Source organism: Oncorhynchus kisutch, linkage group LG13 (assembly GCF_002021735.2).
Source record: "Oncorhynchus kisutch isolate 150728-3 linkage group LG13, Okis_V2, whole genome shotgun sequence".
In the NCBI taxonomy this organism is placed as follows: domain Eukaryota; kingdom Metazoa; phylum Chordata; class Actinopteri; order Salmoniformes; family Salmonidae; genus Oncorhynchus; species Oncorhynchus kisutch.
The window spans coordinates 38,759,127-38,831,215 of NC_034186.2; the positions used below are offsets into that span (position 1 = coordinate 38,759,127).

The following is a 72,089-nucleotide window of genomic DNA, read 5'->3' on the forward strand; positions in this document are numbered from 1 at the left end:
CTCTGCAGCGCTAACAGCTATTTTTAGTCACTACATGATTAGGGAACACTGGAGACATTTTGAACTAACCACACATGTGATGTTACCATAACAGGTTTGATAGCCTAATACGTGTTTCGTTAAACAGTCATTTTGAAAACAAAATAGAAATCATTCTCTTAGATTAATTGTGGCCAAATATACTTAGAATAAATAACCTTATCGTAAAACACCTTGAACAGGTTCAAGAGCAAGACAAAAAAACTAAAATGACATGAGTTCAGAAACAATCTTTCATACTCGGAAACTGTAAACAAATCATTTTAGACTGAGAGCTGCATCGAAATGGTAACTTCATCCCAATTAGATATTTCACCTGAGCATCTATAGTATAGTGAGAGGTAGAGTAAGGTTTAAGTCTGAAACCAGTGGAGATACCTCTTAAGTTAAAACCAATCATATAGTTAGAGCAGAAAGTTAATTAAAGGCCCATGCTGGCGTTAAGCTAAGAAAACAGGCCTCTCCAGCCCAGGACCATAATACTCTCAAGTCTAAATGTGCTTAAAAACCAAAGTATTCCTCCCTTTCTGAATCAGTACACAGACACTTGCTGTCCAGATTAGCTGTAGACTGCCCCTTGCATGTAGAGAAATTAGTATATCTCTGGCATGTTACAATGGTCCACATTGTTGAGGACGTCTCAATCAAATAATTAAAGGGATAGGTCACCCAAATTACAAAAGGACACGCTGGTTTCCTTAACCTGTAACCAGTGTGTGGACAAGGTACATATGACAGCACGGCAATCCATGCTTTGTTTCCTAATGTTTCCTAATGCAAATGGCACAAATCCCATTCAAGTCATGGGACAAATATTAGCATTTTCCGGGTATCATGTTCAAATCATCTAAGTGGCTTTGTTGAGCTTCACAGTCAATTTCAGATACTTTCGAATTATTTGGACATAATGCGCAAAAACGGCTTACATCGGTCCCATGACTTGAATGGGATTTGTGCCACAAATGCTAAAACATTTGGAAACAGGGCCAGGGAAACTAAACCAAAGCTTGGATTGCTGTCATACCTTGTCCATAGACTGCTTACAGGTTAAGGAAACCAATGTTTAATTTTGTAATTTGGGTGAACTATCCCTTTAAGTATTTTTTGAAGGACAAAAATGATATGTAATTTATTTTTGCCTTTTCAAATGGATGACAATTTAAGAGAAAAGAGCAGCTAGAAAAACAAATTGCTGTCTTAATGTTGATGATATATACTATATGTATTTGTCGTTATATATTTTCATAACCCTTATATTTGCCATCACGAATTACTAAGTCTATTCAGCACTATTAATACATTATATCTATGGGTTGAAATTCCCTCAGGTTTCCTTAGTTTCCTCTCGTTACCTCCCTTGAACTCCCTCTCAAAATGGGAGGGAAACGTTTGGGAAATGACAAACAACACCCTTCAGCTCTGGCATTGTTGGACTACGTTGACCAACTGCAGTAAAGTTGATGCAATGCATCTGTATTATAGATCATGTATATTTATTGGAGAGTAAGTTATGGTTTATTTATTTAGATAGCATCATCGAAAAAGAGGAATATGTTTATTTATTGAACTATTGGTGCCAAAGTGGACTTTACATGTATGATATTCTACATATTATGACCGTTGAATAAACTTAATCGGGTTCAAAATATAACATTGTATGTTGTTCTTTTACAAAGTCTCACTGAACGATCTGAGTGTATCTATTATTGGGTCAGTTACAACAACTCATGGTTCTAAATCCCGCATAATGGTACACATATGCCAGAAGAAGCTGCTTTTCAGATTCTCCATTGGCAATGTGGTGTAGGATATTGCATAACTGTTGCTAATGAATGAGCATCGTGACTCATTGAATCTACTTGTCTGCATTTCAAGTAAAAATATACTAAATTATATTTGTAGTAAATGAAAGCTACAGCCCATGCATCAGACTATGCGGTAGGCAGGGTGGTGGTTTGGAGGCCTCTCCCCTCTCATATGTATTTTTTTAATGGGTTTTACAGTAAAGACATGCAATTTAACTTGTAAAAGTGTATTACCTTTTAATGTGCCATGAACCCAACCAGTCATGATGTTTTCATCTGATTGTCAAACAAATCACTTACAGCATAGGTGACCATTTTCATACTAAATAATTCCAGCATCCGAACAGTGAACTGTGCACCCGCCAACTTTCCTTCAATTCACAAGTAGCTGAAACTACCTCACTGGAGAAAGCATCTGAGTGAGCGAAACAGCAACCTTCTGTCTTACTATATGTGGCCCATGTATCTGGTGGTGTCTGGCCAAAAAAAGAGTATGATATGGCATACTCTTTTTGGCCAGTCAGCATCACATACAGTACATGGGCTACACTTCCAGGGCCTTCCATAAGTAGTCACACCCCTTTACTTTTTTCCACATTTTATTGTGTCACAGTCTGAATTTAAAATTCATTAGATGTCGCTTTTTTTGGCCACTGGCCTATAATATCAAAGTGGAATTATGTTTTTTAAAATATTTTTTATAAATAAATCCTGGGACAAAGGATACACATGACTCCTGGGTAGTGCAGCGTTTACCTGGAGGTTGATCACGCAATCCCCCTGTCGATGGGGTGGTAATAGGGTCGCCTTCTTCTTACTGAAGGCGATAGCCAAATCGGCATACTCAGCAGGAATGCGCACGGTGGAAACCTGATCTGGACTCTCCATCGTTGTCCACCGATGGAAACTCCTAAACACCTGCCTGAACACTCATCAGACCACCCCTGGAGAGCTCCCTGTCTCCACGAAATTTTAGGATTGTGAATAGCCAGGCAGGGAACCCCCAACACCACCGGAAACACAGGTGAATCGATAAGGAACAGACTAATCCGCTCCTTATGATTCCCCTGCGTAATCATCTCCAGAGGAATCGTGGCCTCCCTGACCAGCCCTGACCCTAACGGTCGACTATCTAAAGAGTGCACGGGAAAAGGGGGTCTACCTTAACTAACGGAATCCTCAACCTCTGGGCGAGTCCGCGATCTATAAAATTCCCCGCTGCGCCTGAATCGACTAGCGCCTTATGCTGGAGAGAGGGGAAAGACTTCAGGAAACAATTTAACAAAAACATGTGACCAACAGGAAGTTCTGGGAGAGTGTGGTGCTGACTCACCTGGGGTGACCGAGGATTGTTCTGCCTGCTCTCTCTACTCCCAGATGGACTCCCCCAGCACCGACCGGAAGTGTGCCCTCTCCGGTCACAATGGATACAGGAGGAGCCTCCTCCTCCGGTCTCCCTAGACGCAGCCCCTCCTAGCTCCTCCCTAGACGCAGTCCCATCCTATCGAGATGGGAGCGTGGGGGGGCAGGAGGTGGAACTGACAGGACACTTTCAGAACGCCCGCGAGCAGCCAGCAGATGGTCTAGCCGGATAGACATGTCGATCAGCTCATCCAAGCTGAGCGTAGTGTCCCGACAAGCCAGCTCCCTGCGGACGTCCTCTCTTAGGCTACACCTGTAATGATCTATCAGGGCCCTGTCATTCCACCCCGCTCCAACGGCCAAGGTCCGGAATTCCAGCGAAAAGTCCTGCGCACCTTGCCGCCGCTACATCGTACTCCCTCTGAGGCGTGATGAGCAGAGCGCTGGCACCGGATCCCGCTGGAGGAGATGGTAGAGTTGCTGGTGGGAGGGTAGGTGGGGTAGTAGGGAGACCACTCCTCTCCCAACGGTCCATCCTCTCCATCATTTGATCCATTGCTATTTGATCCATTGCTGAACCGATGAGATGGAGGATGGACGTATGATGAAGGACTCTCTCCTCCATCGTGGGGAGAGGGGTGGTCGCTGCCCCTGCTGACTCCATCTGGTGGTGCGGGCTTCTGTAACGGTGGGTGAGAATGGGTGTGGAGTCAGACGCAGAGAACAAAAGTAAACGTGGAAAAAACACTTTAATGTCCTCTACAAATTAACAGGTCCAAACATGGGTGAAGCCCTAAACACAGGTGCAAACAAACCCAAAACCTTAGTTACAAAACCCGGACAGCGAAAACCCAAAAGACAACGATACACCACAAACGTAACAATAACAACAAGCCCGCACAAACACCAGCGGGCAAAACAAACTTAAATAACACCCATCCCAAAACCCCAACAAGGAACAGGTGAAAACAATTAGACAAAAACAAACGAAAAGGAAAAAGGGATCGGTGGCAGCTAGTAGACCGGCGACGACGACCGCCGAGCAACACCCGAACAGGAATACCTTCGGTGGTATTCGTGACAGCGTGATCATACAGTCGTCTGATACAGCTGGCGCTCTCACACGTTCCACTAGATGTTGGTACATTGCTGCAGGGACTTGTTTCCAATTCAGCCACAAGAGCATTAATGAAGTCTGGCACTGAGGTTGGGCGATTAGGTCTGGCTTGCAGTCGGCGTTCCAATTAATCCCAATTCTGTTAGATGGGGTTGATGGGTCAGGGCTCTGTGCAGGCCAGTCAAGTTCTTCCACACCGATCTAGACAAATACTTTCTGTATGGATGGACCTCGCTATGTGCACAGGGGCATTGTCATGCTGAAACAGGAAAATGCCTTCCACAAACTGTTGCCACAAAGTTGGAAGAACAGAATCATCTAGAATGTCATTGTATGCTGTAGTGTTAAGATTTCCCTTCAATGGAGCTAAGGGACCTAGCCTGAAGCATGAAAAACAGCCCTAGACCATTATTCCTCCTCCACCAAACTTTACAGTTGGCACTATGCATTGGGTCAGGTAGCGTTCATCTGACATCTGCCAAACTCAGATTTGTTTGTCGGACTGCCAGATGGTGAAGCGTGATTCATCACTCCAGAGAAGTAAAATCTGAAATAAATCATTCTCTCTGCTATTATTCTGACATTTCACATTCTCAAAATAAAGTGGTGATCTTAACTGACCTAAAACAGGGAATTTTTACTTGGATTAAATGTCAGGAGTTGTGAAAAACTGAGTTTAAATGTATTTGGCTAAGGTGTATGTAAACTTCCGACTTCAACTGTATGTTTAATGCTGAAGTTGAATCACAGATGCTTTGTTGTTTCCAGTGCTCCAGAGTCCAATGGCAGCGAGATTTACACCACTCCAGCCGACGCTTGGCATTGCGCATGGTGATCTTAGGCTTGTGTGCAACTGCTCGGCCATGGAAACCCATTTCATGAAACTCCCGGCAAACAGTTATTATGTTGACATTGCTTCTAGAGGCAGTTTGAAACTTGGTAGTAAGTGTTGGAACTGAGAACAGACGATTTTTCTGCGCTACGCACTTCAGCGGCCCCCTTCTGTGAGCTTGTGTGGCCTACCACTTCACGGCTGAGCCGTTGTTGCTCCTAGACGTTTCCACTTTACAATAACAGCACTTACAGTTGACCGGGGAAGCTCTAGCAAGGCAGAAATTTAACGAACTGACTTGTTGGAAAAGTGGCATCCTATTGTGATACTATGTTGAAAGTCACTGTAAGGCCATTCTACTGCCAGTGTTTGTCTTTGGAGATTGCATGGCTGTGTGCTCGATTTTATACACCTGTCAGCAACGGGTGTGGCTAAAATAGCCGAATCCACAAATTTTAAGGGGTGTTCACATACTTTTGTATATACAGTATAGTGTATTTGTTTTGAAATTATTTGTTTATCTATCATGAATTATTATTTGGCTGTATGGATTTGTTATACTATCTGTGCGCCTTCTTTTGTAAACAATGTGGTCTCATTCACCTGGGCACAGTGAACAGGCAAAACCCCCCTCCCTCCTCATTTCCTTTAGAACTTAGAAGCTTCCCACAAAGTTGCTATTGCTGAACCAACCTGCTGTAGCGAGACAGAAAGAGAGTGATGAGCTGAGCAGCCCACAACAGCAGGAAGTTTAAAAAAGATAACTAGTATTATTGTTCGTATTATGCACAGCTCATGAGGCCCTTGATGATGTGAGGCCTGAGGCAATTTCCTCTTCTGCATAATGATAACTATGCCACTGGGGGTAGTCCACATCAAACTAAGAGGTCATGATGAGAGCATTAATCTCAGTTCAGAATCATGCAATGAAAACATGACTTGCTTCCTGAGTGGCGCAGCGGTCTAAGGCACTGCATCGTTGTCAGGGTTAGGAGAGGGTTTGACTGGGGCGGATTTCCATGGCTCATCGTGCTCTAGCGACTCCTTGTGACGTTGCGGGACCCAGCAAGCTGACTTCGGTTATCTGTTGGATGGTGTTTCCTCTGACTTCTGGATTAGGCGAGCAGTGTGTTAAGAAGCAGCAGGTCATGTTTCGGTGCACGCCTGACTCTTGACCTTCGCCTCTCCCGAGTCCGTTGGGGAGTTGCAGTGATGAGAGAAGATTGTAACTACCAACTGGATATCACGAAAAATGGGGTAAAACAGATGTGTATACATTATGTGTCTTGTACTTGTTAGAAGTTTAATTGGAAAGGGGTGAAGTGTCATTTGGAAGGGAGAAGTTACTCATTCATTGTACTAGCTGGTAAACCTGTTTGTAGACCTACACTACATAGGAACGAAAAAGAAAGCAACTTTGGCGTGTCAACCTTTAAAACTATGTTCTTAAGAATTTCTTCAGAAAACGCTATGGTCATGAAAGTCTTCATAGGCTTTGCACTTGAAATTAGTGTTTTTATGCACCAATCTTGAACTTGAACGATGCATAGTCCATGCCAAGTCTCTTCTGTAAGGCTACTATCTGTCTATCTTCACACCAGTATCCAGACTTCAAAAGACATCAGGGCGTATTTAATACTATTTGTGTTTTATTGTTAAAAGCCCTAATGACAGTGAGTAAGTGGTTTAACTGGAAGAGGGTGATAGCATCTCTCTATCTCTATAACCATCTTCAGTTCTAGCTGGAAGTCAAGTATCTGGTAGCTCCATAATGATCAGGGTGACAAAATAATTGATTTTGCCTGCATATGCAGGCAGGTGCTTCTACACCTGCATTGCTTGCTGTTTGGGGTTTTAGGCTGGGTTTCTGTACAGCACTTTGAGATATCAGCTGATGTACGAAGGGCTATATAAATAAATTTGATTTGATTTGATATTAATCTCTGACAATAATTTCAGGGAAGGCTGTTTTGACAATTCACTCCTTTACTGTTAACACCTGTATGACATTTCTCTGCTTCTCCTGTTTCGATAAGAGATCTGAACGTCATGACAGACTAGCGTTAACAAGCTAACATGCTGTTCTTTCAGGTATGTTCTACAGTTACTGAATAGGTCTATCTGTTTTCACAAAGTACTGTGAGGAGTGATGGGTTCGTTTATTTGCCCAGAGACATACAGTTGAAGTCAGAGGTTTACATACACTTAGGTTGGAGTCATTAAAACTTGTTTTTCAACCACTCCACAAATTTCTTGTTAACAAACCATAGTTTTGGCAAGTCGGTTAGGACATCTACTTTGTGCATGACACAAGTAATTTTTCCAACAATTGTTTACAGACAGATTATTTCAGATTTAATTCACTCTATCACAATTCCAGTGGGTCACATACACTAAGTTGACTGTGCCCTTAAGCAGCTTGGAAAATTCCAGAAAATGATTTCATGGCTTTAGAAGCTTCTGATAGGCTAATTGACATAATTTGAGTCAATTGGATGTATTTTAAGGCCTACCTTAAAACTCAGTGACTCTTTGCTTGACATCATGGGAAAATCAAAAGAAATAAGCCAAGCCCTCAGAATTTTTTTTGTAGACCTTCACAAGTCTGGTTCATCCTTGGGAGCAATTTCCAAACGCCTGAAGGTACCACGTTCATCTGTACAAACAATATTCCGCAAGTATAAACACCATGGGACCACGCAGCCGTCATACCTCTCAGGAAGGAGACATGTTCTGTCTCCTAGAGATGAACATGGGACAAAGATCGTACTTTTTGGAGAAATGTCCCCTGGTCTGATGAAACAAAATAGATCTGTTTGGCCATAATGACTATCGTTATGTTAGGAGGAAAAGGGGGAGGCTTGCAAGCCGAAGAACACCATCCCAACCTTGAAGCATGGGGGTGGCAGCATCATGTTGTGGGGGTGCTTTGCTGCAGGAGGGACTGATGCACTTCACAAAATAGATGGCATCATGACAAATGAAAAGTCTGTGGATATATTGAAGCAACATCTCAAGACATCAGTCAGGTTAAAGCTTGGTCGCAAATGGGTCTTCCAAATGGACTATGACCGCAAGCATACTTCCAAAGTTGTGGCGCAAAATGGCTTAAGGACAACAAAGTCAAGGTATTGGAGTGGCCATCACAAAGCCCTGACCTCAATCCTATAGAACATTTGTGGGCAGAACTGAAATTGATAGTGGTGTGAGGATAGTGGTGTGCGAACAAGGAGGCCTACAAACTTGACTTAGTTACACCAGCTCTGTCAGGAGGAATGGGCCACAATTCACCAAACATATTGTGGGAAGCTTGTGGAAGGCTACCCGAAACGTTTGACCCAAGTTAAACCATTTAAAGGCAATTCTGCCAAATACTAATTGAGTGTATGTAAACTTCTGACCAGCTGGGAATGTGATGAAAGAAATAAAATCTGAAATAAATCATTCTCTCTGCTATTATTCTGACATTTCACATTCTCAAAATAAAGTGGTGATCTTAACTGACCTAAAACAGGGAATTTTTACTTGGATTAAATGTCAGGAGTTGTGAAAAACTGAGTTTAAATGTATTTGGCTAAGGTGTATGTAAACTTCCGACTTCAACTGTATGTTTAATGCTGAAGTTGAATCACAGATGCTTTGTTGTACACTTGTTGGAACATTAGTATTTTATTAGGATCCCCATTAGCTAATTCCAAGGCAGCCACTACTCTTGCTGGGGTCCAAACAGGAACGAAACAACACATCACAACTACGGCCGTGGCGGTCACAAAATTTTGTCAGCCGGTGATTGTCAAGCAAATAACTGTCGGTTTTACGGGTAATTGACCCATAATTAACATAAACACATTTAGTATCTCCTGGCTTTGGTTGAGTTCTCAACTAATGTGAATTCAACGTGAAATCAACAACAACAAAAAACACCATGTCATTGGATTTGGGTTAGAAATTGGGGTTAGAAATGCCCTTACGTTGATGACTTTTTGCAAATCCAATAAGTTTTCTACATTTATTCAACCTCATCACATAGATTTTTGGGGTTGAAATGACGTGGAAACAACGTTGATTCAATCAGTTTTGCCCAGTGGGTAATGACTGGTTTGTTCTTTCATAGCCATCATAACAACACTGCTAGAATCTCTATCTTTTGCATATTTTACTCAGAAAGCTGAAGACTTTTTGAAGGGAGGCCCTCCTATAGAATCATTAGCTTTATACTGTAGGCCTAAAACCAGAAAAGTCATGCTGTCCACAACCTATTTTGAGCTAGCATGCAGCTCAGCATACAGTATAGTCTTGGAAAAGAGGGCAGGCCTCTGAGATGATAACTGAACTGTGTCTTCCCTCTGGCTGTGGTGTTTTGAAAAGTGAGCAGGATAAGACTGCTCCACTCTTGTTCAGTATGTGTGGCCCTTTACTGTAGTATTTTAGGCTACCAAAGGCCATCACCTTTGCCTCTGTCATTGGAGAAGCACATGAACACTGAGGGGCAACACTCTGTTTCCCCTGTTTTTCCATAGCCACCTAACACACTGTTGGCCAAGTGTGAACTGAACACACAGTAGCACCGAGAGACTCATTTGTATGCAGATCGTTTCACACTCCATTCGAGTGCATTGTGCGATGTGTGTCCCTCACTTCGATGTGATAGTAGGCTTATTTTCCCCCATTCAGACTGCTTGGTGTTGAGAAGGATTTATTGATTAACATGATCCCCTATGTACTGTACTACCGTAATACCTCAATTCAGATTGTATGTTCAATAAATCAAATCAAAGTGTATCGGTCCCATACACATACAGTGGGGCAAAAAAAGTATTTAGTCAGCCACCAATTGTGCAAGTTCTCCCACTTAAAAAGATGAGAGAGGCCTGTAATTTTCATCATAGGTACACTTCAACTATGACAGACAAAATGAGATATATATATATTTTTAATCACATTGTAGGATTTTTTATGAATTTATTTGCAAATTACGAACAAGCAAGATTTCTGGCTCTCACAGACCTGTAACTTCTTCTTTAAGAGGCTCCTCTGTCCTCCACTCGTTACCCATATTAATGGCACCTGTTTGAACTTGCTATCAGTATAAAAGACACCTGTCCACAACCTTAAACAGTCAAACTCCAAACTCCACTATGGCCAAGACCAAAGAGCTGTCAAAGGACACCAGAAACAAAATTGTAGACCTGCACCAGGCTGGGAAGACTGAATCTGCAATAGGTAAGCAGCTTGGTTTGAAGAAATCAACTGTGGGAACAATTATTAGGAAATGGAAGACATACAAGGCCACTGATAATCTCCCTCGATCTGGGTCTCGACGCAAGATCTCACCCCGTGGGGTCAAAATGATCACAAGAACGGTGAGCAAAAATCCCAGAACCACACAGGGGTACCTACCATCAGTAACACACTATGCCGCCAGGGACTCAAATCCTGCAGTGCCAGACGTGTCCCCCTGCTTAAGCCAGTACATGTCCAGGCCCGTCTGAAGTTTGCTAGAGAGCATTTGAATGATCCAAAAGAAGATTGGGAGAATGTCATATGGTCAGATGAAAACAAAATATAACTTTTTGGTAAAAACTCAACTCGTCGTGTTTGGAGGACAAAGAATGCTGAGTTGCATCCAAAGAACACCATACCTACTGTGAAGCATGGGGGTGGAAACATCATGCTTTGGGGCTGTTTTTCTGCAAAGGGAACAGGACGACTGATCCGTGTAAAGGAAAGAATGAATGGGGCCATGTATCGTGAGATTTTGAGTGAAAACCTCCTTCCATCAGCAAGGGCATTGAAGATGAAACGTGGCTGGGTCTTTCCGCATGACAATGATCCCAAACACACCGCCCGGGCAACAAAGGAGTGGCTTCGTAAGAAGCATTTCAAGGTCCTGGAGTGGCCTAGCCAGTCTCCAGATCTCAACCCCATAGAAAATCTTTGGAGGGAGTTGAAAGTCTGTGTTGCCCAGCAACAGCCCCAAAACATCACTGCTCTAGAGGAGATCTGCATGGAGGAATGGGCCAAAATACCAGAAACAGTGTGTGAAAATCTTGTGAAGACTTACAGAAAAAGTTTGACCTCTGTCATTGCCAACAAACGGTATATAACAAAGTATTGAGATAAACTTTTGTTATTGACCAAATACTTATTTTCCACCATAATTTGCAAATAAATTCATAAAAAATCCTACAATGTGATTTAAAAAAAAAATCTGTCATAGTTGAAGTGTACCTATGATGAAAATTACAGGCCTCTCTCATCTTTTTAAGTGGGAGAACTTGCACAATTGGTGTCTGACTAAATACTTTTTTGCCCCACTATATTTAGCAGATGTTATTGCAGATGTAGTGAAATGCTTGTAATCCAAAATGTGTGCATCATATGTGTGCATCATATTACAATATAATATACAAGTTAAATGGACACATTAGGTAATAGCCTAACAGAGTACCATGCCTAAATTATTGACCATGCATGTCTTAGGCACTTCTGGTAAACCCTAGCAACAGTGAAGATGTTTTAAACAAGGGGCATGTGAAAACCTGCTTTGGACTGCTGACATATTTTCAGTACACTAGTATAAATAAATTCATGTAGCACTGAACAAACAAAACAAGACTGCTAAGCAGTGGCATTCCAAACACATTTAACAAACTTCCCAATAGTTTCAGAGAAGTAACCGAGCATGAAACTATTGATGACTATACAAAGATTAAGGACTGCATGATCTGGTCCCCCTATTACTGGTGTTGCGCCCGTGTCTGTGTCTTAAAAGTAAAGGTTGCGTAAAACAACTATACCATTATTCATCTGCAACATCTAGCTATTGTACTACAGCCAACACAACAAAGAAAGGAACACCTCCATTTCCCGAAATTAGGAGGAAATCCTAAAAACGCAGACTTCTCTAGTACCCAGACCTGTAGTCCTTACAATGAACCTCCTGGTTGGCTAAACAGACCTTTTGTCACGACACAGTCAGACAACTCTATATGGAGCAGGGATCAAAGGAATTGATTGCGAATCACTTTGACGTGCGTCTGTATCATGTTTTCTTTAGCCAGATGCATCATCAATCATGGTCCCTCAACCATGTTTGTTTTCCCTTTGTACTCAGCCTGTGGATGAGGTATGAATATCATTGGGCATAGTGTGTGTGTGTGTGTGGGTGTGTGTGTGTGTGAGTGTGTGTGTGTGTGTGTGTGTGTGTGTGTGTGTGTGTGTGTGTGTGTGTGTGTGTGTGTGTGTGTGTGTGTGTGTGTGTGTGTGTGTGTGTGTGTGTGTGTGTGTGTGTGTGTGTGTGTGTGTGTGTGTGTGTGTGTGTGTGTGTGTGTGTGTGTCACAGTGTCAGAAACCATCATTGACACACACACAGACAAAATGCACCTGTGGAAATGATGATGCCTCTTTGCATAGATATCCAATACTTATCTCATCTCATGACAGTCTGCCCTTTATGAATCCTGTACAAGATATGGCAGTTGCTTAACCCTGATCAAACTACAGTGAAGAGTTCCACAGAAGGTCAACCGGAATATCATAGTAAGCAAATGTTGAATAACGTTGTTTACTCTTCTCAGTGTAACAAATGCCGCCTCTATTCCAGAGAAATACAGGTAGTCTATCAGGTGCAGAGCAGGGCAGAGAAGAAAATAGCATTTCTCAGAAAACTGTTTACGGTCACCAAATGGGAAGTGTCTTTCCACATAGCTTCAAGCACAGTAATAATCCCACACATTTTACTGTACTTATCAGGACTCAGGATAAGACCCACATGCAGACAGTTAGAATCACAGATGTTTATTTACAAAACAGGGGGCAAGCATATGACAGGTAAAGGACAGGCAGAGGTCAGTAATCCAGGGCAGTGTCAGTAAGGTACAGAACGGCAGGCAGGCTCAGGGTCAGGGCAGCCAGAGGTCAGTAATCCAGGGCAGTGTCAGAAAGGTACAGCACGGCAGGCAGGCTCCGGGTCAGGGCAGGCAGAGGTCAGTAATCCAGGGCAGTGTCAGAAAGGTACAGCACGGCAGGCAGGCTCCGGGTCAGGGCAGGCAGAATGGTCAGTAATCCAGGGCAGTGTCAGTAAGGTACAGCACGGCAGGCAGGCTCCGGGTCAGGGCAGGCAGAATGGTCAGTAATCCAGGGCAGTGTCAGTAAGGTACAGCACGGCAGGCAGGCTCCGGGTCAGGGCAGGCAGAATGGTCAGTAATCCAGGGCAGTGTCAGTAAGGTACAGCACGGCAGGCAGGCTCAGGGTCAGGGCAGGCTCAGGGTCAGGGCAGGCAGAATGGTCAGTAATCCAGGGCAGTGTCAGTAAGGTACAGCACGGCAGGCAGGCTCCGGGTCAGGGCAGGCAGAATGGTCAGTAATCCAGGGCAGTGTCAGAAAGGTACAGCACGGCAGGCAGGCTCAGGGTCAGGGCAGGCAGAATGGTCAGTAATCCAGGGCAGTGTCAGAAAGGTACAGCACGGCAGGCAGGCTCAGGGTCAGGGCAGGCAGAATGGTCAGTAATCCAGGGCAGTGTCAGAAAGGTACAGCACGGCAGGCAGGCTCAGGGTCAGGGCAGGCAGAATGGTCAGTAATCCAGGGCAGTGTCAGAAAGGTACAGCACGGCAGGCAGGCTCAGGGTCAGGGCAGGCAGAATGGTCAGTAATCCAGGGCAGTGTCAGAAAGGTACAGCACGGCAGGCAGGCTCAGGGTCAGGGCAGGCAGAATGGTCAGTAATCCAGGGCAGTGTCAGAAAGGTACAGCACGGCAGGCAGGCTCAGGGTCAGGGCAGGCTCAGGGTCAGGGCAGGCTCAGGGTCAGGGCAGGCTCAGGGTCAGGGCAGGCAGAATGGTCAAAACTGGGAAGACTAGGAAAAACAAAAACTAGAGCACAGAAAACACGGGAACATGCTGGTAGGACTTGACGGGACGAACTGGCAACAGACAAACAGAAAACGCAGGTATAAATACACAAGAGATAATGGGGACAAATGGGAAACACCTGAAGATAGGTGAAACAGATCAGGGTGTGACAGTACTGTCTGGAACATTAAGCACAGCATCCAAGGGGCTTCAATTCCAAGAGGAACAACATGATTTTCATATTCTCTCAAATATGAAATACACAGGTCGTTGGGGAGAAACCAAGTGAAGCCATAAGCTGTAACTTTCCCTATGTTATTTCTTGATTCAAACTGTGGTGATTTGACGTGTAATTACAAACTGAGGGAAGTAAACGAGGAGATTTGGCTGTGTCCCATGTTTACTGAAGCTTCTGAGCCCAGGCCAACCAATCAGCACACCGTGTACAAGTACAGTATACAATACATGTTTAGACAGAGAGATATAAGAAGCTCATAACCCTTCAGACTGTGGAATTTATCCATAGCAGTGTGGTGTCAACACACTACATTTATAGAATAGAAAGATGAACGAGACGTACAGTGCCTTCAGAAAGTATTCACACCCCTTGACTTTGTTGTGTTACAGCCTGAATTACATTTAGATTATGGGTCACTGATCCACACACAACATCCCATAATGTCAAAGTGGAATTTTGCTTTTCATTATTTTTTACAAATGAATTCAAAATGAAAAGCTGAAATGTCTTAAGTCAATAAGTATTCAACCCCTTTGTTAAGGCGTCAATAAGTTCAGGAGAGAAAAAAATGCTTGACAAGTCACATAATAAGTGCCATCGACTCACTCAGTGTGCAACGATAATGGTTAACATTCTTTTTTGAATGACTACTCCATCTCTGTAACCCACACATAGTACAATTATCGGGTGTGAATACCTTCTGAAGGCACCGCATACCTGTTGATGGAGAACTGATGATTGAAAGGTTTTCGATTTAATATCAGAATGTTCTACAAATATTAGTTAGAATATTTTGGGGATAAGTAGGATGGTAGACAGTTTCACCCACGAATCCCCAAATGAACCCTTAATTGCATATCACAATAGATTATACCCATCTGTTCTGGTCCATAATGTAATACTATAGGAATATTCCCACAATTCAAGCAAGCATTGACAATTGAAATGATCATGACAACAAACACGTAAGACAATACAGATGCATAACCTAAAACAAGTGGACAGCATCTCCACTTGTTGTCAAACTGTAAGACTGGGCAGTCACTCCAGTTAATTGTAGTAACTATAGCAAAAACTGGGAAAGGTCTTGAAATAGGAAGCAATTAGGAATGAGTTGCCTTAAATCATTTAACTCATGACTGCTTCAACAGTTTTTTATAATAGGAGAACCAAGTAACTATGTACTAGTTTTAATCTCTAGAATCCCACTTTGTGTAATGTTGAAAATGAGCTGTTCTTATTACGGTCTAGAAGAGGTGTCATCTTGGATTGTGGCTGTAAAGACTCATCATCTGAATTTGTACATACCCTTATAATTCATTTCAGCTTTTTGGTGTTTTTTACAACCTTTATTTAACTAGGCAAGTCAGTTAAGAACAAATTCTTATTTTACAATGCCGGCCTACCCTCTCCTAACCCGGACGAAGCTGGGCCGATAGTGCGCCGCCCTATGGGACTCCAGATCACGGCCGGTGGTGATACAGCCCGGGATCGAACCAGGGTCTGTAGTGATGCCTCTAGCACTGAGATCCAGTGACTTAGACTGCTGCGCCACTCAGGAGCCCCTATCATGTGTGCTATTAAGACATTTATAGACAGCCACACAGCTGAACCTCTTTGTGAGTCAAATAAAAAACTATGCATTGAAGCAGCATTAGTGCATTGGTAATTGACTCATCCTCATCATTTATTTTCATTGTGTGTTGGAAAGGGTAAGTCCTGAAGAACGTCCTTATAAACAACCTCTTACTATGTCATTTGTTATTTGTGTATAATAGAATGAAAGATCAAGGGAGGGAGAGAGAGAGAGAGAGAGAGAGTGAGAGCAAGAGAGAGGTTATTGTGTAAGTCCCAAAGGGATAATGAGTGGGTTGGCCTGGGATAGATAAATAAAAACCTGATCATGGGGCCTGTAGAAGGTGATGTGACTCATATCTCTTCCAGTCCTGACACTTCTCTGATATGTTTGTATTGTGGTAACTACAGCCAGACAATGTATTTGTTTTCCTTTTTAGTCATAATTACTTTGGAGTATATACCCTTCGGTGAGAAGCCATCAAAATGCATAAACCTTAGTGAAAAATGAAAACAAATACAAATGTTTCCAACCTCCCTAATCAGTCCAGATCAGTCCAGCCTGATTCAATTTCAAACATTTTTCAGTGAACATAGTGCATTGAGAAACAAAAAATTGCAATTCCTAATTGGAAATTATATAGCATTTGGAAACAAAAACAAAAATCCCTAAAAACACTACCTTAAACGTAAACCACAATGACTGGCTATCAGGACCTGTGGGCTACTGTTCAGTGGCTTCGAGAGTCACAACACACTCCTGTTATTTTGAGAAACAGCCTTTTCAAAACCACGTCTAGTTGGAGAGCTGCTCTACTGTACCATCTTAGAAAAAAAGGTGCTATCTAGTGCCTAAAACTTTTTTGGGGGGCTCTCCCTTTGAAGAACCCTTTTTGGTTCCAGGTAGAACCCTTTTAGGTTCCAGGTAGAACCGTTGGGGATGGTCAAAGAATACTGTATTTTTCTAAGAGTGCAGCATAACATGTCTATCAAACTCTGGCTGCCACCGTTTCCTTCACTGCTCCACAGTCAGACGGGCAGCAGCCAACCATGTTGCATCTGTCTGACCCAAAGCTATGTGGTTTGAATAAAGACTTTCAGATGTTCATTGTGTGGGGCCATACCACATGACAAGTGGGGCCACACCAATAATCCACACTCATTTCAAATGCTCAACCTCATTAGCTGACATCGACGCCCCCTTAGAGTTTGGGTTCAATAGTTTTCGTTCAGAATCAGTTCCACTAATTTAGGGGCCTAGTATTACCACTGTCCTGGTGGAAGGTCGAAATGAACCACTGGTATTCAGACATGGGTTCAATGAGAGAGCCAAGCTCGAGGGTGAGACGCCCTGTACTAGGATTTCACACTCGTTACTCGTAAAGCTACACAATGCTGTGTTTACTAAAAGGGGAAAAGTGGGACCTACGTGATGAACAACGTTCCCGAAATATGCAGTATATTTACGTCTGTGACGGAAAAAAAGATGGAGAGTATTTATACTGAGCTCAACTCTGCACTGTGTCAGTTTCCCAGAGGCAGATGTGTTCTCTAAACAAAGCCATGGCCACTTGAACGTTTAAACCGTTTGAGCTACGGCTATGATGGCACACTTCTCATAACAGAGGCCTAGACTCACATTATTTACAATGGACTGGCAATGATATTAACAGACACTAGATATACTGTACTGTCTGGGCAACCTGTCAGATTTACAGGTTGCCCAAGTAGGTAGCTACTTCACACGTAGTATAGAAGGGCATTGATACCAATGATAAGCATTCCAATCAAATCATGCCTCGTCACACATTTAGCATATTATCGAAAAATGTTGCCCTTTACTGAAAAGGATCATTTGGACTTTGCTTCTTGCCATTCACACAACCCTTGAATGTGGACTTCTGCTTCTGTGGGGTGATGATCACCAACTCAATGGAACTTTCCAGATCCCTGCATTTTCGGGGAAGTCTGCCGTAAGAGTTCAGATGCTTTCCACACACACTCCTATAACACCCCTGTGTTTACGGCTTAGGCCAATCAGAGAGCTAGAGGAACGGAGACACATATGGAAGACATCTTTACAGGATTTGTGGTTTCGTGCCTCTCACTCAGCCAAAGGCTTCATTTTTAGACATGCTATGAGTGCCGTTCTGAGAAATTACATCAATTGATTGGACAAGTTGGGTTTCAACACGATGGACTTTCAATGAGTTGCTTTTCCAGTCCGTTTTATGAAAGCACTGCTTTGGTGTCCTGGAACATTTCCCCCCACTATTATGACTCGTAGTAAAAATAAAAGTCTGTATATAGTTCTTGTGAATCAACTAGTGATGGGGGGAAATTATGTATACAGTTACGTATCGGGTTATTATTATTAACAATATATCATATCGTTTGGACACTATCCCTATATCACTTAGCACTTGTTTCCTGTGCTTTTGTTCAGTGTCTATTGCTGTCTAATAACAGTGTAATTGCAGCGGTGAGTAACACATGACAGTTATGGCCGTGCTTAGAGGTCATTAAGTGTTTGTCCTTCAAAGGAAAATCTCCTTCAGCTCTGTAACTATTTAAGATAGCTACCTAGCAGAATGACTGGCATTGACCTAGCAGAGAAATAATCACCATGTCTAGGCTACGTAGTTATTCCTCTCACAGACCCATTGGGTCAGGTATAATTGAAGTTAAATGGATCATATTGGGTCTTTCTGATGGCCCTTCCATCCTGTTCCAACCCAAGCCAGGCTCTTCTGCACCTGGTCTCCGTGGACCGTAGGGCATCAAAGACATGTCGGAAACTTTTAAGAGAAAACTGTTCAATATGACAAGGATCATTTGTACTCTGTTATGCAGTTCAAAGCACATTCTCTGAATTACCCCCAAATGACTCTCCCACAAACTCATATGTCGATTTTCGAAAAGAAAATTCACAAAAAAAAATCACATTTTGGACTTGACTATGGGAGCAACCTACAAATGGGGTAATAACATACAATGGTCTTACCAGAATGTAGCAGAATCTATTATTGTGCCAATGTCGCCAAAACAAAACAACAAATAAAGAGTGCCACAAACACAAACAACCAAGTATTCAAATGACACGTGTCACAAATGCCACTCCCCTTCAGAAAAGCCTTCAATCCAAAAGTAGGCAGTAAAACTGCATATGACATGTATATTTGGTTGTGAGGCCTGCCTATCTTCTGTATCATTTGGTAGTTGTCACCCCCACCCCCCCTCCCTCTCCCCTTCTGTAAACAGAGGCTGGGAGAGGAGATCTGTGGTGTTCCTGCCGTGGAGTTCCTGTAGGTACACCACCTCCTCCTTTCCGGCTGGGAATCTGGGACTTCTCAAAGGCTATGTAGCCTCCAAGTTCAGGGGAGGTTGAACCTTTCACTCGCTTAAAATTCCTCCCTGATCGCTTACTTCCTGAAAATAACACCTCTGGCCCTGCCACACACACAAACGCACACTCCTGTGCTAATACCAGTCAAAACGCCAGACTGAGCAAATCATGAATTGTCTCTAAGCCTGGCAACTGAAAGGCACATTACATGAATTTCTTGTTAAAACAAACAAGGTTGTACCATGTCAAATGTCTATATTGTCACAAAAATGGGTAGGTCAAAAATAATGGACAGAAGGAACGAATTAAAGCAGGTGAAGAGGGAACAGTGAAACATTAGATGAGCTGAAACAGTGTTCATCAACATGTTCTGATTTGTAGTCAACTTTCATTGCTCTCTTTTCCTTAAACATCATGATTAATACTTTTGATGAGTGACTTGACCTTATGTGAGGGGCAAATTCACAGTGGAATGTGAAAAGAATTCTTCAACAACGCATTGACTGGCAAACCAAACCTGGGTAAAAAAAATAGTCTAATATTAGCTCTCTTGCTGGGAGACAGACAACGCTACTGATAATAAGTGAAGTATTTAAAAATGTGCCCAATAAAAAAAAATGTCTTGATGAAAAATATGGAGACTTTATACTTGCTTTTAAGATGCAGAGATAGACACGCTAAGCTGTGATCATTTATATCAAGACATGACTTTTCAGAGGTTTTATGATGAATATTTTGTGAATCTAAACACATTTTCTCCAACAAAATATGGTCTTAATAATTGTGAGTTGCATTGACACAGTTGGAGTTTGAATTTAACCATTGCATACAGTACCAGTCAAAAGTTTGGACACACCTACTCATTCCAGAGTTTTCCTTTATTTTTTTCTATTTTTTTCCTACATTGTAGAATAATAGTGAAGACATCAGAACTATGAAATAACACATATGGAATCATGTGGTAACCAAAAAAGTCTTAAAACAAATCAAAATATATTTTATATTTGAGATTCTTCAAAGTAGCCACCCCATTGCCTTGATGACAGCTTTGCACACTCTTGGCATTCTCTCAACCAGCTTCACGACATGAGGTAGTGCCCTGGAATGCATTTCAATTAGCACGTGTGCCTTGTTAAAAGTGAATTTGTGGAATTTCTTTCCTTCTTAATGCAATTGAGCCAATCACTTGTGTTGTGACAAGGTAGGGGGGTATATAGAAGATAGCCCTATTTGGTAAAAGACCAAGTCCATATTATGGCAAGAACAGCTCAAATAAGCAAAGAGAAACGACAGGCCATCATTACTTTAAGACATGAAGGTCAGTCAATGCAGAACATTTCTATTACTTTCTTCAAGGGTAAAAACCATCAAGCGCTATGATGAAACTGGCTCTCAGTGCAAAAAATTGTAAAATAAATAAAAACCCTTGAGTGAGTAGGTGTGTCCAAACTTTTGACTAGTACTGTAATTCTGTCAAATCCTTTTCCATATTGGCATAATGACAGACAAAAACCCGTGACTGACATCACAGACTTTTCACATAGACTAATTGGACATGTTTTAATATATAAAATACAATTAACAGTTTTCCATTTGTTCACAATAGTTGTTTTGTTTAAGTCACACTTGAAATAAAAATGCTAAGTGTAAGTGGCAAGTCTGATTGGGATTGTTGCTAGTTGCGGTTTACTAAACAAACAGTAGGGAGACTGCATTCGTATCTCAACAAGTTACAAGTCTGATTGTGATTGTTGCTAGTTGCGGTTTACTAAACAAACAGTAGGGAGACTGCATTCGTATCTCAACAAGTTACAGCAGAGAACGTTTTAGAAAATTGGAGTGATTATCTTAGAACCTACAATCCTATTGTGCATAAGGAAATGTTTTATACTTTTGGGGGGGGAATTTTTGGTTCATTGAAAGAAGTAGACCAGTGCCCAGTGCCAATATGTAGACATAATTTATGTACAGTGCATTCGGAAAGTATTCAGACCTCTTGACTTTTTCTACATTTTTTTACGTTACAGCCCTATTCTAAAATGGATTAAATAGTTTTTTTCCCTCATAAATGTTTTGGGGGTGGAAAATGTATTAAAAAATCAATAAAAATGAAATATCACATTTAAATAATTATTCAGACCCTTTACTCGGTACTTTGTTGAAGCACCTTTGGCAGCAATTACAACCTCGACTCTTCTTGGGAATGACACTACAGACTTGGCACACCTGTTTTTGGAGAGTTTCTCCCATTCTTCTCTGCAGATCCTCTCAAGCGATGTCAGGTTGGATGGGGAGCGTCTCTGCACAGCTAATTTCAGGTCTCTCTAGAGATGTTTGATCGGGTTCAAGTCCGGGCTCTGGCTGGGCCACTCAAGGACATTCAGAGACTTGTCCCCAAACTACTGCTGCATTGTCTAGGCTGTGTGCTTAGGGTCATTGTCCTGTTGGAAGGTGAACCTTCTAAGAGTCCTTTAGGTGGGGGCTCCCGAGTGGCGCAGCAGTCTAAGGCACTGCATCTCAGTGCTTGAGGCGTCACTACAGACACCCTGGTTTGAATCCAGGCTGTATCACAACCGACCGTGATTGGGAGTCCCATAGGGCAGCGCACAATTGGCAAAGTGTTGTCTGGGTTTGGCCGATGTAGGCCGTCATTGTAAATAAGAATCTGTTCTTAACTGACTTGCCTAGTTAAATAAAGGTTAAATAAATCAAAAATAAAGGTGGCTTTAGGCAAATTCCAAGTGGGCTATCATGTGCCTTTTACTGAGGATTGGCTTCTGTCTGACCACTCTACCATGAAGGCCTGATTGGTGGAGTGCTGCAAAGATGGTTGTCCTTCTGGAAGGTTCTCCCATCTCCACAGAAGAACTCTGGAGCTATGTTAGAGTGCCAATCGAGTTCTTGGTCACCTCCCTGACCAAAGCCCTTCTCCCCCGATTGCTCAGTTTGGCCCAAGAAGAATCTTGGTGGTTCCAAACTTCTTCCATTTAAGAATGAGGACTTGGGGACTTTCAATGATTAAAAAAAATCTAAAAACCTGGTTTTGCTTTGTCCTTACGGGTATTGTGTGTAGATTGATGAGGAAAAACATTTATTTAATACATTTTAGAATAAGTATGTAATGTAACAAAATGTGTAAAAAGTGAAGGGGTCTGAATACTTTCCAAATGCACTGTATTACATGGTTCCTCAAGAGATAGGCCTGTAACTCATGCGTGAGGTTGTTTTGTGCTCAGGAAATAATCCAAATATTAAACTTCTGACAAAAATCCAGCAGGAACAGATACAGTGAATTCGGGAGTAGTATTATTATTCTACCTTTATTTCAACAAGGAACACAGACTGAGACCAAGGTCTCTTTTACAGCTGGGCCCAGCGTATACATGTTTACACATACAGTTTAGCTACAATTATTAAGAAACTACACAAGACAAACAAAACGATCACAGATAACACACAAAAATACAGCAACAGATTACATTTACACACAGGTTATTCCCCTAACAGGTTATTCCCCTAACAGGTTATTCCCCTAACAGCACAAGAACTTGCATTACCCGACACAATCAATACAAAAATAAAAATGCTCCAATAAATATTTAAAATGGGCAAGGGGGACAAGTCTCAAGTTTAAGTTTAGTCTGCAGGCTATTCCATAGGCAAGGAGCGTAACAGGAAAAGGCAGCCATACCCAACTCTGTGGAAATCGCATGGGCCTCAAGTGTAATCCATGTTTGAGACCTGTTTTTTAAGAATTCTAATTCTAATATTGATGAGTGATGATAAATAAGAAGGTAGCTTATTCAGGAGTGCATTATAGACAAACAAGAGAACATGTTGATCTCGTATCACGGACAACGAAGTCCAACCCACATTTTGATATAAAACACAGTGGTGAGTTCTATAGCTAGCACCCGTAATAAACCTACATGCGCAATAATAAGTAGCATCCAACGATTTAAGTGTTGATGCCGTAGCATGCATGTAAATAATATCCCCATAATCTATAACAGACATAAAAGTAGCTAGCACAATTTGTCTTCTATTTGTAGAGGACAAACATGTCCTGTTTCTATAGAGGAAGCCTAGCTTGATTTTTTGCCGTTTACAAAGTTCGTCAATAGACAGTTTATCATCCAACCATATCCCTAAGTATTTATATGCAGAGACCTGATTAATTTGAGAACCATCTAAACTCGTAAATGCTTCGCCTTTTCCACATTTCGTTGCGTTACAGCCTTATTCTAAAAGGTATTAAATAGTTGTTTTTCCTTATCAATCTACACACAATACCCCATAACGACGAAGCAAAAACAGGTTTTTAGAAATGTAGGTTCCAGTCCTTAACCCTAAATCAACCCCAACTCTACGTCGTTATGGGGTATTGTGGGGTACCCCAACAGGACATCACAGTGCCTGGGACATAGTCTGCATATGTGAGATTTGAGCGTGCCTGCTGCTCCTTGCTGCAGCTGGATACTGTATATTGTGGGGCAGCGCTACAGAAGAGTGTTAGGTGAACTATGGCGCTGGGAGAGAACAGCGTCCAAATCCCTCTGATTTATTATAGGGATTAACGTGTCTCTGATGAACCCTGAATCCTCATTGTCATCCAATCCTCTGCAGGTGTAACCAATTACCAGCCTTTATTACAGACACACTGCCCTTAATCACTGGCTGTATCAGAGCACTCACTGATATTGTTATAAATTAGTGTGTGTATACGGTTTGTGGTTGTGTGTGTGTTATACACTGTCTAAGCCTTTCACATGTGTTGTTGTGAGTCAGGAGAAGAACATGCCAATTGTCTGGAAGTTGAAATGAATCTACTGTTTTAGTCAATCATTTGTGGTCTAAATCATCTGAGTACATAGGGATGCCAGGGTGGCCTGAGCAAAATAGTTATGCACCACTTGCAAGAATTTAATATGGAACATACATAGATGTACTATACTGTAGGCTATTTATTCAGTAGGAACTGCAGAAATAGCATAATTAGACAAATACATGTGTTAGCATTGGTTTCAGAGTTATTATTCGAAAAGTATAATGTTTTAAAAATATGATTCATGTCATTGACACAATTCTGATTACATTTTGAGGCTTTGGTATTACTAACAGGATGAGCAGTCTCTGTTGATCCTTTCTTGACACTGTACAATCTTCAAACCAAGAGCACCCTCCTGTGGTGAGATATCAACACTTACACGGACAGAGACGGACTGAGCTTTCAGGCTTGTCTACTCATAGGTAGTGCTGAGCGATAAGTACTTTTTGCTGTTGCTTCTGTTTTTGTTCGATGATTAAAAATGACGGTTTTCGATTTCGATTATTATTATATATATTTTTTACATTAAATGAACTATGTGGGTTGGATGCTCTAACAGCACTGAATAAAACAATTAAAAGTCCCATGATGGTAGTGACTGCCCATTACTGCATAATTTACTCACATTACTTTAATAAAATATTTGTTTTATTTGATGACTATATTTTCATTCCAAGTCATCATCTCATCTCTATTGAGCTGCTGTCTAAAAACAATCACTATTTTAGTAGTTCATTAAAGTAAATAAGGCATACTTCTATGACTGCTGAATACCAACTATCAATCACTTAGATCATGTATTTTAAGGCTTGCGAAGCAACTGCTTTCTATCCCTCTCGATCGCACATTCTTCTCTCAGTTTCTTCTCTTATTTTCGGCGTCTGTTCCACACATTAGGACAAGTTTAAGCGGGTGCGCAATGGATTATGGTCACTGTAGTTAATTACCACGTTTCTGCGCTAAACTATGTATAATATTTACCTGTTGGAAACTACAAATCCCTACTACATAGCACAGTTCAGGCTTGATCTGATTTATGTCTAGACATTGCACATCCAAGCTCACAAAAAAACGGAACTAAATGGAATTCGAATAATTGGTCAATTAGTTGTTTAAAAAAACAAACATTAATTTATGTTAATCGCTCATCACTACTAATAGGGTTGCAAAGGGAGGGCATGTTATTGATAACTTTTAAAGTTTACCAGTAAACTAACAGAATTTTGGTAACTTTCAAGTTTTTAATTTTAATTTTATCACATTACATCTAGTGGCCTTTTTGGGTACTTCCGATTATCACGGGCGTCTGTAATTGTCTCTGGACCCTTGTGTGGGTTTATCATAAAATGTCAAATCCACGGATTAACTCAACTTTCTCTTCCAGTCTCACTTCAGAATTAGATGTTCATCCATGTTCCTCAAACTTCACATTTAAAATGTATTGCAAATGTCACATTTTGAAGTGTTTAAGGTTAAGTTTATCCATTAACCCTACATTTTTAAAGTCAATGTTAAATTTTGGCATTAACTCTGAAAGGTTAAGGTTAGTTTTAAGGTTTGGGATAGGCTTAAAACAAAACCACTGGATTCAAACTTGCAACCTTTGGAATCAGACAATACCCTAACAAAACCGAAACCTGCTTGAAGGTAACAGCCCCTACTGTTGCCCCGAATGGTCGGTTTCCACGTCATCCTCAGACATAGATGGACGTCGAATATGGACTTGTATCACAGGTGACCTGGCTGGATTAACTTGTCATATAGCATTTCATTTTTTAGCTAGTAACAAGTAAATGTTTATATTTAGAAATGAGAAACATAGCCAATTAATATAACAGATTTGTGTTTCACCCCTCTGAAAAGCGAATGGTTTTGACCGTTCGGAATTTCGAGGAGCGCAGCTCACTTCTCCCGCCTCGACCAGTAGGACTCGCAAAAACGATTGCGGTCCTTATGAAATTATACCTTTACCCCTTTCATGTAAAATGACCAAATGCAATGACTGTTTAAAGCAGAACTACTAACAATAGTTTTTTATGGTGAATTTGGCAATCGAAAAACCCCAATCAGCAGTTAGACGTGCAATCGGCAAGACGTGAGGTTGTGTCCACACTCCTGTAGCCTACACAGCCCCCCGATAAAACACACCTTTCTTCGGTGCATTTGGTAACAATGACCTAGAACATGATATTGTTAAGCATATGATGTAATATTGCGAAATCCATTTGACAAACATCTGAATGCTGAAGATCCCGCTCAGATATAGCCTACGAATATTAGAACAGGGATAGGGTAGGCCTACCTTTCGTTGGCAGGAGCAGCTGCTTCTCCTGCACTGTGCGCACACTTATCTGACTTGTAGATCAATGTCATATGCAGTTACATGCATACAAGTTTGATAAGCAATACAGTAAAAAAATGTGATTTTCCTGTGTTTTATACACACTACATCACCAAATGTGTGTGGACACCTGTTCCTCAAACATCTTATTCCAAAATCATGAGCATTAATATGGAGTTGGTCCCCCTTTGCTGCTATAACAGCCTCCACTCTTCTGGGAATGCTTTTCACTAGATGTTGGTACATTGCTGCAGGGACTTGCTTCAATTCAGCCACAAGAGCATTATTGAGGTCAGGCACTGATATTGGGCGATTAGGCCTGGCTCGCAGTGGAGTTCCAATTCATCCCAAAGGTGTTCTATAGGGTCGAGGTCAGGGCTCTGTGCAGGCCAGTCAAGTTCTTCCACACCAATCTAGACAAATACTTTCTGTATGGACCTCGCTTTGTGCAAGAGGGCATTGTCATGCTGAAACAAAAAAGGGCCTTTTCCCCAAACTGTTGCCACAAAGTTGGAAGCACAGAATCGTCTAGAATGTAATTGTATGCTGTAGCGATAAGATTTCCCTTCACTGGAAGAGGCCTAGCCCGAACCATGTAAAACAGCCCAAGACCATTATTCTTTCTCCACCGAAATGTATAGTAGGCACTATGCATTGTGGCAGGTAGCATTCTCCTGGCATCAGCCAAATCCAGATTCGTCGGTTGGACTGTCAGATGGTCAAGCTTGATTCATCACTCCAGAGAACGTGTTTCAATTGTTCAATTGCGGCGAGCTTTACACCACTCCAGCCGACACATGGTGATCTTAGGCTTCTGTGCGGCTGCTTGGCCATGGAAATCCATTTCATAAAGCTCCCAACAATGTTATTTTGCTGACGTTGCTTACAGAGGAAGTTTGGAACTTGGTAGTGAGTGTTGCAACCGAGGACAGATGATTTTTACGTGCTATGCGCTTCAGCATTCGGCGGTCCCGTTCTGTGAGCTTGTGTGGCCTACCACTTTGCGGCTGAGTCGTTGTTGCTAGACGTATCCACTTCACAATAACAGCACTTACAGTTGACCAGGTCAGCTCTAGCAGGGCAGATATTTGAAGAACTGACTTGTTGGAAAGGTGGCATCCTATGACGGTGCCCCATTGAAAGTCACTGAGCTCTCCAGTAAGGCCATTTTACTGCCAATGTTTGTCTATGGAGATAGCATGGCTGTGTGCTCGATTTTATACACCTGTCAGCAATGAGTGTGGCTAAAATAGCCGAATCCACTAATTTGAAGGGGCATCCACATACTTTTGTATATACTGTATATTTCCACACTATGAGGTTGGAATAACACTGTAAAATTATGATAATGCCCTTTTAGTGCATGTGCTGTTTGAAAAGACTGCCTGAAATATCAGCCTGTTTTGGTGGGAGGGAGTTTTGGCCTTCCAAGGTAAGTTAGTAAATAGACCAATAAGAAATAGTGGAGTGGTTGAAAAACGAGTTTTAATGACTCCAAAATAAGTGTATGTAAACTTTCGACTTCAACTGTATATAAAGCCTTACCGCTTGCTCTGTAATACGAGTAGTATTTCGTTTTCGATGACAGCACTTTCACATAAATGTATGAATGTACAAAGATATAAACATATATTTTTTTAATGATTTGGCTAATTTCGCATATATATATATATATATATATATATATATATATTGTTGAACATAACATACTATACGGCATATCAAAGTTCCAGACTGGGATCTCTGATACTTTTGGAGTTATGATCCAATTTTTAAGCATTACCAATTGGGTGAATGTGAAAATGGATTCAAATTGGTCACCTCTGTTGGTGATTTGTTGGATGTGCAATGATGAAAGTAAAAAGAGTGCTGTGATTGGTTACATTGCCTATTATGCCAATTTCTCTGTATAAAATGGGACTCAACTATACAACTAGCAGATATCCCACTCTGGAACTTTGATATGCCCGTGGAGTATATTATGTTCAATAATTTAGTGAAAAATGTGCCAATATATATGTCAATATTTAGTGTTTTATTTCAATCCAAATACTACTTATATTACAGAGCAAGCAGTAAAACATTTAACAAACCAATTTTGTCTTTGTAGTACCTACAGATTAAACATTAGGGGGTCTTAAAGGTTGAGTAAATTCTGTCCACAAAAGAACCCACATTTGTATTATATGTAAATAGTTTAATTAATGCCATAATGTAGCCATTTTGTTAGATACTTCTCCATATTAGCTGAAATATTATTTTTTTAAAGCCATTTTAGCTGTCACACTAGCTGTTCAGTCCAAAACAGATTCACAAATCATGGGAATTTGTTGCGCTATGCACACGGTCTCCCTCCAAAGCATGAGTTGCTAGGCAACCTCCATGCACCTTTCTGGGTAGGCCTGGTCCCTCTGTGGCTAAAGCCAGTGTGAAAAAGGGTGCTAATAAACATTTGTGCTATAAAATGAGAAATACTGCACTGACCCACAAAACATATTTGCTAGATTCATGATAGTGTTGTTAGAAAAGCAAGGAAAGTGAACTACAAAACGTGATGTAGTTCTATTGGAATTTTCAGCTGTTGGCAAGTAATACATCTGCTAGCTTCTGATATGACTGCAACTAGAAATAAGACCTGGTTAAGCCCAAAATGTAAAATGTTCCAACTTAATTAATGATTAGTCAATTATGGTATAAGATACAAATGGGATCCTTCTATGGTTTACATTTTAAAATCCAATAAATCAGGGTCTTGTTTTGTTCTAGTTTCGTAAGGAATCCCACCAAAGCTATCTGACCAGTCCAAATACAAAATCTTTAGAAAACTCAGTAAAACAATGAAGACAAGTTTTGCTTTCTGTTAAAAGTTTTAATGTAATTCTGAAATACATTTGATATGACAATTTTACATACTTTTTTTTTTTTCATAACAAGTTTTTTTTTTTTTTGCCTCTTTTTGTAGCCATTTTATATTAAAGCTCAAAGCAAAAAAATAACATTATGATTGTTGAACCTGGCAAGACAGTAGGCTCAACAATACATTTCAGGGAAAGGGACTGGGGCAGTGGTGGGCAACCCCATTCATGGAGACCTGTACAGGCTTTTGTTTCACCAGTGTTCAGGGCTTATTCTATTATTCTATTCCTTCAATTTTATTGTAAATCATTATGTGCAAATAACCAAAAGTCTCTAATGCCTGCACTCACTGCAGCTCTCCAGGTCCGGAGTTGCCCATCCCTGGACTGAGGGTTCCCCACCCCCAGACCTTTCAGCATCCCTGTGGTTTGTTTGGACTGGTGGACAGACCTCTATGGTTTGGTGACGGACAGCAGTGTTGTAAACACGTCTATGCCACATGTTTCCTTGCCTTCCTTGAGTAAGTCCAGACCACTAAAATGACTCACTGCAATGCTGTGGTTCTCCAGCCCAATGTCCCTCAGCAATCTTAGCAGTCATGTCCTGGTCCCTCATCTCTTACATGTCTATAGGGCGGTGGAAGGGAGGGGAACATGTTGACAATTACTGTCTTTGTTATCCTCAAAACCTTCGAGGAGAAATCAAAGAAAAGTCCAAAAGGCTAAAATGTGTCAATGACATTTGACGGCACTATACTAAGGTTATTAGAATGATGCCTTCCATCGAGTTAATGCATTCGAGATTCATTAAAAATATACTGCAGATAGTGGATGCTCTGACAGCCGTACAATATATCAGAGAGGAGATTGAAAGTGGTCTTTATGTGGAGGGATTATGTGATACACATATCAACAGAGCTGAATGGTACAGTACTGCTGTGTTGCCTGAATGGAGAATTGCTATGACGATGCTATGACCTTTTTAGCCTATCTATTGCTATGATATGACTGCATCTTTGCCCTTGTTCCACACATACTGGGCGATCGATATCAAAATGACTGGTAACGGTAATGACTGGTAATGACTGGGCATTGTTGAAAAGAGACATGTAGCTATTCTAATGTTCCTCAATGACAAGCATCTTTCTCCTGATAGGTATGGTATATTTTTACATGTCTCTATTGCAGTTGCGGATCATTGGAAAGAGGGGAGATAGCTGGTTAGAAAGCCTATCCCATAAGTGGGAAAAAAAATACAGCATTTTCTGTTCATTTCATTAGCCTATTATGGACCACTCCTGATCGCTTACGCATCTCTGGCACACCTACTCTGACCACATCTCCGTTGTATTGGACTAATCAAAATAGGCAGCAATGCCACTACTGTGAACGGTCAGCAAATGTATTGTAATGAATGACATGTCGAGAAGCCAATGCAGATGACATTATTATGGGGCGGCAGGGTAGCCTAGTGGTTAGAACGTTGGACTAGTAACCGGAAGGTTGCGAGTTCAAACCCCCGAGCTGACCCCGAGGTACAAATCTGTACCCAGAGGTACAAATCTGTCGTTCTGCCCCTGAACAGGCAGTTAACCCACTGTTCCTAGGCCGTCATTGAAAATAAGAATGTGTTCTTAACTGACTTGCCTGGTTAAATAAAGGTCAAATTAAAAAATGAAAACATATTCCAGTCACAGATAGAGTATGGGACAGGTACTCTTGTACAATAGCGTCAAGGGCTCGTCATGTCAACTAAAGTTTCAGAACATCTTCACCACTTGCCTTCCATTCAAAGATGTTCTGTTTTGATATAATTCTAACGGAATAGCAACATTGACTTGTATAGTGATAGGAACGGTAACAAAATAGCACCAGGTTATGGAACTACACCTAACTTAAAACAGAAAACAGGTAGACATTTTGAGGGACAATAGCAGACATGACAAACAATACAGCAACAAAAATATAACATGAACAAAAGTGTTTCTGTCTTACAGTCACTCCCCAGCAAATAACCATCAACAACCCCAATGTAAACAACATTCAACACTTCATCATTGACCACCTTTTGCCATTTTATTAATGGGCAGTCCAAGTTCATTTGCATTTACGAACATTTAAAAATTCATATTGATGGGAGAAATAACAGAGAAGGAAAAGTGCTGAAGAACGTCGGCCCCTGGCTCTTTATTCAGACCCAAGGTGCCATACATTCATGTCTGAGCCCCATGTCCGGAGGAATAGTCCTATGTTTGTTGCTACATAAGCAGAATGTGAAGAATGGAGAGAACACAAACGTACAGAGCACACTACATGGTGAGGTTTCTACAGACAACGGTGAAGAGTGCAAAATAAGGAGGGGCATCCTTTTTTCTTTTTTTTTTTACACTTAAAGGCTGCTCAATAATATACATTACGGGATATATACATTTTAACCACAAACATTTCTACTTGCCTGTTTTTTTTAATTTTTTTTTTCAGTTTTCTTAGTGTGCTTTTTTTGTGTTAAAAATACATATTTTCACATGAAAGGCTTGTAGTACATGAAAAAGGATCACACTATAATACAACAGTTTCGAGATATGACTAATTCCACTGATATGAAGAAGAAAGGCTTAAAACAAGAGGAGCCACACTTCACTGAAGGAAATATAACTGCAGTCATCTATTCTCATAGGGGATCCGTTTTAAATACACCAAACCAAAGCCACCGATTAACAGTGGAATAAAGAGGGCTCAGCACCAGACGATTGGTGAGAAACAATGTACTTGTAGTCTTCCAATCATGTGCATGTAGAACCACCTGTTCCAATGCCTATAGCTCTTTGAATTAAAATGGCAGCATTAGTTGTTCTGAGAGTATATGTGCATTTTGTAGGGTTTTGAGGTCAAACCCATTTAGGATACATGCAAATAACGACATGTTCGGAGAATCCAACTGCCAACACCCAAACCTAGAAGTTATTATATTGACCTTTCTCATGGTGTGAAAAAACATAGGAAAAATATGTTCGCAATGATCGAGGTTGTTATAAACAATGTCTGTGTAACTTATTTAAAGCAAACTAAATAAACAATTGTAAACAACTAATAAAATTGGTTTATTCAATATATATTTGGGAAGATGATATCTTTTCAGATTCATCTAAAAATGTTTCATCTTTTTGAAACAAACACATCTACCATCTATATTTAGGGAAAATGTTGGGGTCATGGAAAAAAACCTGCTGTAAAACTATCAAATCCAACTAGCTTATTTGCAAAATGGGTTCATTTTCGAATGAACTTCAAAATCAAAGTCGATATATCAACTATCAATAATAATAATCATCATAATAATGAACACAGGTCAACTCCATTATTAAATGGAATTCTTTAAATCATTTACGTCAAAGCAGGTGTTTGCACAAGGGCTTCTATTTCAAATGATTTGTGGTCAAAAATCATTTCTAATGTTGACTACAGACTAAAAAACTAAGTGGCCAAAGGCGGTATCGACGGACTTAAAATACAAAATAAAACTTGGAGAGTTCAGACACAACTCAGTGAAATAAAAAGAAGAATTTATAAACAGTTATTTGCTAGGCAACTAGATCTTTACCTCTCTGAACAAAATACAAGCCCCACTGGATTTGAAGTGCCTGAGGTCTGTTTTCTTGCAAGGTGGATAAAGAGGTCCCACTTTTAACGGCAAGCTCTTTAGAATGTACTTACATCGGCGAGAGAAGAAAACTGCTTTCGCATTCCGTCTTGCAACGTCTCACTCATCAATATGATGAGCGACAATTCACAAACTCCAAAAAATATATATTTTTCAGTTCTATAGGTTAAAAAAACTAAAATAAAAAAACAAACAAAAAGACCATCCATCCCGGATATACTGCGAATGCAGAGAGACTGAACTGCACAGAGTAAAGTTAGTAGCACCTGCATAGGATCCTTCCTGGTACTCCACTGTGACCTCTGACCATTGGGGAAATGCTGGACTGAGGTGCCTGTAGGGGTCCTGACTGCAGCGTGTGGAGGGGGGCAGGCGCTATGAGGACCCACTCCCACTGGCCTGGACCTCTGGACCCTCTGGGGAGAGGAGAGACAGGCCTGGTGAGTGATTGCAATTGGACTATTGTTTTAAATTACATTCTTGGACTTTTTGAATGGGCCAGATGTAGCTTGAATAAAATAAGACAAAATACAAGACAATTGACAACATCCAATGAAAAAGTACAAAAGTAAAAAAGTCCCATTCAAAGATGCCCAGATAACTTCCTTGGACCCCCAGATAACTTCTTTGGCACATCAGTGGGGGTGTCCAAGATCACTTACTTGGACTTTCAAATAAGTTTGTTTGACAGTTAGGGGGCATGTCCAGGTGACATTTTTGAACCCCGAGATTACTTTTATGGACCATCGATAGGGGTCTACCAGATCACTTCCTTGGAACAACAAATAACACTTTTGGACTATAATTTTGTCCAGATATCATCAATTCACTTTTTAAAAATAAATCACAGGAAGGGGTGTGGTGGAAATGGTTTTGTTTGTGCTTTTCTATAAACCAATTTCTGTTTGTGCTTTTCTATAAACCATTGATAGGGGTCTCCCAGATCACTTCCTTGGAACACCAAATAACACTTTTGGACAATCACTTTGTCCAGATAACAGCAATTCACTTTTTGAATAAATCACAGTAAGAGGTGTGGTGAAAATAGTTTTGTTTGTGCTTTTCTATAAACCAATCTGCGTTCATGCAAGTGACTGATTGAAAGAATTTGGCAGTATGCCCAGAAACTTGTTTAGAGAAAGGGATATCTCAGTTTCAAGGGCTCAGCTTGGAGAGAAGAAGCCTCACTTTCCAGTGGGGGGTCTGCAAGGAAATCGGTGGCGCATTTTATGAAGCATGAGGGAAATTGCCGTCTGACCTAAAGATGACGAGACCCACCCAGACCAGACCCTTACTGTGAGCTGCCCAGGAGGAGACACATCGGCTAACAATTGAGGGATGGCAACTGATTTCATTAAGTCAATTTAAATGTAATATGTATAAAAGTGAGGGAAAAAAACAGGGGAAAAAAACGGAATGAAATCATGGCGAGAAACCCATAAAAAGGGCCAGATATTTTTTCACTTCTAGAGAGAAGACTATTCACTAGTTTTATGAGAAGACTACAGTGAGGGCGTAACAATATCATGGAATGCCCCGCTGACAGCTGTCTGTAGGCATTTATAAGAAACGTCTACCGGCACTACGAAATACGGGGTGTTATTTATATGTGTAGCAAGTAGCGACAAGATAAACATTGAAGATACATATGGTGCATAGCAAGTAACGACAAGAGAATATTTGAAGATGCACATGGGGTATGTTTGGGAACAGTAGTAAGTGAATATGGATGTGAAAGTGTGATTCTGAGATATGACATATTAAGCTGAATGAAAATTGGCTGATTGAAATGTGGATAATACCTGGATTTAAATGATTACTATTAAAATTTGAATAAGGATCATAAGATTGAAATGTGGATATTAATCTGATGGAAATTTGGCTGATTGAAATTTGGATAATACATGGACTTAAATGATTACTATTAAGATTGGAATAAGGATTATAAGATTGAAATGTGGATATCAAGCTGACTGAAATTTGCATAACAAGATTGAGATTGAAATATAGCTATAAATGATTGAGTGAATGAGAGCGGACAGGGGACTAGCTCATGTGTGAAAGAGGTGAATGAATGCCCCAACCAGTTCTGTGAGCCGTGTTTTTTGATCTGTAATGTTATCTAGGGTTCTGTCCACCACCGCTGATGGATCTACAGGTAGAGGATAACATGTCTTACATCTCATAAGTAACATGTCGCAGTAGTGACGAGGATAACATAATAACATGTCTCATTAGTAACGAAGATAACATGTTATCCTTGTTACTAATGAGACATGTCTCTGAGGATAACATGACTTTAGATTACATGAGGATAACATGACCCATCTGTGGAGTTTGATGGTATAACATTATTATGTGTGTGGAGATATGAAAGAAGAGAGTATTTTTCCCGAATAAGCTGTTAAATAGAACACTAGTGAATATTTAAACCCCTGTATGACTAGAACACTAGTGTAGAGGAGGATCTTGTGATGTAACACAAATGTATAATGGGTTATTAGAGATAATAATATTTGTCTAATGGGTTACTAAAGCTGATGAAGTAACAATAGAAAAAAAAAAAAATATATATATATATATATATATATATATATATATATATATATATATATATATAACTTGCACACCCACACAAGTGTTGTAAAAAAGTATTTTGCGAAATGTTCAGAGTGGTCCCTTTATGGATCATTTGCGGTATGATAAGGTTAAAGTATTGTACGGGACTTGACTTACCCCTAACAAAAAAAACTATAAATAGAACCAATTAAGTTGAACATGATTTTCTGTTAACTAAACAATTTATTGAACTCCTTGGAGTTTTCATTGATATCCAAAACGATGAGATATTCACTTCTTGGTGACAGGGGACAGTATTTTCACGTCTGGATGAAATGCATGCCCAAATTCAACTGCCTGCTACTCATCCCCAGAAGATAAGATATGCATATTATTAGTAGAAAACACTCTGAAGTTTCTAAAACTGTTTGGATCATGTCTGTGAGTATAACAAAACTTATTTAGCAGGCGAACCCCCAGGAGGAGTGGGGGTCTGAGACTGTCTCCCAATCTATTTTGTCTCAGGTGCCAGAAACCTTATGGATAGAACATGCCAATGACAGTGGACTGATAGGCAGTGCTAGCCCAGTTATAATAACGGTTTCTGAATTGGCCGATGTATTTTATAAATTTGTCACATTACATATGAATCTTAATATAATAGATATTTAATAAGTGTGAAGCAGAAAGTGAATATCCAACAGAAATTTGAAATAAATAATATTAACCTCTTTGGTCTAGGGGGCAGTATTTTGACATCTGGATGACAAGCGTGCCCAAAGTAAATCCACCCATCCACCCTAGTCATAGACTGCTCTCTGTGCTACCGCACGGCAAGTGGTACCGGAGCGCCAAGTCTTGGTCCAAAAGGGTTCTTAACAGCTTCTACCCCGAAGCCATAAGACTCCTGAACAGCTAATCACTAATGACTATTTGCATTGACCCCCCCCTCACCCCCCATTTTTACACTGCTGCTACGCTGTGTTTATTATCTATGCATAGTCACTTTACCTACATATACATGTTACCTCAATTAACTCGACTAACCTGTGCCCCCGCACATAGACTCTGTCCCAGTAGCCCCTGTACATGCCTCGTTACAGTTATTTTATTGTTGCTCTTTAATCATTTGTTATTTTTCAATTTTCTTGTCTTTTTTTTACTTCAGTTTATTTGAGTAAATACTTAACTTATTTTTCTTAAAACTGCATTGTTGGTTAAGGTCTTGTAAGTAAGCATTTCACTGTAAGGTCTGTTGTATTTGGTGCATGTGACAAAAAACATGTGATTTGACTTTGAACATTGTTTAGAGAAAGGGATATCTCAGTTTCAAGGTCTCAGCTTAGAGGGAAGAAGCCTCGTGAGGTATTGGACTGTCAAATGCATGACCCAGTATTGGTCATCACATGACTTAAGAAAACATTAATTATGAATGATGAATAAGCTAAATCGTGCAAATATAAGTTTGTAAGGGAACTAACGGGACTGCCCCGTTAGAGCTCCTGACAGGCGTTCAAGTTTGTTGGAACCTCTCCAGCGCGCTGACAAACAATGATTCATTTAAGATTGACTTTGAGTGTCCCTGTGTAAGAATTTTCATGACAGAGGTCTTCAGATCCGTTTGGGGTGATTAGATCAGTTAGGGTAACAGACTAAAAGGGTTCTATGGTTTACCTGCGATGTTGGCAGTGGGTGTGAGCGATTCGTCCTCATCACTATCCTCCTCGTTAGACTGGGGGTGAGGGATGTGGCCGTCGTCTGGAATGGGGACCCGGGGCTCTGGCTCCTGGTCTGAGCGGCTCCGCAGTGCCAGGATACGGTGATGCAGCGCTGCGTACAGCTGACCCGTGTCCTTAGAGCTTGCCTGGAACAGACACATAACTAACACATGAGTACTATACAGAATGTCCTGGCAGTGTCAGATATACTCAACTCATCTATTACCATGTAATTATAGTGTAATTACTAGGGATGGGCAAAATATTTTACTATTCAAATAATATGACATTTTGTTCGATATCCGGGAATTCAGAAATTCAAAGAAAAATATTTTTCTATATCTTGGACCTTTCTGAATGATGCAAATGCACATGGCAGAAGTAAACAGCGGATATCTGCTTTTCTCCAAAAGTTTGGCTTGCAGCAACAAAGATAAGAATGATTTTCACCATGACAGAAATTATTCTGTTACAAAAAGGTTCTGGTTAGTGTTTTGCATTGATCTATGTCAGATATTGTGGAAACTCTATTAGGCAAGCGCCTGTAATAGCTATTTGAAGTGAGGAAAATAGCATACCTATGTCAGGGCAGCCTGGAGGAATAAATGCACAGCAGTAGCTCAAAGTACCGTTCAAAAAACAACATTCAAAGGAATTTCAAATGTCATGGTCTATCCTTGTAGATAAAAATGTCAAATGGATACATTTATTTAGACAAAAGCCTTTTCATGGTTAAAATAGGTCTACAATTTTTTTCTCCTCCTCCGAGGAACACTCAAGTAATCGCACACTAACGTCCGTTCGCATATTGGGATATTTCAATAACCGTGCGCATCCTTAGTAATTACTATGTAATAAGTAATGTGGTCTTACTCGTACCGATATGAGGAAGACCTTGACCCCCTGGTCCTCAGTGTCCATGGCTGTGATGCGGACGCTCTTCTCGCTGGCTTTGTCCGTCTGCATTTGGGGCCACAGCTTGGTGTTGAGGATCAGACGCAAACTGCCCTGGGTCCTCATCACTACAGGGCCAGAACAGCACAAACTCAGGTCATACACAATGCATATAATAACCAATGTAATACATTCAAACGGGAGATGCGTTTGGACATGATTTGATTCAAGTGTTATGCCACTGCAATGACTGTACCTAGCCTGGACTGTAACGATCCCTCCTCTGTGGAAGCCATATCATTAAGCCTCAGTAGTCCTCTGCCTCTCTCCACCCAAGACTGGGATGCTTTGTCAAACACAAACAACTTGCATTGGACCTGAGAAAAAAAAGAAAAAAAACATTCCATTGTCAGATGAGTGATCATAGACGATTTCCAACCCTGTCTAAGGTGACATGTAAACACAAAACTACTGTGGGTAACCTTACATCAACAATTGCTAAATGTCCTGGTGAAGTAAATTGAATGTTACTATAAATACACTAACATTGAACAACAAACAACTGGAGCTTGTGCATACCTGTAGTACATTACTCTCCGACTCCTCTCCAGTTCTGACCTCTACCTTCTCTAACAAGCACTTCTTGGCTGTGGCTTTGGTGTAGGCCGCTGCCGACTCCTCCAAAGACTCTGTCACATTGGTATCTGCAAAGAGAACAGCAAAACGAGGACACTTTGGACACCTGAAAATAAGCCTCTCTCTCTTTTCTTGGATTGCCATTATTATATGGGCTTAGTAACATGAATTACATATTTTTTAATATGCAGCATGTTATTTTCTCTGCCCACCTTTGTCAGGGCTGCTGACCAGTGAGGGTGGCTCACATGGCGGGGTGGCAGGGGGATCTCTGCTGCTCTCTGCTGCCTGCTCACATTTCAGCGGACTCTGCAAAACAAGAATGTAATACAACATGCTTTAACACAAATTTGTGGATCCTGTCTTTAGTTGTCAGGGGAACAAATGATAGAAAAACAACAAGAGGTAACAGATGAGTAGATTAGCCTCACAAAAAAAAACATCTCACCAGGACACGATCCGACATGTTCTGTCCAAACACAAACTTAGCCCCGTCGTCAGTGTTGTTCTCAGCCTTCTGTAAGCTGGGTGGAAAACATACAGCGGATAGGATGTAATATTAATAAGATCACAACACTGTGATAAAGTATTAACCTAATAAAAGTGATAACTGATCATATCCATTGGAGCCAGAATCCATGAGAGACTAACCCAGGAGTGCTTCTGTACTGTAGGAAATAATTGGTTTCCCCTGATTCTGCTGACAGAGAGACTTTCTTTTCACTGCTTCCCTCAACCTAGACGAATGGGGGGGGAAAAAAGGTAAAGATAAGACAAATAACAACAAAAAGAACATAAAACTCACGTAATAAAGCATGCAAGGCCACAAGAGGCTGCTATATTTAAGCAATAAGGCCAGAGGAAGTGTGGTTTACAACCAATATACCGCGGCTAAGGGCTGTTCTTATGTGCGACGCAACATGGAGTGTCTGAATACAGCCCTTATATTGACCATATGCCACAAACCCCCAAGGTGCCTTATCGCTATTATAAACTGTTTCCCAACGTAATTAGAGCAGTACAAATACATGTTTTGTCATACCCATGGTATAAGGTCTGATATACCACAGCTGTCAGCAAAATCAGCATTCAGGGCCAGAACTACCCAGTTTATAAATTGATTTACCCACACCTCAATGGGGTGTTATGTATGAGGCAAAGCCCAGAGCATCTTTCAAATGTATTCCATATGACATGCACTTTAGTTAACTATTCAAGTCACCTTGGCTCTGTCTCTGACATTCTGACCAAATACAAATGTGGATTCCACAGGAGGATCTGTTCTCTCTCCATTCCTGCTCTCACCGCTCTCGCTTTTCTTCTCCTTGAAAGATGAGAGCAGCGAGACAAATTCATGGGAATTCCATGCTGAATGTCCAAGAATAAAACCTTCCTTGTGTCCTGTTGTGTTCTTTGTTGTTGTTAGAAGCTTGATAACTATATAGGTTATTATAGGCCACTGTGGAGCCCTTCCAATCAGGAAACATGTAGCTAGCGTGGCACCCTTTGACCTCTCCGCTTACCTGTGACTTGGCCATATTGTCTGTGGAGCCATCACAGTTATCTGTGTTGTTCTGGGTGACTGGCAGACCCTCGGACGATCTGTTCACTCCATTCGTACCACTGTTCAAACCTATGAGGACCACAAGAGGAGAGTCGGGGAAATTCCAGAAATGGCTAGATTTCTCTCCCCTTCAACAGATGATTTGTCCAAGCACATTGAGATGAAAGAAAGCTGGAGGAGAATGGCCATCGCAGAACAGAACGAAGTAGCAGAGCTGTTTGTCTGAGAGTATCTGAAGACTTTGAGGTTAAGCTTTCCTCAGTGTACTTACCGGTCAGGGTTAGTGATTTGCTAGGCGGAGGGGCCTGCAGTACTGCGGGTCGTAGTACGCTGCGCTGCTGCTCCTTGGGCTTCTGGCTCGGGACACCTGCAAAACATTATACTTGGCCTAAATATAAGGCTCTGGACAGACCAGTGCCAGACAAACAAGGGCCATCTTCTTTCCAACTTATTGTGATGTTTTGTACATTGCTTTTGTGACTGAGCCTGTGTGCTGAAACCCCCGAAACACATTTCACTCAATGGACAATAAAGCCTCTCTGAAATTGACAGGAGAGAACAGCCACCTGTACGAGGAGCCTGTCCATGGATCAGGGTGGGAGGCTTCAAGCGAAACCCAACAGTCTTCTCCTCTGTTGACACCAGAGAAAGATGGAGAAAGAGAGGGAATATGAGATGGAGGTTAGGCCAGAACATTGATTAAGGAGAAAAAGCAAACCATTCTTGTCATGATTCTTCAAGGGTCGTTCTCCTTATATCATGCAAATAGCAAGTTAATTGAAAAGGAGATCTTAAGACAACTATTCATGAACTCACCAGGTTCTGAATCTGAATTATTTCCTGACGGGGACTGACAGAAACTGGATGGCATGAACACATTGTTCTTAGAAACTGCAAGAGACAATGAGAAATAACATGAGTACAGACCCTTTCTCGACACACTAACAAAATACTATTTTAATTCAACAAAACGTACAATTACCTGAATGTGCGGGTGGGAACTGTGTTAGTGATGATGTTCTTTCTCTCTTGGCCGGGGGACAGTAACTACTCTCATCTTTATCAGAGTCTGGAGGAGATAGAATCAGCAAAGATTAGCAAAGTAACTACAATACAGTAATATAAGATAGACGTGTCAATTTTCCAAAGAACCATAACCTGCTAGATTATCTTCCTCACCCTTACCTTCTCCATCCTCAGCACTGGACCCTTCTGCTGATCTCTGTTATGGGTATGACAGAAAGAGAGAGAGAGAGAGAGAGACAGTCAGACACAGGAAATGAAGTGAAATATCCAGCCAGTGTGAAGTCAAGTCTGACACACATTGTGCAGTCACACTGTTTCCATTTTAAGCAGGTGTGACAAGAGTGTCTCACCTTCTGTGCTTTATCTTCCTGGAACACAAACACAGGTGGGGCTATGGCAGGCTTCTCTGTAAGAGAAATCAGATGTCACTGTTGAAGATATAATTTTGCACATCTTTGGGCAAAAGCTTAAAGGGAAAATCCACTCAAAATCTAAAATCTAGTCGAAGGTCCCCCGATACAAGTTGGGAAAAAAATGAAAGGAAGTATACAGTACTAGTCAAAAGTTTGGACACACCCACTCATTCAAGGGTTTGTTATTTTTTTAAACTATTTTCTACATTGTAGAATAGTGAAGACATAAAACAATGAAACAACACATGGAATCATGTAGTAACCAAAAGTGTTAAACAAATCTAAATATATTTTATATTTGAGATTCTTCAAAGTAGCCACCCTTTGTCTTGATAAAAGCTTTGCACATGCTTGGCATTCTCTCAACCAGCTTCACTTGGAATGCTTTTCCAACAGTCTTGAAGGAGTTCCCACATATGCTGAGCACTTGTTGGCTGCTTTTCCTTCACTCTGCGGTCCAACTCATACCAAACCATCTCAATTGGGTTGAGGTCGGGTGATTGTGGAGGCCAGGTAATCTGATACAGCACTCCATGACTCTCCTTCTTGGTAAAATAGCCCTTACACAGCCTGGAGGTGTGGTTGGTCCTTCTGTTGAAAAACAAATGACAGTCCCACTAAGCACAAACCAGGCGGGATGGCGTATCATTGCAGAATGCTGTGGTAGCCATGCTGGTCACCTACTCTGCGTCTCACAAAGACATGGCAGTTGGAACCAAGATTCTCAAATTTGGACAGATTTCCACCGGTCTAATGTCCATTGCTCGTGTTTCTTGGCACAAGCAGGTTTCTTCTTCTTATTGGCATCCTTTAGTAGTGGTTTCTTTGCAGCAATTCGACCGTGAAGGCCTGATTCATGCAGTATCGTCGAAACAGTTAATGATGAGTTGTGTCTGTTACTTGCTCTCTGTGAATTATTTATTTGGGCTGCAATCTGAGGCTGTTAACTCTAATGAACTTATCCTCTGCAGCAGAGGTAACTCTGTCTTCCGTTCCTGTTGTGGTCCTCATGAGAGCCAGTTTCATCATAACGCTTGTTGGTTTTTGACATTTTCCGGATTGACTGACCTTCATGTCTTAAAGTAATGGACTGTTGTTTCTCTTCACTTATTTGAGCTGTTCTTGCCATAATATGGACTTGGTCTTTTACCAAATAGGGCTATACTCTGTATACCACCCTACCTTGTCACAATACAGCTGGATTGGCTCAAACGCATTAAGGAAAGACATTCCACAAGGCACACCTGTTAATTGAAATTCATTCCAGGTGACTACCTCATGAAGCTGGTTAAGAGAATGCCAAGAGTGTGCAAAGCTGTCATCAAGGCAAAGTTTGGCTACTTTTTAGAATCTTAAATATATTTAGATTTGTTTAACACTTTTTTGGTTACTACATGATTCCATGTGTTATTTCATAGTAAAAATAAAGAAAAACCCTTGCATGAGTAGGTGTCCAAACTTTTGACTGGTATTGTATATGGAGACTGTTTAGTGCCAAAAATACATATTAAAAAATATATAATAAAAATATTGGGTTTCCTGTTTATCATCTCTCGCAAACATCTGTTCCATTTAGTGAATCTGTTATTCAATGCTTTTGAATGGGCTAACAGCAGTAACACCAAATAACATTTTTCATCAAATATTTTTTTATTTTGATACTTCAAGAGGTCTTAAAATTGTAAATCAAATAGCTAAATGATCCTTGGTATGACCTTCTTAAAAAACAATTCCATATATCTTAGTAGAACCCCTACCCCAGGCATAAACTGTAACGGATTAACCTTTAGTATGACGTCTCTTGACATTGTCCATAAAACCCCTAATTCTATTCATGAGCCTTCTCAGTACTCCTAAATTACAAATATTACCAATTAGGCTTGGGCGGTATACCGTATACCGGGGTATTTAGAAAAAGACACGGAATGGTTTTTCAATACCGTCAAAATTATTTCCTTGGAGGATTTTTTAATCCATTTGAATATTTGTAGCTACTTTTTAAAATACTTCACAGTCAATGTTTGTAATACATTAGGAGATAAACATTGCGTTCTTTATATCACATGTGACATTATTAAAAGGCTTACGGTAGTCCCCAGTCATGTGGTGTTTGTTTACAAGCACACAATGACGAAAGACCGGAGCCTTGTAAGTCACTCACAGGTGATCTACAATATACATACACAAAAGGTATGTGGACAGTGGACACTCTTCAAATTAGTGGATTTGGCAACACCCGTTGCTGACAGGTGTATAAAAATAGAGTACATATCCATGCAATATCCATAAACAAATCGCCTTAATGAAGAGCTCAGTGACTTTCAACATGCCACCATCATAGGATGCCAACAATTTCTGCCCTGCTTTAACTTCCCCAGTCAACTGTAAGTGCTGTTATCGCGAAATTAAAACATCTAGGAGCAACAACAGCTCAGCCGCAAAGTGGTAAGCCACACAAGCTCACAGAACGTGCCCGCCGAGTGTTGAAGCACATAGCATGTACAGATTGTCTGTCCTTAGTTGCAACTCTCCCTCCTCAGTTCAAAACTGCCCCTGAAAGCAACGTCAGCGCAAGAACTGTTTATCGGGAGCTTCGTGAAATGGGTTCCCATTGTCGAGCAGCCGCACACAAGCTTAAGATCACCTTGCGTAATGCCGAGCGTTGGCTGGAGTGGTGTAAAGCTCGCCGCCATTGGACTCTGGAGCAGTGGAAACACGTTCTCTGGAGTGATGAATCACACGTCATCATCTGGCATTCCCACGGATGAATCTGGGATTGACAGATGCCAGGAGAATGCTACCTAATCCAATGCATAGTGCCAACTAAAGTTTGGTGGAGGAGGAATAATGGATCATCGAACACCTTTGGGATCTCAACCCCATCGAACACCTTTGGGATGAAGTAGAACGCTGATTGCGAGCCAGGCCTAAACACCCAGCATCAGTGCCCGACCTCACTAATGCTTGTGGCTTAACGGAAGCAAGTCCCCGCAGAAATGTTCCAACATTTGGTGGAAAGCCTTCCCAGAAGAGTGGAGGCTGTTATAGAAGCAAAAGGGATGACCAACTCCATATTAATGCCCATGATTTTGGAATGAAATGTTCAACGAACGGTCATGTAGTGTAATTACAGTATGCAATTCACAACTAAATGTTTGCCAGTTAGATATAACTATTAACTATTGAGTTATAAGTTAACTGTCTAAAATGTGATGAATGCTATGCAGTTGTGCATTTGGTTTGCTAATACTTGTATAGTTTAGGTCAGAAACTGTTCGCAATGCGCTCTTCAGCATTTAGACAGCATTCTCTATGGGATTTTACATGTACTTGTTAGCATTGCTAACCTTCAGATTACAGAGTATCAGTGGGGTTTGAAAACAGTGCCGGTATTACCGAATATCCCAGTATGGCACAACGTCGGTATGAAGGTATGACAATATGGATACCACCCAAGCCTAAATTAAATTCTACAGAGCTGACAAAGACCCGCAGGTTAGGCTAAGGCGAAAAAGTAACAGGTTTTGTTGAAATGTGCACTTGCTTCACCTCCCCCAGAACACCACTAACCTCAGGGCTCAGGCATCCCAGTCAGTGTAAATAGAGTCCCCTGTCACTGTCAGTACCCACTCAGCTTTGATAGTACCCCAGCCAGGACCAAATAAATCTTCTCCCCAGGCTATAACTTGAACTCTCTAGTCATGAGACTTCCCTGAATAAGAGGCTCTAGCCACTAACCCCAGTCCAGCTGGAATAGCCTGCTACCTGCCACAGCTGAGGGAGACATGCTAGTTGTGATAGGGTAGGATGAGTGGAGGACTGCCAGCCCCAGCAGATGGATTTGAAGGATGATATCAACCCTAGAATGACTCACTGCTGCTAAAATTTGCCCTTGACTATTTTTAGGGTAAGCCACGTGGATGGGATCTGATTGCGAGGATGTGTGTATGACTTTATATAATTTGACCGCCTACGGGTGCTTCGCATTTTTAGGGATCTGGGTCAACATGATGAAACTACACTGGGGTTGACCCAATAAATATATAGCAACAAAACTAAAAGAAGCTATGGTGAAGGTGATATGGCCATGAGAGGAGAACATTTCAGAAAGAAAGGGCGGCAAAGACATTACCTGTTTTAGAAGGCTGGGCAGGCAAATGTGCTAGCTACTGACACTGAACAGTAAAATCAGATATAAAATATAGCTTTTCAATATATAGACCTAGTAGCTTGAAGGTTTATGTGGTCAGTCATCCCCAGCTGAGGCACAAGGCTTTGTGATGACTTAGCATTGCTCATGTGCCCTCGAGGTGTGAAAGACATGCATAAATGCTTGCCAGAGATGGTGGATTCACACTAAAAAGTATTTGACTTCTGCATAAATAGTGTTTTACTGATGCCTCCAACCACACCACTGCTATTCTCTGTGATACAGCAATGAAACATTCTCCCTTTTTATAAAAACCTAAAGGAAAATAATAGGATTTGCCTTGTCACAAAATAAGCTCTATGGCACTTAGACTATCAAATTAAGGAAGTGGATCAAAGACTGCACTTCCTTAATTTAATCTGAATTTGAAACAATGCCGAGTTACACTCGATATAGCCTACACACTAGTCTATACTTGTTTGAAATGCAGTCTATAGCCTTTCTGACTTGGCTAGTTCTTTCAGTCTCTTGATATTGACAGAGGAATGTCTGTTAAGTTAAAGTAAAGGCTACAATGCAACTCAATCTACTTCATGTAGCCTATAGCCTTAGTTCTTTATCATGAGAGAGTAGCTTGCCTAAAAATAAGTGAGGTGACGCTTGCTTATTACATCACCAGAACTCAGGGGATGGACTAAATAAAAGTCCACAATTTTGCAACCAAGGATCCTCCCCATACCAAAACATTGTCTCATTAAAGGTAGATTGAGTGCAAACTGGTTGTTGTCCCTTACCTTCTCAGCATAGATCCCCCTCACCCATCTCCCCTCACCTTTGTCCTCATCCATGCTGTCAATTCTGATCCCTACCTCTGGCTCTAACTATCACAAGCTGAACATCTAATATTATTCCTGCTAACAGAAGGAAAATCAGAAGTGTTTCAGTAATGGGGAACAAATTGTCAAGACCAAAACAACTGATTACTCTTGTCATTCAATTGAAATTGGAAACTGGTGGAAATTAATGATGTGTGATAGGCAGGCATGTCTCCTATGACCTCACGCATCGTAAGTAACAGCGGACAAAATGAGAAAGGAATCCAGGACACAGAAGAGAAGCTAGAGGGGTTTTACGTTGAAATGGAATTGGGGTTCTAGTGTCTTTCAATGGAGCAGCTGCCAAATAGACTAACTCCAGACCCCTCTACTGTGACATTCTGGGAAAAAAATAAAAAAAGTGTCTACAGGCATTAATCTCATTAGTCTTCTATTCACATAACATCTAAGCCTCTTACTTTTGGGATAGCTGCACGACTTCACATTTTCATTAAATCTCACACATTTGAATGAATCAGCATACACTGAAGAAAAGATATCACAGCAAGCCATTGTTATTTTTGGAGGTGAAATCAGAAAAAGAGGTCCAGAGTAAAGAGCCAGTTGAAGGTTTGAACTTTCGAGCAGCTGTGCCTTAGCTCTATGTACAGCTCAGTAGATGGCACATTTCCGTGATAGCTACTGTTCAGTATTCAATATCTTTCTGTATTGGCATCATTCTACGTATATAAAATTGGGTTGATTTGAAACTGTATAAAAGTAATTCATTCAAATGCATCTAGCTAAGTACTTAGCCTAGTTGCGTAACAGGGTTTGCAATCTTGGTTTCTGGTACAGTATAACTATGCATTGAACTCGCAATATTGTAGGCTGTACCTCAATGGGATAGACACCTGTAACATGGAGCAATGACAATAACCAGTTGTCTGAAAACAGCACGGCCATGAAAAAAAAAACTAGCCACGCTTGGTGGGACATGTTAACTGTGTTTTAACGATGACTACCTAATTTAGGCGTTGACCATAGACGGCGTACTGTAGATAGCTACATGGGGATAGTGGGAGGTTTAAAAAGGCTATTCGATAAGAGCAAAATTCCACCCGGTATATTTCCCATGTGACCCAGACAGAGCCCTACATGTCTATTGTTTGTGCTTCCATGTGCTTGATTTCTAAAATTGGAACACACATATAGATTTACAAAAATGCAGTTCAATCGGAAGGTATAGTTCGCTCGCTACAGATGTGATATTTTCACGTCTGACAACTGCCCCTCCCCCGGTTGTGCCACACGGTCGGCCAGCCGCCCCCACTCCTCCCCCACGTCAAATATAGCAAAGGCCGGGACTCTTAACGTATGCCGTTTAGTCAAACCGCTGCCACCACATCGAGTTTCTGGCAAAACGGAGCATTCCCTGCACATCTGCTGACAGTCCCGTCGCTGTCTGAACTACATGCACTCACTGTGGTGATTCGTTAGATTTGTTTATGTTTCCCAACGAGCAGTTCCTTACCTTCGTTTGCCAGGTCCGCCATTTTACTTCCTCACTGACACCCACAATACTCCGCGGTAGACATGCGTGTATGGCTGGGCTAACAAAATGTTACCAACACTAGAGGGAGTCATGTTCACACAATGTAAGCATAATGAAACATCACATTTGAATAAAGTTGAAAATATTTTATTAATTTGACAATAAAGCATCATGTTTTGTCTAAAATAGCAATTATATTTCAAATATAGAAGAAAAAAAAATTAAATAAAAATAAAAACCGTCGTATTGTATTGCAAAAAGTGAGCTTTGCTTTGACAGATTGACAAGTTCAAGGCCTATGCTAGTCAGTAGAAAAAAGAAGAAAAAAAACAGTTCCTCCCTTAGTGGTATTAAACCATAATTTACTCACAATTTATGTAACACAATGAAATCCCTATTATCCTACAATAATTTGAAAGTTATGTTTAAGCAAAGGACCTGGAGGCATTCAGAAAATGTTTAAAAACGGGCCTTTGCTTAAAAAGTAAGTTTCTAAAACTGTGCATTGGCGAATTAAAATCGTTTATGTAGTTTCACGTGATCAAACACCACACGTTAGCTGTTCCCATTACATAGCCTGACACATTTAGCCCTATGCTAACCTGAGCAGGTGGCAGTGATTATTTCCTGTATCAAAGTTACCAACCAATGGCATTTCTTAAAATAGGTAAAAATGGCCACAAGGAAGGATATTTTAAACCTACAAATTCTGCTTGGTATGTTTCAAGTATAGTGCCCCAATTTTGCATGATTGCAAAAAGGCACGTTTTCACATATGACAAAATCCCAAGTTTTCGCACATCCGTTCCACACACATCAATGTGCTTTTACAGGAAAAAAAAGATAAGAGGTCTATACAATATTTAAAGTGTATCATATTGTTTAAAAAGTTGAAGAGCCTTATGGACTTGTCAAATAGCTGTCATGTACCGTCATTATTCGGTCCTGGTGGCACACACTGTTGACGATAAAATGACAGTGCTCATAAACCATGAGTTCAAGCCCACCTTGCATCATGCATTTTTGTTAAGAAAAACACTGTTTAATTGCTGGTCCTCAATGCTAGACTCAAATAATGCATTTGTGACGAAGTGGATTATTATAATAATGCATATAAAACGTTGTGTGTAGCCTACACACATATTAGTGCTGAGGGATTCCTGTTTTTAGCTCGGTTCGGTTTCAGGTTTGATTCTGGAAAAATAATCACTTTTTCGACTTGTGTTTCCATATTGTTTTTGTATACATTAAATGCATTATGTGGGTTGAATTCTGTAACAGAATAAAACAATTAATACAAGTCCCATGGTGGTAGTGACTGCCCATCACTTAACATTACTTTCATCAAATGTGTTTTATTTTATAACTATTATTTAATTCAAAGTCACCTCATAAAGAGCTACTGTCTATGGTGTCTGACAAAATCACTATCTCAGTAGTTCTTCAAAGTAAATAAGGTGTAGTTCTTCAAAGTAAATAAGGTGTACTTTTATGACTGCTGAATACCAACTATAAATCACATTTCAGGCTGGCGAAGCAACTGCTTTCTATCCCTCTGGATTGCACGTTCTCACTTCTCTCCATGTATGTGTTCTTAAATTGCCTCCAGTGTCAGAGTGCGCTCTGGGTCGTTCGTAAATTCAGAGCGTTGTCAGGTTGTCTTTTATTATACAACGGGCAGGTCTAATCCTGAATGCTGATTGGTTAAAACCGCATTCCAGTCGGTGTCTATTCCGCAAGTTGCCACCAGCTAAATATATTACATTAAAATGCCTATTTACCCTGTTCCATCTGGCTGCGCAATCCACTCTCATCAGCCCAGCCAGGCAATTTATAAATTTTATCTCCACTATAAAAATAATCTAGGCAATATCTATTTTTTTTAGACTAACATTTAGTTATCAACAGCGGAGATGTCGGGACGAGACAGACAGGCAGGTAGTGTTTCTCATTCAGTCGAAATCCTGAATCAGCTAGCATAATTTTTATGGATATATACAAAGAAATATCCATTTGAAAAAGGTCAAATGAAACAAACTGCAGCCACTTTGCAGTCTTTCCAGCTTCAGTTTGAAGTGATTGTGTTAGCTGTGTGGTTGGCTAGCTCCTCTTAATTTTTTTTATTTCACCTTTATTTAACCAGGTAGGCTAGTTGAGAACAAGTTCTCATTTAGAACTGCGACCTGGCCAAGATAAAGCATAGCAGTGTGAACAGACAACAACACAGAGTTACACATGGAGTAAACAATAAACAAGTCAATAACACAGTAGAAAGAAAAAAATAGTCTATATACATTGTGTGCAAAAGGAATGAGGAGGTAGGCAAATAATTACAATTTTGCAGATTAACACTGGAGTGATAAATGATCAGATGGTCATGTGCAGGTAGAGATACTGGTGTGCAAAAGAGCAGAAAAGTAAATAAATATAAACAGTATGGGGATGAGGTAGGTAAATTGGGTGGGCTATTTACCGATGGACTATGTACAGCTGCAGCGATCGGTTAGCTGCTCAGATAGCAGATGTTTGAAGTTGGTGAGGGAGATAAGTCTCCAACTTCAGCAATTTTTGCAATTCGTTCCAGTCACAGGCAGCAGAGAACTGGAAGGAAAGGCGGCCAAATGAGGTGTTGGCTTTAGGGATGATCAGTGAGATACACCTGCTGGAGCGCGTGCTACGCGTGGGTGTTGCCATCGTGACCAGTGAACTGAGATAAGGTGGAGCTTTACCTAGCATGGACTTGTAGATGACCTGGAGCCAGTGGGTCTGGCGACGAATATGTAGCGAGGGCCAGCCGACTAGAGCATACAGGTCGCAGTGGTGGGTGGTATAAGGTGCTTTAGTAACAAAACGGATGGCACTGTGATAAGCTGCATCCAGTTTGCTGAGTAGAGTATTGGAAGCTATTTTTTAGATGACATCGCCGAAGTCGAGGATCGGTAGGATAGTCAGTTTTAAGGGTACGTTTGGCGGCGTGAGTGAAGGAGGCTTTGTTGCGGAATAGAAAGCCGACTCTAGATTTGATTTTAGATTGGAGATGTTTGATATGAGTCTGGAAGGAGAGTTTACAGTCTAGCCAGACACCTAGGTACTTATAGATGTCCACATATTCTAGGTCGGAACCATCCAGGGTGGTGATGCTAGTCGGCGTGCGGGTGCAGGCAGCGAACGGTTGAAAAGCGTGCATTTGGTTTTACTAGCGTTTAAGAGCAGTTGGAGGCCACGGAAGGAGTGTTGTATGTCATTGAAGCTCTGAACCTCTGAACAACTGTCCTGATGGGAGAGCACATTTTCTATGCTATGCGAAATCACACCTCATTAGCTCATTGTTATGGATGTCCAAATACATGTCATCACTAGAAAACAGCTTAAACAAAAGCAAATGCAGCTACTGTTGTTATTCTGGCAGCACTGTTTGACGTGACTGTGAGATAGCCAACTATGGCTAGCTAGAGCAGGCAAGGGATACGAATTTTGCCAGCCAGTATGGTTATGGCACATTTAGAACGAACGACTGGGTCATGTCCATAGATTCTGGGAAAAAAATAATTGAACGACTGTCTCATAGAAGAAATTACCAGCCGGCTTGGGTAGCAACCCTAGATTTGTGTCTGGACTATATCTTGCGGAAGGATGAAATAATATGAATACATTTATCAAAATAACATTAATGAAAATATGTCAATCATTACTCGAATATGTTGGTAACCCGTTGTATAAACGTGATAATGCCCTCGAACCCGGAGTTCGGAGGATATAATGGCACGGTTTGCAGGCCCAAGACGAAACACATGTGCCAATACATCTTCAAAACACCGGCTTCTTTGGCATTATCCCTTAAGTAAATTCAGAGCGTTTCACTCTCGGAGCGTTCAGGCCGCACACTGGACCCTCTGGCCGAGGAGTAGGGTCGATCTGAGCGTTCTGACCTCACAACCGCAGTTAAGTGCCAAAGCTAACTGGCTAAAGTTGGCTAGCTACTTCCACACACAAATGAGACAGCACCTCACTCTGACCATTTTACTTGCCCTAGCAGAGCTAGTTAGGCTGTTGTCACGTTATCTAGAGCATTAGTGACTAACTGTGCTGCTAGCAACAATTTATTTGCGTTTTTTCCCCCAACCTTTACTGACACCTTTCAATTTCAACGGGTGTTGCGCATTCGTAAATTATATCAGTTATTCTGCACTCTGGCACACTCAAACGAGAGCGCTCTGAAATCGGTGTAGATAGCAAAAATGAATTTACGAACACACCCCATTGCCTTGCTCAGGACAGACCAGACAAATTTAAACTGGCACGCAATGGATTATTCTCATTGTAATTAATCACCACGTTTTCTGCACTAAACTATGTAGAATATTGGACTGTTGGAAATGCATGATCTAATACATCTGTATAGAAACGTTACATTTAGTTCACAGAAATAAAACGGAAAGAAATAGAATTCAAATAATTGAACCGATGCCGGTTAAAATCGCACAGCACTAACATCTATGTAATATAGTTTATAAAAGTGACGATTATTTATGTAGCAGTGCCAGTAGCCTGTGTCGGTCTGCAAGAGGGACTCCAACAAGAAGCTCCTCATTAAATGTATGCGTAATCTTCATTCACATGGTTTTGGCTACAATGTATGCGTAATCTTCATTCACATGGTTTTGGCTACACTTCTCAACACACTGACAAAAAGTAATTCTGCATTTCAGAAGGGGGAAAATAAACTCATGAGATTCAAACCCTTGCCACAATCTGCAACAATTACGTGGAGTTAGCACGTGTATTTGTGATCTAGTTGCTTTGATTATCAGAACGTGTCGTTGGACTTTTGTTAAGGACACTTTCATCAAAACGTGTTGGATCAGGTCCAACTACGTCAACGATTTTAATTGATCGATACAGCATTTGAACCAGATATGATCACGGGCCAGCTATGCAAGTTAGCAAAAGGCTACGGTTGCATTTCAAACCCATAAAATAAAACACCCTCCACCACTTATGCACGTTAAATTATTATTATTTTTAATGTAACCTTTATCTAAATTGGGGGAATCACGGCAGCCTCCTTTTTCGTCGGTCCAAATGATTAGCTAAGCAAGGGAAGTTGGCAACGTAAGCCCTTCTGCCCTCGCTTTTGATCGAGTTTACAATTATGTTCACTCCAGGGCTTGAAAAGCACCATATTCAATTTGCGATGATTGTACATCCACTAAGAAAAGTCAGCCAAAACTTAAAACCAACATTATATGGAGAAGTCAACATACAGGTGTAAGTAGAAACAAATGTAAATAAGTTAGAAATTGTGCTACTAATGCACATGACGGCTCAAACACATCACAAAAGTCATGATGTTTTTGTTTGTTTGGTTTTTGGAAACGTTTGCTTGCGCATATAACTTTCCCTGACATCACACTTATACATTGTAATTTCCGGATATAGAAGGAAGGCTAACATTCAATGTCTGCGGAGGCGTTGTCTTCTAGCCAAGATATGAAATGCAATCATAATTGACTGTAGAGCATATAAAAAGGCACACGCAACAGTTCCATGATGACTGAAAACACAACCGTGGGATGAACGAGTGACACATTTCCTGGCAAGAGCAGTCCATTTCAAATGAATTCATTCTTCCCTTGCCCTGCAAGTGTCAACTCATCAGACGAAATAATACGTCATCAGAAGTGTCCACTTAATTTGAGGGCTGAGGGTGTGTCTTTTAAGTGTTTGGAAAGCAGCCTAAATCTGACAGGTTATCTGAAGGGAACATTAATGCCGCGTTCAAAACAACCGGAACCTGGAAAATCGGACACTTCCGAGCATTCAATACAACTGCGAACCCTAACCCTAACCCTATCTACGACTGGGAAAATATGTTTTGAGCAGTCTTCCAACTCGGAATTCCAAGTCGGGAACTCTAGCCTCTTTCTAGAGCTTTGACTTTCCGACCTGTAGATTGATCACTGATGTCATGATTCAACCTCATTCCCCCCCAACCCCCAGAGTTCCCAGTTGTCTTGAAAGTACCAATAGTGTTTGATCACGTGCAACTACACCGAATAATTTAATTGGCTGACGCATTTTGAGACGAGGAAGTATGGCCCCCGTGTCTAAATAGCTTCCCATTCAATGACTGGGAACACTTCATAGAAGAAAGCCCTTATATTAGTCCTTCAGTAAATCATTTGGACTCACTGGCAGAAGTAAACAGTAAAAGACAATTAGCCTATTCCTGGTCAACCACAAGCTCATAATGTGTTTTATGTCTGTACAGACAGTAATGCTGAATGATGAACACCACATCAAAGAATATGGAGAACAAGCCAAGTCCTGCCTTTGTGGGGTCCCCAAAGATGAGCTTCCATTCATCTAGGAAACAATAGAAAAACTCATGAAACCCTGACATAGACCATCAATTAATTCAGCAAGTGATGTAATAAGTCACAATTCTGTTTAAGATCGATGGAATTAATCTGAAAAAAAAAAATGCATCACTATTTCAATGTCCTTTTAGAACCTTTTTAATACATTGTTTAAATAACCCTTTTCCTTTTCTGTATGTTTTTGTAGTTATTATTTATGTTATGATTTGTCTGTTCTCACAGACACAGGGAAAGAGCTGGGTGGGTGGGTTGGCAGGGCTCGTGGGTGGGTGGACATGAAATGGAAATCCTGTATTATGAATATTGTGACACTGTCGTGTTAATGTGCAGGAATAATTGTAAAAAAAAGTAATATATATATTATATATATATACTGCAACATTAACACAACACACATATATATATATAAATAAACATGAAAAGATATCTATACCTTACCAGTCTAAAGTTTGGACACCTACTCATTGAAGGATTTTCCTTTATTTTTACTACTATGTAGAATAATAGTGAAGACATCAAAACTATGAAATAATACATATGAAATCATGTAACCAAAAAAGGTGTTTGAGATTCTTCAAAAGTAGCCACCCTTTCTTTGCCTTTGACAGCTTTGCACACTTGGCATCATTTTAACCAGCCTTTTATTTTTTTTAAATAAAACGTAACCTTTATTTAACTAGGCAAGTCAGTTAAGAACAAATTCTTATTTACAATGACGGCCTACACCGGCCAAACACGAACGATGCTGCGCCAATTGTGCACCACCTTATGGGACTCCCAATCAGGGCCGGTTGTGATACAGCCTGGAATTGAACGAGGTAGTCACCTGGAATGCATTAACAGGTGTGCCTTGTTAAAGGTTCATTTGTGGAATTTCTTTCATTTTTAATGCGTTTGAGCCAGTCAGTTGTGTTGTGACAAGGTAGGGTGGTACACAGAATATAGCCCTATTTGGTAAAATACCATATTATGGCAAGAACAGCTCAAATAAGCAAAGAGAAATGACAGTCCATCATTACTTAAGTAAATACAGAACATTTCAAGAACTTTGAAAGTTTCTTCAAGTGCAGTTGCAAAAACCATCAAGCGCTATGATGAAACTGGCTCTCATGAGGACCGCCACAGGAAAGGAAGGCCCAGAGTTCTCTGCTACAGAAGTTCATAAGAGTTACCAGCCTTTTGCAACCCCAAAAAAGTAACAGACATCTCAAAAACTGTTCAGAGGAGACTGCGAGAATCAGGCCTTCATGGTCAAATTGCTGAAAAGAAACCACTACTAAAGAACACCAATAAGAAGAAGAGACTTGTTTGGGCCAAGAAACACGAGCAATGTACATTAGATCTGTGAATATCTGTCCTTAGTCTGATGAGTCTAAATTTGAGATTTTTGGTTCCAACCACCTTGTCTGTGAGACACAGAGTAGGTGAAAGGCTGATCTCTGCATGTGTTGTTCCCATCGTGAAGCATGGAGGTGGTGTGGGGGTGCTTTGCTGGTGACACTGTCTGTGATTTCTTTAGAATTCAAGGCACACTTAACCAGCATGACTATGACAGCATTCTGCAGCAATACACCATCCCATCCGGTTTGCGCTTAGTGGGACTATCATTTGTTTTTCAACAGGACAATGACCCAAAACACACCTCCGGACTGTGTCAGGGCTTTTTGACCAAGAAGGAGAGTGATGGTGCTGCATCAGATGACCTGGCCTCAACCCAATTGAGATGGTTTGGGATGAGTTGGACCACAGAGTGAAGGAAAAGCAGCCAACAAGTGCTCAGCAGATGGGAACTCCTTCAAGACTGTTGGAAAAGCATTCCTCGTGAAGCTGGTTGAGAGAATACCAAGAGTGTGCTAAGCTGTCAAGGCAAAGGGTGGCTACTTTGAAAAATCTAAAATGTATTTAGAATTACTTAATAAAAATAAAAACTGAAATACCTTTTTACATAGTTATTCAGACTTTACTGAGACTCAATTGAGCTCAGGTGCATCCTATTTCCATTCATCATCCTTAATATGTTTCTACTTGATTTGAATTTACCACAGGTGCATCCTATTTCCATTGATTGGACATGATTTGGAAAGGCACACCCACCTCTCTATATAAGGTCCCACAGTTGACAGTGCATGTCAGAGCAAAACCCAAGTCATTAGGTCGAAGGAATTGTCTGTAGAGCTCCGAGATGCCAAAAGGCATCTAATGGACTCTCAGACCATGAGAAACAAGATTCTCTGGTCTGATGAAACCAAGACTGAACTCTTTGGCCTGAATGCCAAGCATCACGTCTGGAGGAAACCAGGCAGCACTCACCACCTGCCCAATACCATCCCTACAGTGAAGCATGGTGGTGGCAGCATCATGCTGTGGGGATGTTTTTCAGAGGAAGGGGCTGGGAGACAAGTCCGGATCGAGGGAAAGATGAATGGAGCAAATTACAGAGAAATCCTTGATGAAAACCTGCTCCAGAGCGCTCAGGACATCAGACTGGGACGAAGGTTCACCTTCCAACAGGACAACAACCCGAAGCACACAGCCTAGACCACGCAGGAGTGACTTCGGGACAAGTGTCAATGTCCTTGAGTGGCCCAGCCAGAGACCGGACTTGAACTTGATCAAACATCTCTAGAGATGACCTGAAAATAGCTGTGCAGTGATGCTCCACATCCAACCTGACAGAGCATGAGAGCATCTGCAGAGAAGGGGAATTTCTCCCAAAATACAGGTGTGCCAAGTTTGTAGCATCATACCCAAGAAGACACAAGGTTGTAATCAACGCCAAAGGTGCTTCAACAAAGTACTGAGTAAAGGGTCTGAATATTTGTAAATGTGATATTTCAGCTTGAATAATTAATACATTTGCAAAAATGTCATAACCTGTTTTTGATTTTTCATTATGGGGTATTGTGTGTAGATTGATGTGGGGAGAAAAACTGATTTAATCCATTTTAGAATAAGGCTGTAACATAACAAAATGTGGAAAGTGAAGGGGTCTTAGTACTTTCCAAATGTACTTTATACACACAATGAATGATTATAAATGACAAACAATTAATGACTACAATAAAAATGTTAAATGCCTGCAACTGGGACTGTCCTGTAAATATTTTCACTGACTAATTATTGCCTGTTCTACTGAGGTATGTGCACATTAGTGTACTACGGGAAGCGTGGGCAGCCTTACCGTTGTTATACGACTGAAGGAACATCTGAATGAGACTGAAGCTGCCTCCTGTGAAGTCCAGCAACACATTGCCAATGCTCCACCCCTCTGTGCTTTGTCTTTGGTAGTTCATGTAGACCTGAGGGGACAGAGTGTGTGATCATGAAAATCAATAACATCATACATTTCCAAGTGAGGTGCAACAACATCTACTGTAACAAATGCTAATTGCATAAGCGAAAACAATCTGATATGCAGTAAAATATTGTGAAATCCATACCTGTGGGATGTATTTGACGAGGGTGACACCTAGCTTGATGTAAGAGAAATAGTAGAGATATTCCAGCCAGGTGATCTTACTGGCCACAGCAACAAAGAGGGTGACCAGGGCAAACGTCCAACCAATCACCAGAAGGCCAATAGCAATCTTGGACACCTTCTGCCCTCCTCTCTGCAACACAGGAACACATTAATCACTTTCACAATGCTTTTAACTGTCAATGTTTCTTTGAGTCCTTGACAAAAATGATTTCATTCCAACAACAAAAAAAATGCTCAAAGGATCAGATGAATATCTGTCTTTGCCAACAATCAAAACATAAGCTAATCATTATTTAGCCAGCCAACATCTGTCTCCTGTTTATAACCAAGGGGGACATTTAGGAAGTCACTAAAGACTGGTCTATTGTTACTCACTTCATAGATGGCACACTGAGAGACATATACAAGAGTCAGCACAACTGCATGGAGACTGAAGAACACATCGTTGGCATCCACTGGGTTTACACCATTTGGATTCATCTTCAAAAACTCTTCCTGTAAATAAAAAATACACTGCTATATAACCATGTGGAGTAAAAACTGAGTCAATAGGACCATAGACTATCCAGCGCAAATCCCCATTGGTATCAATGCATGACTGACAACATTTGCAGAGCTGTGTGTGCAGATCTCAAGTCAGTATTCGTCCCAATTTGTTACACCGTTTGTGATGGCATGCAAGCGATTACCTTCATGTACGGAACCCAGAAGAGGCCTACATTGAAGACACTGTAGGCAATGAATCCGGTCAAGTTGAGTGCCAGAAAATCAAAGTTCAGCCCCACCACACTGTTAAACAGACAAAGTTAGTCAGAAACCATATCCAAAAGTCCTTTAGATCTAAATCCTGTGATGCAGAGGATTTGGAAAAAAGTCCAAGTATCAGAGGCACTACCTTTTTCTTCTCCAGTTCTCATATACTTGAGGGTAGAATGATATAGACCATGCTAGGAAGTAAATCCAACCAATTACTTGGTTAATGATATCAACAGTGTTGCTTCTAATAACCAAGAAACGGATTCGGGTCTTATGGCTGGAAAACATAAATGAGAGACTTTTAGTACATTATGTTGGTTTAAAAATCAGTCTGAAAGTGAGACATGTTCATGGAGTTGAAATTCACTGACAGAAACTCTGTACAGCTCACCTTGCAATGCCAGTGTTGTTGCTGTATAAATAGGCTGTCACCTGACCCACATGTTCTGCATGAACCTCAAAAGTGCTTGATGTGGCGTTTGCAGGCAACTCTACCTGGAGATCAGAAACACTGCACTTAAATAATCAAATATATAAAAAGTCACTGTAAACAATTGTTACATTTAGACATAATATGCATTTATGCCTACAACGTAAGTGCTAGTATTTATTTTACACACAGTGGCCACTGTAGTTCATTTAAATATGATAGATGCAGATATCAAAGTGCATTAATAATCATTTACATGGTTATTGGTTCTTGCTCTTCAGTCAGTTTGAATTAAACAAAATGCATACCTGTTGAGGCAGTTGAAGTATTGAGGTAACATTTGCAGAGGAGTCGGTGAAGTTAAAAATAATGAGTGTTGAGACATTCTGAGGAAAGCTGCAAAAATAAAGAAATGCCAAACACTGCATCACAACAAATGTATATAATAGTGATAAAAACTGGTAGTAGAGAACCAGCTATAAGCATAGTTACCTAGGCGTTATGGTGATATTGGCTGAACTTTTCTCCTCCAGATTTACAGTGGCTGGAGCAGATAGGGATACACTCCCATCTGTTGAAGGAATATGACATTTCAGTATTCAAATAGGGGATGTTTAAATGGAAAGCTATTAAATCAGAGGTTATGTTAGTTGGACAAGGGCAAACTCACCACATGTAATGACCGTACAGAGTGTTATGAACAAGAATAACAGAACGTTCTTATCTGCCATCTCGAGGGATAGCTGAACTCCAAAGTGCAAAAGAAGAAGAGATGACCGATTTGTATGAGGGACAAACAATCTGCATTAGGCAACATATGCCTCCATACAAATCCATAAGTACAACAGAAATGTACCATATATATCACGGAAAAAAGCTTCGTCTTAACAACAATAGTTAGCTAGTTCAACACAGTATCTAACAAATCCTGAAATCAACAAATTATACACTACCGCAGCTGAGCAGTCCTTTGTTTTCCTCTGTTTCCGTGAGCTTGCACTAATGTAAGGTCATATGACTTGGCATGTCTGTAGGCTATGACGCGTTGTCTAGGGTGCGTTCAAGATTTTCAATGTTGTGGGATGTTTAACACGCGAAGTTAAAGCAATCCTAAAGAGGGTGTTCTACTAAGCTGACATATGGAATTGTTTTAAGATGGCCATACCAAGGATAATTTAGCTATTCAATTTGGAATTTTAGGACCTCCAAATAATTTGATGAAACATTGAATTTTGCCTTACTGGTTTGAGTCCATAGAAACACATTGATTCATACATGGAAAAACAGACAGCCAAACAATAAATCAAACAGAAGTTTGTTTTAAAGTGTCTCTCCTATATCTGAGAGATATTAAAAAGATCAAGAAATTATTAAAATTAGATTTTCATCCATCCGTAACCCCTTTTTTTGGTGGTGCACTAAACTACTTCCATATATATTTCCTTAGATTTGTGTTACTTGTAGCCATTGTTTGCCCTTTGTTTATTGAATAAATTCCCCATTACCTATGTAACCAGTAGGTCTAGTAAATGTACCATCAATCCCCGTCATTTGGTTACATTAATTTCTGTTAATGCATTTACCGTTGTCATTCTTGAAGTGGAGATATTGTTTGCAGAGTTGGGTTTGTCATGCTCCTTCTTCACCACACTGTCTGTGTGGGGAGACTTACAATGACTCTGCACATTCACACATGCTCACATACTACTGACAAACACACACACTTGCAGCTGCCATAATTCATTAATTGAATATAGTGTTTAATATCATTCGATAGTGCTACATTGTTAATTAGAATTATTAGTAGTATTTATCCTGCTACTTCAGTCCATTTACATAATTTTTTTAAACTACATTAACTCTAGATTACAATCAATTTCCTTCACTATGGAAAATAACTAACTTTGTACAATTCATTGATGTACTTCTTAAAAATGGACAATCTAAGTACTACAATAGATAAAATATGCACACAGCTGATAGTTTTCACCCTCTCTCCCTAAAAAGAGGTTTACCAGTCAGCCAACTTCATAGATTGCTTCGTGTCGGCGAAACAAAAATATAAACAAAACATGTAAAGTGTTGGTTCCATGGTTCGTGAGCTGAAAAATAAGCCCAGAAATATTCCATACGCACAAAAAGCTTAATTCCTCAAATGTTGTGCACAAAAGTGTTTATGTCCCTGTTACACAACGCCACAGATTTGATGTCTTAAGTTGAGGGAGCGTGCAATTAGCATTCTGACTGCAGGAATGTCTACCAGAGTTGTTGCCAGAGATTTTAATGATATTTTATCTACCATAAGCCGCCTCTGTCGTTTTAGAGAATATAGCAGTACATCCACCCGGCCTAACAACCGCAGACCACGTGTAACCACACCAGCCCAGGACCTTCACATCTGGCTTCTTCACCTGTAGGATCATCTGAGACCAGCCACCCAGCTGATGAAACTGAGGAGTATTTCTGGTCTGTAATAAATCCCTTTAGTGGGGAAAAACCTCATTCTGAGTGGGTGGGCCTGGCTCTCACATGGGTGGGCCTATTCCCTCCCAGGCCCACCCATGGCTGAGCCCCTGCCTAGTCATGTGAAACCCATATAGTAGGACCTAATGAATTTATTTTGTTATGTTCCCTAGCAAGAACACCGAAAATATCACTCAAACAGAAGGGGAAAAATAACAAAGTCAATGACAAACAAAACAGGTGGAGTTTAAGGAGGGGTTCTGAAATACACTCACGGGGAGTCCACTGAAAGTTGACTGCAAAAACTGGAACCTAAAAGAAACCCACGGAATCTGCCCAAGGACAGGCAAACAAAATAAAAACCAACACCAAACTTAAAGACAGAAACAAAACAAAAAGTGGAGCAAAACAAAATCAGATAAAGGAATGTTTGTCTAGAGAAAGAGCATAAATAAATTTTAAAAATACATACAGTGCCTTGCGAAAGTATTCGGCCCCCTTGAACTTTGCGACCTTTTGCCACATTTCAGGCTTCAAACATAAAGATATAAAACTGTATTTTTTGTGAAGAATCAACAACAAGTGGGACACAATCATGAAGTGGAACGACATTTATTGGATATTTCAAACTTTTTTAACAATTCAAAAACTGAAAAATTGGGCGTGCAAAATGATTCAGCCCCCTTAAGTTAATACTTTGTAGCGCCACCTTTTGCTGCGATTACAGCAGTAAGTCGCTTGGGGTATGTCTCTATCAGTTTTGCACATCGAGAGACTGAAATTTTTTCCCATTCCTCCTTGCAAAACAGCTCGAGCTCAGTGAGGTTGGATGGAGAGCATTTGTGAACAGCAGTTTTCAGTTCTTTCCACAGATTCTCGATTGGATTCAGGTCTGGACTTTGACTTGGCCATTCTAACACCTGGATATGTTTATTTTTGAACCATTCCATTGTAGATTTTGCTTTATGTTTTGGATCATTGTCTTGTTGGAAGACAAATCTCCGTCCCAGTCTCAGGTCTTTTGCAGACTCCATCAGGTTTTCTTCCAGAATGGTCCTGTATTTGGCTCCATCCATCTTCCCATCAATTTTAACCATCTTCCCTGTCCCTGCTGAAGAAAAGCAGGCCCAAACCATGATGCTGCCACCACCATGTTTGACAGTGGGGATGGTGTGTTCAGGGTGATGAGCTGTGTTGCTTTTATGCCAAACATAACATTTTGCATTGTTGCCAAAAACTTCCATTTTGGTTTCATCTGACCAGAGCACCTTCTTCCACATGTTTGGTGTGTCTCCCAGGTGGCTTGTGGCAAACTTTAAACAACACTTTTTATGGATATCTTTAAGAAATGGCTTTCTTCTTGCCACTCTTCCATAAAGGCCAGATTTGTGCAATATACGACTGATTGTTGTCCTATGGACAGAGTCTCCCACCTCAGCTGTAGATCTCTGCAGTTCATCCAGAGTGATCATGGGCCTCTTGGCTGCATCTCTGATCAGTCTTCTCCTTGTATGAGCTGAAAGTTTAGAGGGACGGCCAGGTCTTGGTAGATTTGCAGTGGTCTGATACTCCTTCCATTTCAATATTATCGCTTGCACAGTGCTCCTTGGGATGTTTAAAGCTTGGGAAATCTTTTTGTATCCAAATCCGGCTTTAAACTTTTTCACAACAGTATCTCGGACCTGCCTGGTGTGTTCCTTGTTCTTCATGATGCTCTCTGCGCTTTTAACGGACCTCTGAGACTATCACAGTGCAGGTGCATTTATACGGAGACTTGATTACACACAGGTGGATTGTATTTATCATCATTAGTCATTTAGGTCAACATTGGATCATTCAGAGATCCTCACTGAACTTCTGGAGAGAGTTTGCTGCACTGAAAGTAAAGGGGCTGAATAATTTTACACGCCCAATTTTTCAGTTTTTGATTTGTTAAAAAAGTTTGAAATATCCAATAAATGTCGTTCCACTTCATGATTGTGTCCCACTTGTTGTTGATTCTTCACAAAAAATACAGTTTTATATCTTTATGTTTGAAGCCTGAAATGTGGCAAAAGGTCGCAAAGTTCAAGGGGGCCGAATACTTTCGCAAGGCACTGTATATGCTAAAGTCCAACATCAAAACATAAATGAAAAAAACAAAACCTGTAACAATTTCAAATGAATGATTTCCTTATATGAACTGTAACTCAGTAAAATCGTTGAAAGTGTTGCGTTTACATTTTTGTTCAGAATACCTCTTGTAGCACCATAAGAACTTTATATGCCCTCAGCCTTCTAGGACCTATGAGATAAAGTCATGTATACTTGCACAACTAAAGGAGTTATTTATATATTACAGTGTTTTTGCAATAAGATTTATAACGGAAAAACATCTTGCGCCTTGAAACTACGCATTGGAGAACATAAATCCACTATCAGACATCATGATATCACCTCGCCAGTTGTGAGACACTTTATAGAACAAAATTGCATTAAGTCGGGATCTAAAAAGTTAATCCACCACGCAGAGGTGATTACGACACCAAATTACTCCAAAGAGAAGCCATGTGGATATATACATTAAATTCTGTATCTCCATATGGTTTAAAAAAACTCTTAAGGATCCGCTCCTTTAAAAAAAAAAAATTGGCCTAAAATGACATACCCAATCTAACTGCCCTTAGCTCAGGCTCTGAAGCATGGATGTGCATATTATTGATACCATTTGAAAGGAAACACTTTGAAGTTTGTGGAAATGTGGAATGTAGGAGAATATAGCACATTAGATCTGGTAAAATATAATACAAAGATAAAACAAACCGTCTGTTTTTTTACATTTTGTGCCATCATCTTTGAAATGCAAGAGAAAGGGCATAATGAATTATTCTAGCCCAGGTGCAATTTAGACTTTGGCCACTATAAGTGCAACGTTTTAGAGTGATCCAGTGAAATCTTCCATATCTATTCAAAATGTTGTATCAATGTGCCTAATTGGTTTATCCATATATTTTCAAGTTCATAATTGTGCACTCTCCTCAAACACTAGCATGGTATTCTTTCACTCGAATAGCTACTGTAAATTGGACAGTGCAGTTAGATTAACAAGAATTTATGCTTTCTGCCCATATCAGATATGTCAATTTGTTTTGTTTCTTACAACCTCATGCTAATCACATTAGCCTACAGACACCGCAGACGGGACACCGATACTGAAGAAGTTTTAAAGGAAGAACTCCCACAGTGGAGGTGTCATGTAAGTCACCTTGTCACCTTCTCCAAGAAAGACCTAGATTGTTATCAAAACTTCACGCCAGGGTAAGCCTACATGAAACACAGCCCTTATTTTAAGTGTTTCTAAAATCGTCTATGGGAAAAATGATTGGAACCATTTCCCTGTTTCGACAGCTAGGTTTTATGGGTATTATGACTCATACTATGACACTTTATATAAGAACACAGTCCATATCAGATTTTGCATATTGTTTATGAGTCAGTCCCACATATTTATGAACGGCTGAGCCTGATGTTCTTTATGGTAAGCTACAGTGCATTCGGAGAAAGTATTCAGACCCCTTGACTTTTTCCGCATTTGTTACAGCCCTATTCTAAAATGGATTAAATAAAAACATTTCCTCATCAATCTACATACAATACCCCATAATGACAAAGCAAAAACCGTTTTTTAGAAATTCATTAAAAATAAAAAACAGAAATACCCGTTTTACATAAGTATTCAGACCTTTTGTTATGAGACACAAAATTGTGTTCAGGTGCATCCTATTTCCATTGATCATCCTTGAGATGTTTCTACAACTTGATAGGAGTCCCCCTGTGTTAAATTCAATTGATTGGACATGATTTCGAAATCATCGTTGATTGTTGCGGCCAGGTCATCTGATGCTGCACCTCATTTACTCTCCTTCTTGGTCAAATAGCTCTTACACAGCCTGGAGGTGTGTTTTGGGTCATTGTCCTGTTGAAAAACAAATGTTAGCCCCACTAAGCGCAAACCAGATGGGATGGCGTATCTCTGCAGAATGCGGTTGTAGCCATGCTTGTTAAGTGTGCCTTGCATTCTAAATAAATCACTGACAGTGTCACCAGCAAAGAACCATCATATCAAATCAAATTGTATCGGTCACATACACATGGTTGGCAGATGTTTTTGCGAGTGTAGTGAAATGCTCCACCTCCATACTTCACTGTGGGAACCACATATGCAGAGATCATCCGTTCACCCTCTCTGCGTCTCACAAAGACACGGCGGTTGGAACCAAAAATCTCAAATTTGGACTCATCAGACCAAAGGACAGATTTCCATCAATCTAATGTCCATTGCTCGTGTTTTTTGGCCCAACTAAATCTCTTATTATTATTGGTGTCCTTAAGTAGTGGTTTCTTTGCAGCAATTCGACCATGAAAGCCTGATTCACGCAGTCTCCTCTGAACAGTTGATGTTGAGATGTGTCTGTTACTTGAACTCTGTGAAGCATTTATTTGGGCTGCAATTTCTGAGGCTGGTAACTCTAATGAACTTATCCTCTGCAGCAGAGGTAACTCTGGGTCTTCCTTTCCTGTGGCGGTCCTCATGAGAGCCAGTTTCATTATAGCTCTTGATGTTTTTTGTGACTGCAAGTTCTTGAAATGTTCCATATTGACTGACCTTCATGTCTTAAGTAATGATGGACTGTCGTTTCTCTTTCCTTATTTGAGCTGTTCTTGCCATAATATGGACTTGGTCTTTTACCAAATAAGGCTATCTTCTGTACACGACCCCTACCTTGTCACAAACTGATTGGCTCAAATGCATTAAAAAGGGGGGAGGGGAAATCCATAAATGAACTTTTAACAAGGCACACCTGTTAATTGAATTACATTCTAGGTGACTAACTCATGAAGCTGTTTGAGAGAATGCCAAGAGTGTGCAAAGCTGTCATCCAGGCAAAGGGTGGCTACTTTGAAGAATCTCAAATATAAAATATATTTTTATTTGTTTAACAATTTTTTGGTCACTGCATGATTCCATATGTGTTATTTCATAGTTTTGACGTCTTCACTATTATTCTACAATGTAGACAATTGTCAAAATAACGGAAAAGTAAGTGTGTCCAAACTTTTGACTGGTACTGTACATTTCCGATTTGTTTTATATAAATGTGCAAAAATGTCTGAAAACCTGTTTATGCTTTGTCATTATGGGGTATTGTGTGTAAAAACAATTGAATCCATTTTAGAATAAGACTGTAAATGTAACAAAATGCAGAAAAGGTCAATGGACCTCAATACTTTTCAAATACACTGTATCTCATAAATTGATGTAGTGTATCCAAGTGAGCAGACACCTAAGTCAAGTTATTCATGAATTTCCCTTCGTGCCCGCTCCCTTACCCTATAATTCTGTCTTTTTTTGTAACTAACTTGTATACAGGTAGACCAGAAAAGCCACATCTCTGATTGGCAGATGAGTGGCAACCCTGATTAGAAGTACCTGCAGCTCATCGGTTGTACCCTACAAAGGCTGTTTTGAATTAAGAGAGAATTGTACAAATAGAGAAAACGTTGAAGGAACAGCTGTGCTGGAATGTGAACAATATTGATGCTACTTCGAGAACACAAACTCTCTCATCTTTCACAGTAAAGAGATAGGGAGTCCGGGGATGACTGGAGGAGCAATAGTATTATGTGATTCTCTTGGCACAAGTACAGTTGGTGAGAATGAGTGGACGATGGTGAAGCAAAGTGGAGTGAAAAGGGCTGAAGTTGGAAATGAACTGCAGTTCATGGTTGGAGTGCGATTCACGAGCAAGGATGTTTTATTTGGTGACCCGTTTGCGGTCTCAAAGATGGTGAAGGACGAATTGGGTATAGTGGAATCAATACGAGTGACCAGGAGCGGTATGATACTGGTTTCGTGTGTGTCAACAGTGCAAAAGGAGAAAGCTCTGTGGCTCAACAAGATGGCGACGTATGATGTGGAAAGTTATGACTTTCAGAGTAGGGCACCAGTTAAAGGTGTCATCTCTGGTGTCTCGTTGGACATAGAGGCTGTGTGGTTTAGAGGTAACGTTCCAGGAGTGGTAGACGCACGCAGATTGAATCGAATGATAGACGGAAGGAAGGAGCAACGCCTATCAGTTTTGCTGTTTTTTAATGAAGTGGTTTCCCAATTTACAGTTGAAGTCTGAAGTTTACATACAACATAGCCAAATACATTTAAACTCCGTTTTTCACAATTCCTGACATTTAATCCTAGTAGAAATTCCCTGTCTTAGGTCAGTTAGGATCACCACTTTATTTTAAGAATGTGAAATGTCAAAATAATAGTAGAGAGAATTATTTCTTTCAGATTTTATTTCTTTCATCACATTCCCAGTGGGTCAGAAGTTCACATACACTCAATTAGTATTTGGTAGCATTGCCTTTAAATTGTTTAACTTGGGTCAAACGTTTCAGGTAGCCTTCCACAAGCTTCCCACAATAAGTTGGGTGAATTTTGGCCCATTCCTCCTGACAGAGCTGGTATAACTGAGTCAGGTTTGTAGGCCTCCTTGCTCGCACACACTTTTTCAGTTCTGGCCACAAATCTTCTGTAGGATTGAGGTCAGGGCTTCGTGATGGCCACTCCAATACCTTGACTTTGTTGTCCTTAAACCATTTTGCCACAACTTTGGAAGACCCATTTGCGACCAAGCTTTAACTTCCTGACTGATGTCTTGAGATGTTGCTTCAATATATCCACATAAATTGTCCTGCCTCATGATGCCATCTATTTTGTGAAGTGCACCAGTCCCTCCTGCAGCAAAGCACCCCCACAACATGATGCTGCCACCCTCTTGCTTCACGGTTGGGATGGTGCTCTTCGGCTTGCAAGCCTCCCCCTTTTCCTCCAAACTTAACGATGATCATTATGGCCCAAAAGTTATATTTTTGTTTCATCAGACCAGAGGACATTTCTCCAAAAAGTACGATCTTTGTCCCCATGTGCAGTTGCAAGCTGTAGTCTGGCTTTCTTATGGCGGTTTTGGAGCAGTGGCTTCTTCCTTGCTGAGCGGCCTTTCAGGTTATGTCGATATAGGACTCGTTGTTACTGTGGGTATAGATACTTTTGTACCTGTATCCTTCAGCATCTTCACAAGGTCCTTTGCTGTTGTTCTGGGATTGAGTTGCGCTTTTCGCATCAAAGTACGTTCATCTCTAGGAGACAGAACGTGTCTCCTTCCTGAGCGATATGACAGCTGCGTGGTCCCATGGTGTTTATACTTGCCTACTATTGTTTGTACAGATGAACATGGTACCTTCAGGCAAGTTGGAAGTTGCTCCCAAGGATGAACCAGACTTGTGGAGGTCTACACTTGTTTTTCTGAGATCTTGGCTGATATCTTTTGATTTTCCCATGATGTCAGGTGAAGAGGCACTGAGTTTGAAGGTATGCCTTGAAATACATCCACAGGTACACCTCCAATTGGCTCAAATGATATCAATTAGCCTATCAGAAGCTTCTAAAACCATGACATCATTTTCTGGAATTTTCCAAGCTGTTTAAAGGCACAGTCAACTTAGTGTATGTGAACTTCTGAGCCACTGGATTTGTGATACAGTGAATTATAAGTGAAATAATCTGTCTGTAAAAAATTGTTGGAAAAGGTACTTGTGTCATGCACAAAGTAGATGTCCTAACCGACTTGCCAAAACTATAGTTGTTCACAAGAAATTTGTGGAGTGGTTGAAAAACGAGTGTTAATGACTCCAACCTAAGTGTATGTAAACTTCCGACTTCAACTGTATGTAAAACTTGGGTATGTGAGATATGAGGTGAGACCGTATGAACAGAAGCCGTTGCAATGTTACAATTGTAAAACGTTTGGACATGTGGCAAGTGTTTGTGAAAGGAATAAATATGTAGTACTATAGTTTGACAGTCAGATGAAGCGTGTTGTTGTAATTGTGATGGGAATCACGTTGCCGAGGTCCTGGAGTGCCCTGTATGGGTGAGGGAGGTGGTAGTAGCTAGGTTAAGGGCCATCCAGCAGGTCTCCCATATGGAGGCAGTGAAAATAGCTGAAGGAGTGAGCAGAGAGGAGATGGTATTTGATGTCCCACAGTCTGCAGTGAATGCCATGCAGGAGAAGGAACCCGACATACTAATAGTGAAGAAGGTGGACTTTGTTGCGTTTATAGAGCAAGTGATAAATTGCACGAGTCAAACTAATAACAAAACTTAGAAGCTAGGCATCATTGTGAAGGCGGCATAGATTTCTGGATCTCCAGGACTTTACAGACAAAATGTTACAGGGAGTACTGTATCAATCAATCAATCAAATGTATTTATAAACACCCTTTTTACATATCAGCTGATGTCACAAAGTGCTGTACAGAAAACCTGCCTAAAACCCCAAACAGCAAGCAATGCCGATGTAAAAGCACGGTGGCTTGGAAAAACTCCCTAGAAAGACCAAAACCTAGGAAGAAACCTAGAGAGGAACCAGGGTCTGAGGGGTGGCCAGTCCTCTTCTGGCTGTGCCGGGTGGAGATTATAACAGAACATGACCAAGATGTTCAAACGTTGATAATAATAATAATAATAATCACAGTGGTTGTAGAGGGTGCAACAAGACAGCACCTCAGGAGTAAATGTCAGGAGTAAATATCAGCCGATTATTCAGAGTTGTGCGGTAGAGAGAGAGAGTTCAAAACAGCACGTCCAGTGAACAGGTCAGGGTTCCATAGCCGCAGGCAGAACAGTTGAAACTGGAGCAGCAGGATGACCAGGTGGACTGGGGACAGCAAGGAGTCATCAGGCCAGGTAGTCCTGAGACATGGACCTAGAGCTCAGGTCCTCTGTGAGAAGAGAGAGAGAGAAAGAAAGAGAGGGAAAGAGAGAGAAAGAGAAAAAAGAGAGCGAGAGAGAGAGAATTAGAGGGAGCATGCTTAAATTCACACAGGACACCGGATGAGACAGGAGAATTACACCAGATATAACAGACTAACCCTAGCACCCCCGACACAAACTATTGCATCATAAATACTGGAGGCTGAGACAGCAGCAGTCGGGAGACACTGTGGCCGTCTGACAATACCCCCGGACAGGGCCAAACTGTCAGGATATAACCCCACCCACTTTACAAAGCACAGCCCTCACACCCCTCGAGGGATATCTTCAACCACCAACCTACTACCCTGAGACAAGGCCGGGTATAGCCCACGAAGTTCTCACCCACGGCAGGAACCTGAGGAGGGCGCCAACCCGGACAGGAAGATCCCCGCCTCCCAGCTTACTGATCCTCCCCTCCCAGGTTAGTGTAGGGATTTGAATAGTATCGTTTTTTGTTTGAAATTCAGGGTAATGCCTGAATTTGGTTTGTGTTTATTTGGATAGTTTTTGGTTATTAGTATGATTTGTTCATGCCCCCCCAAAAAATGTTTTGTATTACCCCGTACAGCATGTAGCAGCAATACACTTTGTGAGTGTAGTCTGACAATAAAGCGCAGAGAAGAAGATAATCATACCTACACACTCTGTAGAAGGCTGCAATGCCGAAACAGCGTACGCTATCCCCGATAATGAAAATTAAAAAAATACATGGAAAATGAAGCTTTATGCAACATATTTGAGTGCAGACCTAATACACCTTCTCTTTGTCTGAAACCGCGGGTTTTACATACCAGCCAAGCATCTGGGGGAGCGCGGTGGTCCCCTTTTGATGACATGTACATTCCTTCCTCAATCACTCCAGTTACCAGTACCCCTGCACATTGTAATAACGATACTGGCACTGCACTGACCTGTACAAGATTACATTTTCTTCTCTTTTTTTCCTTCTCTCGCATTTCACATGTTTTATTTTCTGATCTATATTACCACATGTATTGTGCATTGTTCTGAAAGAGCTCGCAAGTTAATCATTTCCCTGTACTGTTTTACACGTGTTTGTCACGTTGGCATGAAGGATCGGGAGACAGGTGCAGAAATGCATAATCGTTTTTTAAATTATACTCCAAATGACGGCGTGCCTTGTAAAGGCATGGGGAGGGAGACCAAACAAACACTAAACAAAACACAAGGTTGAAACCCAAACAAAAGAGCGAGGAGTACCTTGAATAAATAACACACAGGATGAGACCCGTAATCATCTGCACAATCCACAAGGGCACGAAAGCCCAAAACACACAACACAGGTACTCACACTCACCAACAGACATTGAAACAATAATCGACAAGACCATAGTGAACAAAGAGCACATATATACAAATAGAATCAGTGGGAATAGGTGCCATGTGTGCGCAGTGAAAGTTCTGGAGAGATCCTGTGCATTTGCCAATAAAACTTGAAACTTGAAACACCTTCACTAAAAAGTAGCCTGTACAGTCTTAATTTTCCAAATACATCTCATCCTGCAATGAAAGCAGAAACAGCAGAAA

The 72,089-nt window shown here is 40.8% G+C and overlaps 3 protein-coding genes across 5 annotated transcripts in view; 1 reads left to right on the forward strand and 2 right to left on the reverse strand.

Annotated features, from left to right (window-relative positions):
- Positions 1-1,687, forward strand: part of LOC109902958 (neurturin-like) — a 20,695-nt gene extending 19,008 nt beyond the window's left edge. Inside the window, exon 3 of the mRNA XM_031786189.1 lies at positions 1-1,687. This exon is cut by the window's left edge and continues 1,764 nt beyond it. The gene's annotated coding sequence lies outside the window, so the exon portion shown is untranslated.
- A 27,570-nt stretch (positions 1,688-29,257) lies between these two features.
- LOC109902449 (ran-binding protein 3) lies at positions 29,258-48,278 on the reverse strand. 2 transcript variants are annotated; one of them, XM_020498801.2, is made up of 17 exons: positions 48,157-48,267; positions 41,595-41,650; positions 41,404-41,440; positions 41,201-41,287; positions 41,035-41,109; positions 40,785-40,850; positions 40,490-40,585; positions 40,178-40,287; positions 39,877-39,978; positions 39,306-39,391; positions 39,103-39,178; positions 38,867-38,963; positions 38,598-38,722; positions 38,275-38,395; positions 38,004-38,146; positions 37,081-37,270; positions 29,258-33,263 (listed from the first exon to the last, which is right to left on the reverse strand). In XM_020498801.2, exons 1-17 carry the CDS (start codon positions 48,176-48,178, stop codon positions 33,223-33,225), a joined length of 1,530 nt encoding a protein of 509 aa, XP_020354390.1. In that variant the 5' UTR covers positions 48,179-48,267; the 3' UTR covers positions 29,258-33,222. The 2 variants fall into 2 exon arrangements, with proteins under 2 accessions (XP_020354390.1, XP_020354392.1); XM_020498803.2 differs by lacking the exon at positions 39,877-39,978 and having other exon boundaries at positions 48,157-48,278.
- Positions 48,279-48,308: 30 nt separating this feature from the next.
- LOC109902448 (cystinosin) lies at positions 48,309-60,248 on the reverse strand. Of its 2 annotated transcripts, XM_020498799.2 has the most exons (11): positions 60,178-60,248; positions 59,895-59,967; positions 59,717-59,795; positions 59,533-59,620; positions 59,186-59,289; positions 58,934-59,071; positions 58,728-58,827; positions 58,414-58,533; positions 57,998-58,168; positions 57,739-57,856; positions 48,309-54,543 (listed from the first exon to the last, which is right to left on the reverse strand). In XM_020498799.2, the coding sequence occupies exons 2-11, from the start codon at positions 59,953-59,955 to the stop codon at positions 54,401-54,403; spliced, it is 1,122 nt and encodes a 373-aa protein (XP_020354388.1). In that variant the 5' UTR covers positions 59,956-59,967; positions 60,178-60,248; the 3' UTR covers positions 48,309-54,400. The 2 variants fall into 2 exon arrangements, with proteins under 2 accessions (XP_020354388.1, XP_020354389.1); XM_020498800.2 differs by having other exon boundaries at positions 59,895-60,238.
- Positions 60,249-72,089: the final 11,841 nt, after the last annotated feature.

Coding starts and splice junctions, on each gene's coding strand:
- LOC109902448 (XM_020498799.2), bottom strand. CDS start 59,955: ATGGCAGATAAGAACGTTCTGTTATTCTTGTTCATAACACTCTGTACG. Junction 59,796..59,894: donor CTGTACGGTCATTACATGTG/GTGAGTTTGCCC, acceptor TTCCTTCAACAG/ATGGGAGTGTATCCCTATCT. Junction 59,290..59,532: donor TACTTCAACTGCCTCAACAG/GTATGCATTTTG, acceptor TCTGATCTCCAG/GTAGAGTTGCCTGCAAACGC.
- LOC109902449 (XM_020498801.2), bottom strand. CDS start 48,178: ATGGCGGACCTGGCAAACGAAG. Junction 41,288..41,403: donor CAGTGCTGAGGATGGAGAAG/GTAAGGGTGAGG, acceptor TATCTCCTCCAG/ACTCTGATAAAGATGAGAGT. Junction 38,964..39,102: donor ACATGTCGGATCGTGTCCTG/GTGAGATGTTTT, acceptor CTTGTTTTGCAG/AGTCCGCTGAAATGTGAGCA.